A 55,789-nucleotide genomic window follows, 5' to 3' on the forward strand; every position below is an offset into this window, starting at 1 on the left:
AATGAATAACATATATTAGAGATATTCTTTATAATCTTGGTCTTAATAATATTTGGGATACACAGACCTTTAGATCAGTCTTAAGTTTTAAAAAGTTAGTCAAACAAAGACTTTCAGACCAATTTCAACAACACTGGCAAAGTGAAATGTCAAAGTCATCTAAGGGTTTGACCTATAGAATATTTAAAGATAAACTTGAGTTTGAATCTTATTTTAACATTCTGGATAAAACTATGTACACCACCTTCCTTAGATTCCGTATTGCCAATCACTTTTTACCAATTAAACAAGGAAGGTGTAGGAACATATTATATGAAAATAGAAAATGTATATATTGTACTACAAACGATGTTAGGGATGAGTTTCATTATTTATTTATCTGTGCAAAATTTACAGCGGAAAGGGCTAAATATATTAAAAAGTACTACATAAATAGACCAAATATATATAAATTTAAAAAAATGTTCAGTTGTAAAAATATTGGCACCTTAAGAAATTGTGTAAATTTATTGCTATTATTAACAAACAATTCTGCTCCTCCTAAGACTTCTATTGTGTATATATGTTTTATTCGTTTTTATTCAGATATTGTCATCTTGATGTTGTTTATGCTATGTTATTTATGTATTCCTCTGATGCCATCGAACGATGGCCACGAGTGTAATAAAGTTCTGTTCTGTTCTGTTCTAATCAATTTCCACCGTGTAGTTTTTCATTGGACGTATGGCACTGGCGACCTGGTCATCACCTAAGAGCAGCCAGTCAGTCTTGAAATTGTTTACACACATAAATGTGTTTACAACCATGTGTGGCCAAAAATAACGCATGGTGTTCTCACCAACGGGTGTGTAAGAGAACAGTTTTCAATGTATTATTATAGACATAAAGATACAGTGGGAAAAATACGATATTTATGTAACCGTTTATGGTAATATATATATACAAAATTTCAACATTATGTGGGACAAATAGACAGATAGACAGACGGACAGAAGGACGGAAACGAAACCTATTGTCCCCTCCGACCAGTAGAAGACTTAATTCGTTTCAAGTCAAGTATCGTATACTATCGCCATAACAGTATTGGTACTGTAAAATGGGTACAAGTGCAGGTATATTATGAACGTTAAAGGCGCAGATCGTAGTTTCAATCCCTGAAAATGGACACTAAGTTTAGTTAATCTACAAACCTGCAATACATATCTGGATAAGGGTATAACAGAGAGAAGCTAAAGTCTATGATGTTTAAACAGGGAAACATCGTCAAAAATTAACTAGAGCTTGTCTCGATAACCATTACTTCTCAGACGAACGTGCGTTTTTAGAATGATGAAAAATGCATTTTGGGGTATAGCAAAACCCTGGATGACCAGAACCACTTAAGGTGTACGAAAATTAATATTCTAAATAATAAAAGTTAAGTACTCCAAATTTAAATGATCAAAAGCTACTTTAATAGCAAAACCAATACGTCGTGGTGTCTGTCACTTTAAACCAATGTGTTGACCAATGAAGCTTTGATATCTCTCACGGGTAATAAAGAATATTTCATCTCTACTAGTATTATGGGATTTCTTTCTAATGGTTAGAAAATAGGTTTCTAGGAAAATTATAAAAACTGTGGGTCTGGAAATTCGCCAAGATCCAAGTCCAAATATTCAAGCTTGAAACATGTCATAACATTTTCGGATTTTAAGACGTGAACATTAAAGCCTAGTGATCAAAGATAATTTGACAAGTGTTGCTACAGGTTTGTCTCTGTGTACTTGTGAATCTCAGGACAGTGAGTGTCCTCTTCACTGCAGAAAACAAGAACTCATTTAAATCTCTGAAGATGATGCCAAAGAACTCTTGCGACCTCATACAAAATTACCCGTTGATGAAAACTAATGACTGTACTATACCAAATAAAGTTGATTCCGTTAAATTTTTTCTCAAAACAATTTTTCCTGATTTCAGAAAGGTGTTCTTCCATTTTTAATCAGTGCATAGCGGTAACAGTGTAGAAGTCTGACTGGTTTGTGGCAACATATCAACATATCAACCTACCCTCTCTCTAGTGTAGAAGTCTGACTGGTTTGTGGCAACATGACAACCTACCCTCTCTCTGGTGTAGAGGTCTGACTGGTATGTGGCAACATGACAATCTGCCCTCTCTCTGGTGTGGAAGTCAAACTGGTCTGTGGCAACATGACAACCTACCCTCTCTCTGGTGTAGAGGTCTGACTGGTTTGTGGCAACATGACAATCTGCCCTCTCTCTGGTGTGGAAGTCAAACTGGTCTGTGGCAACATGACAACCTACCCTCTCTCTGGTGTAGAGGTCTGACTGGTATGTGGCAACATGACAAACTACCCTCTCTCTGGTGTAGAGGTCTGACTGGTATGTGGCAACATGACAACCTACCCTCTCTCTGGTGTAGACGTCTGACTGGTTTGTGGCAACATGACAACCTACCCTCTCTCTGGTGTAGAGGTCTGACTGGTATGTGGCAACATGACAAACTACCCTCTCTCTGGTGTAGAGGTCTGACTGGTATGTGGCAACATGACAACCTACCCTCTCTCTGGTGTAGACGTCTGACTGGTTTGTGGCAACATGACAACCTACCCTCTCTTTAGTGTAGAAGTCTGACTGGTTTGTGGCAACATATCAACCTACCCTTTCTCTAGTGTAGAGTAGAAGTCTTGCTGGTTTGTGGCAACATGACAACCTGCCCTCTCTCTGGTGTGGAAGTCAAACTGGTATGTGGCAACATGACAACCTACCCTCTCTCTCTCTCTGGTGTAGAAGTCTGACTGGTATGTGGCAACATGACAACCTACCCTCTCTCTGGTGTAGAGGTCTGACTGGTGTGTGGCAACATGACAATCTACCCTCTCTCTGGTGTAGACGTCTGACTGGTTTGTGGCAACATATCAACCTACCCTCTCTCTGGTGTAGAAGTGTGACTGGTTTGTGGCAACATATCAACCTACCCTCTCTCTGGTGTAGAAGTTTGGTTTGTGGCAACATGACAACCTACCCTCTCTCTGGTGTAGAAGGACTTGTTGAAGGCCAGCTTGTGTGAGTTTCTGTTGCTGTAGAGGATGTACCACTGCTGCTCGGCAGCTGATCGGATCGTCAGGTGGTCGCTGTTAGCAATGATGCCCCTCATCACAACCACCATTTTCAACGTCATACAAGCCACCATCTTGAACTTCATGAACGCCTGTTGTGTAGAAAAACAAAAACGAATTGTGTTTTGTTTAACGACACCACTAGAGCATATTAGTTTATTAATCATCGACTACTGGATGTCAAACATTTGGTAATTCTGACATATATTAGAGAGGAAACAATACATTTTTATTACGTCAGGGTTTAACGTGCACATTCAGAGCAAGCTGTTTTAGCGCACGCCTATCATGGGCACATGTGCAAGCCTCGGCCGGCTCCTCCGTCCAGGAAAGGAAAGGGTTGGGGAGGGAGAGAGAGGGGACCGCCCGCAATGCAGTTGCAAGGGACCCCTTGCAGCCTGACCGAGGTCGGTAACAGGCGGGACGAGGGGGGGGGGGGGGGGGGGGGGGTGCTATGAAATTTGGAATGTCCCGTAGGATTAATGGCAAAGGGAAAAGGTGCGCAATTTGAATCAAGGAAATTTGGCGCAATTTTTATTTGTCCGCCGAATTGGAAAGAGAGAGCTACATGTATATTATGCTGTATATGTTTTGGAACTTAGTTTGCCGAGAGTAGCTCGTTACTAGGACCTAGATGGTGTTGAGGTGTCTCCCCAGGTTGCCTTATAAGGGCCTGATCTATTCAGATCGTATTTTTTATTAGTAGTAAGGGATTTTTTTTTAATGCACCACCCCACTGACGGGATAGTACATATGATATGGCGTCCTTTGGTATATCAGTCGTGGTGCACTGGCTCGAACGAGAAATAAACCATTGGGGCCATCGCGATGTCAAACCAACCGCGCATCAGGCGAGCGTTATACCAATAGGCTACGTCCCCCCCCCCCCCCCCCCCCCCCCCCCCCCCCCCCCCCCCCCCCCCCCCCCCCCCCCCCCCCCCCCCCCCCCCCCCCCCCGACCTATTGTGTAGAAAGACATTAAGCAAATCAAATAGACATGCTAGCTTTAAAAAGTCGTAACCTCTTCAAGATACAATCTTCGGGGAGAATAGTAAATGAAAAAGACAAAGCTGTTAATATATCCAAAGTGACATATTAAAGGCAGGATCACAAGGCTGTTATCCTACCTGAGGCAGAGTTGCATGTATTACGTGGCTTGAAGTATACACTGTATACACTCTATAGTTAACGTTCGCTGACCAGGGCCCAGTTTCACAAAACATAGTAAGCCTAGTTTTACACGTAAACATAAATCTACGACTCATCCTCAGTCCTTACTATTATAGTACAACAAATTTAATATAGTTACAAACACACATGTTTAATTTTCTTTTGTCCTTAAAACACTCCATTTTCCTTAATGATGTAATTTTCTTCGTGAAATAGATGCCGAACACTTGTAAATGTATACCCGGTATAACTGCTAGTCTTAGACGTAAAGTTACGATGTTTTGTGAAATTGCTAGCCTTAGTGTTTTTCAAATATTGCAAACAAGTAGTGTCAGTTAAAATGAATATAGTTATTTCTTTTATTATTTATGAAAAGGAAAATAATATTTGTTTACCGACAACCCAGCACACATGTTAAACTAGAGCTATCTAATAAATGGTTATTTAGATAATTTGTCCAGATATATATATATATATATATATATATATATATATATATATATATATATATATATATATATATATATATATATATATATATATATACAATACAGTATTCATCCTGGTGTGGCTGGTATAGTGCTCTACCTCTTGGGGAGCCAGTATAAATATATATACCGTTACACCTTTTGTTACTACTTAAAGTTTCACGCTATGAGCGATCATCAGGTAATGAGTAACTGTCCTGTCGTTAACGTCATGAAGCAGTGACGTCACAACAGGTGCAGTGGGTACGGGCTATTCTTTTTCGGGAATATTGGTTTGACGATCTATTTTATGTCTAACATGCGATTATTTCGACAATTCGTCTAGAGAGTGAGTTCGAGGAAAATATTCGCTGCTGCATAGGCAATTCCTACAGCATGGTATCTTTTAAATCCGTTTATCCCATATACTAGAGGGCACAGCATACATAACCAGTGGAGAACCGATTGGAACGGGCGGGGGTGGGTGGGGGCGGAGACAGTCCACAAAGAGCGATCGATCTTACGACCAGTGGCACATCAAATGTTAATAACGAATGCTGTTTAATCATCGATTACTTCTACTTCTTCTCCTTTTCTGTCCTTTCAGTTTATTCAATCGTTTTTCACAAACGTTTACTTTCATTGATTGATTGATTGATTGACTCATTTATTGAAAATTGCAGTGACTGTCGCAATTATTGTACAGTGTAATGTTTGTAATTAGGAGAGGGCCTCGTAAGTTGGATAACTTGTGCCCAATCTTTTTGTGTAGAATCTCGTTGGGTCGAACTCGGAGGGGTCGAATACACCTCAACGCTCGAACCACCAACGATGTCCCGAGTTACACTTACACGTTGTTGACCGAATGGTTAGGTCGAACTACCCGATGGGTCGAGCACCGACGGGGTTCGAGCACCGACGGGGTTCGAGCCAACGGGATTATATTGTATATATACACACACATTATTATATATTATATGCAATAGAATATGTTTTCAATAAATCAATCAGGCGATCGCGCTACCACTGAGTGACATCATTTCCTCTAACCCTGAACGACGCACACCAGAACAAAACCATATTTTAAAACCATATTGACATGCAGGCCTACTTGAAAATATTCTTTAAAGTGTTAATCTCTGTCGCGATAACCACTTACCTCAGACTCTTCGTTTTCGTTGACACTTTTTTCGTTGCTGATGTTTCTATAAAAACGTTTACGGCGATTCGTGACATCTCCTGTTTTGTTCCTCTCCGCGAAAACCAACAGCTCCAGCAGTGTTTTCCTGTTGCCCCTAATTTCACAAATGGGTGCAGAGTTGTTTCTCAAGGTATGTTGTTCACAGCTATGACTGTACTGCTGTTGTCGCAAATTGTGTTCCGTTGTCGTGGGGTATTTACTCTGCCACGCCCTCTGGGAGGCAGCTGTGACGTCATCTGTAGAATAACTGTACAGATGAGTTGGAATGGACTTTTTCTCGGTATTCTCAAACTGCTGACAGTCATACGTCACTGGTCTGTTGTGTAGTTCTCCCAGTTCGGTCAGGAATATCATTCGTTTCGAGTTCTTAGTGAAGCCAGGTGGTGCCGAGTGAAGCCATCTGTGTCTCTTAAGGCTTCTGTCCATGGAGATGGAAGTAGGTCGCATCCTGTCTCTATTGCTAATCCCCCAACCGGGTGTACGCGTGCGTTCTTCCGAGAGATTCGAGTCCTCCACTTTATTGAATCTATGACTGCAGAAAGTAACCGCTGTTTTTGCTCGACTAACTCTAAGCCTTGGTGTTGGAGCAGAATCTCGAGTGACGGCAGCTGCCGACTTGCATTGTTGTCGTCTCTCGAGGACCAGTTCGTCTTGGACATCCGAGTCGCTGTCACTGTTGGAGTAATCGGCCAATTCCGGCTCCACCACACAGGGACTCTCTGTCGCAGGTGGGTCCGACTGTAACTCTATGTTCACGCAGTGTGGTCTGAGTGCCGATCTCCTGGGAGCCTGGGGGTAATACAATCCCAGCGGGCAGATGGGCACAGCTTTCAAGTTTCTTCCACACAACATGGGTGTCTACAGCTGTGGACTTTTTAACACAGGTATTACTTGATGGTTGGGTTTGATTAACTATCATACGCTAGAAGATGTTAGGATCTGTGCGCACTCCTTCGCCTTTGCCACATACCTGGGCTAAAATAAACAAAACATTACTGATCTGAACGTACAGACTACTTAATATGGTGGAATCGAACTTGCTATAAACATAAAGTATGGGTTGATCATCAACGGTGATGAATGGATAGGTGTATGGATTATTTAAACAAAATACTCGTGTAACTCATTAATATGTAGATGCTTACAAAAAGCAATGGGTTAATGACGACAGTTGCATGTACCATTTGACTGCAAATTAACCAAATAAAAGTTATTCGACATTGTAAACATTTACTTGATATACTACTAGTACATTGAATAGCCCAGTTCAAGCATGCTGTCCCGACCTTTCCTCGTTATAGCCTAGTATGTGTGCATTGTGTTTGCATGTTCCGTCAAGTCTGAGTACACACTCGGCGGTGTGAATGAATAAACGTTTAATGCTTAGTAAACATGAACATAATTAAACATGTATATGCAAACTATGTGACTCGGTTAAATCAGTCACGCAAATGATTGTCCATGTTTCATGATTTTGTTAATAACCTCGTAAATTTAAAAGCGATAACAAAAAGGTAGGTTAGTAGGAACTGGTTTAATGTGCTCACAACCGGCCTCGGTGGCGCAGTGGTTAAGCCATCGGACTACAGGCTGGTAGGTACAGGGTTCACAGCCCGGTACCGGCTCTAACCCAGAGCGAGTTCTTAAGGGCTCAATGGGTAGGTGTAAGGCCACTACACCCTCTTCTCTCTCACTAACCACTAACCAACTAACAACTAACCCACTGTCCTGGACAGACAGCCCAGATAGCTGAGGTGTGTGCCTAGGACAGCGTGCTTGAACCTTAATTGGATATAAGCACGAAAATAAGTTAAAATGAAATGTGCTCACGCTCAATTAACGTTCAAACACGCTCGTTGTCTGACATTGGTGGCGTCGTGGTTAAGCTATCGGACATAAGGCTGGTAGGTACAGGATTTGCAACCCGGTGCCGGATCCCATCCAGAGCGACTTTTAACGACTCAATGGACCACTACACCTCTTCTCTCTCACTAACAACTAACAACTAACCCTCTGTCCTGGACAGACAGACCAGATAGCTGAAGTGTGTGTGTGTGTGTGTGTGTGTGTGTGTGTGCCCAGGATAGCGTGCTTGAACCTTAATTGTATTTATAGAGAATAAAACATGAGTGGCCGTTAGATACCATTAATGTCACAACAAGTTGCTTTAAAATGTATCTAAAGAGCAAATGCGAGTTTGATACATTTTTAAACAACGAGTTGTTAGATAAATGGTATCTAACGGACACGAATGTATTATACTATTTTTTACATATCCTCAAAAACCAGGTTTTAAGCAAATGTTAACATCTTTTTTGACTAAACGTTATTTACAGTCGTTGCACTTGTAGCAAACTTATGCGTCACAGATCCATGATTGTCAGGTTAACTATACGTCACAATGTAATCGATTTCCATCGTGTAGTTTTTCATTGAATGTATGGCAGTGGTGACCTGGTCATCACCTAGCAGCAGCCAGTCATATGTCTTGAAATTGTTAACACACGTACATGTGTAAACAACCATGTGTTATCACAAATAATGCATGGTGTTCTCACCAACGGGAGTGTAAGAAAAGCACAAAAATAAGTTGAAATGAAAAATGGTTCAAAACACGCTCTTTGTCTGACGTAGACAAAGTTTGAATCAAAAACGAGAAGGGTGGGAGAGAAATTGATGGCGGGTTGTGGACAATTTGGAATAACACTTAGTGAAAACAAAAAGCCTGGATAAAATGTTTAACAGGCAAAACTAGAAAATAATTGACTGCTTAGCCAAAATTTATATAATTTTGAGCAGTCCAAATATAAATAAGAAAAAGAAGAGACGATCACATTATTTATTAACGAGGGGGATATAATTATGGCATAAACTTTTAAACTATAGTGTGAAAGGTCCAAACTATGTGTCTGTGTGTGGCGTCGGTAAGGCCGTTAAGTTGCACAGCTGGCAGAGACGAGATAGGTTGCATCCCGTCAAAAACACCCAGAGTCAGTTGGTGCGAAAGGTGGAAACGTTAACGCTTGTTTTGTTTAACGACACCACTAGAACACATTGATTTATTAATCATTGGCTATTAGATGTCAAACATTTGGTAATTTTGACATATAGTCTTAGAGAGGAAATCCGCTACATTTTTCCATTAGTAGCAAGTGATCTTTTAAATGCACCATCCCACAGACAGGATAGCACATAGCACGGCCTTTGATATACCAGTCGTGGTGCACTGGCTGGAACGAGAAATAGTCCAATTGGCCCACTGACGGGGATCGATCCTAAAGGTCGAGTGCTGTGCGAACATTACAGATCCTGGGAAACCGGGTCCATTCGAACAAGAGAACATCAGACTAGGGTATGATCTATATTGTAATGATCGGGAACAAATGAGATGGAATTCGAAGGATAAAAAGGAAAGGGGTAGTGGCATAAACTTCTCTCTTTTTTTAAATTGTTGGATAAAATGAAATAATTACTTACAAATAAATCAAATAATTCGTTACAATTACGATCGTAAATGTTATGAATATTAATCACGAACAATCCAATTACTATTTATGACTTTGTATTAAAATGTTTAGCTCAGCTCTGGTTTGACTCCCTTGGTACACGTTTACGTCAATTATAGATGGTTTAGGGACATACTCTTGCGGAACATTTCAAAAACTTAGTCTTCTAAAATGTAATTTCCTGTTTTCTACAGATAAAAATAATCATGGCAAATGTTGGTAAATGGCAATATTTTAAATATGTGAAGCTAACATATACTTTAACTGGCAAATACACACCACACACTGGCCTAGATCCAGGGAAGTGTAAGCGTCCCCTTGCCACCCCTCCTTCAGACATCCATGCATGGCATGGTCAGTTAGATCGATGCATGTAGGCATGTAGTGTAATGGATCAAACCACATTTTAATGACTATTTACACGACTTAAACGAATATATTTAAAATCTTACCTATTGTTACGAAAATACTTCGGTACGAAACACGTACGGTTGAGTAGGCTATATTGAGCAAACGTTTTTTGTGGATTAAAAAAAAACTTAATAGTTAGGTTGATCCAACGAATAAACTAGTTTATTTTCCTGTATATTGTATACTATATAGTTCACACATGAAATTATTTTTCAACATTGCATATAGAAGGTGGAATAAATGTGATTAAAAATAGCTGTGCTGTCGCTAGTGTCAACACTGCATAAATACTGATTGCTTTTGCTACATGTCATAATCGCTGGAACATATTTGTATTCTAGTCTTTACATAAGGGAAATTAATTTGATATTAAACGCCTTTCTCACACTCGAATGCGTAAAAGAAGAAAAGATTTTCAAAGGACGTTAACTGCTCAGTGTCAATAAGCGGGAAGTAGTCAAACGGGTTCGGCCGATATCGTCTGCATTTTCCCGCCTTTGACTTCGCGATAATTTCTAGGAGCACTGTGGTTTGATCCATTGACATCGCGATATTCGGAGTTAGTCGGTGACACAGTTCCAGGGATTAAAAACGTCTTAGGTACACGCACAACAACATAAAGACATAAATAACTTTACGATCAATAGTAAAAAGCGATTAGGCTAATCACTTTATGAGATTTGTCAATGTTATCAATCTAACTAAGAATAGTATTTAGAGAAATGATTTTATCATGCATGCAAGATGATGGTGGGTAGGTGAAGAAAAAACAGCATACTTTTATAACTTGAAACCTTACCAAGAAATAAGATTGATGTGGCATAGGCCTACCGAAATTGTTTTGAAAAGCTATATGCACAGTTACAAAAATACGAACTTGACATTTTCTGTGGAAGATCGTTTGCTACTAATGCAACAAAATGTAGCGGGCTTCCTCTCTAAGACTATATGTCAAAATTACTAAATGTTTGACATCCAATAACCGATGATTAATAAATAAATGTGCTCTAGTGATGTCGTTAAATAAAACAAACTTTAACTTTTAACTCGACCCTTTTCGTGTGTGTATATATATATATATATATATATATATATATATATATATATATATATATATATATATATATGTTTTTAGTTTATAGGGTGTATACCACCAAATCAAATCCCATAGACGACAATAGTAACAGATGTGGCTAAAAATCATACCTGCAGCATATCAATGGATATAAGTACTACCACCCCTCACCCTTAAAGTGAATCAGAAAAAAATGTGTGGGTGAAGCTGCTCATTTCAGAGATAACGGGTAGCGTCTATCACTACCCTAGTTCCGTAAACATATTTGAGTACTTTTTTTTACAGGTACCCCATACATGCTTCAAGCACAAGGTTACCTGACACAGTTGTACTAGATGAAATAAAATTGCATACATTTTCTGCCGAGATTAAACTAAATTGTTTACAACAAACACACTCACATTTATCACCAGTGACAGGAGTTGTGGTATTAACTGCTCTGTCAAAACATGGGGTGCCTCTCGAACTCTGACCCAGCCGGATGTTATATGGTTTAGTACTACCTGTAAGTGCCCTTTTTTGTCTAGCTGGAGACCCCTCTATATGCATTACTATCTCCTAATTTACTTTTCACAGGTCACCTAGCAAGTGCGGGTGTAGAATTTGTATGGAGGGTGTGTAACGTTTCAGGGGCCCAAAATTCTAAAACCCTAACTTCCGGATGAAGCGAGATCTGTGGGGGATCCGGGGACATGCTTCATTAAAATGTTTGAAATAAAGATGTTCAGAGACTAACTTCATGCGGATGTTGTGTTGTTTTGCTATTTTCTGTTTGAAATATTTTGTGTGATAAAAGGTTGTGAAATTTATCAGTCAGATCTTATGTGCATGAGTGAGACCGTCCTAAATTTAGGACTTTTTTTTTTTTTAAATTACATCATAAAAATACCAAACCAATCGTTTCCTTTTGATTGGGAATTTATTACAGGGTTTATGGCGATAAAAATGCAGATTGGTTTTTCTCGGATCAGTTGATTATAATGGCTTGGTTTTTCTCGGATCAGTTGATTATAATGGCTGAAACTAATAACAGTATGCTTTCCTGAACAATATGAATCCTGGGTTTTACAGCTTGATTGCTTGATTGCTTGATTTTGTAGCTCGTTACTTGTTTCAATCGTCGGCCTCAACTTGGAGTGCACGCGGAATATGTTCATATCAGAACAGAACAGAACTTTATTTACTCTCATGGCACCGGCCTCGGTGGCGTCGTGGCAGGCCATCGGTCTACAGGCTGGTAGGTACTGGGTTCGGATCCCAGTCGAGGCATGGGATTTTTAATCGAGATACCGACTCCAAACCCTGAGTGAGTGCTCCGCAAGGCTCAGTGGGTAGGTGTAAACCACTTGCACCGACCAGTGATCCATAACTGGTTCAACAAAGGCCATGGTTTGTGCTATCCTGTCTGTGGGAAGCGCAAATAAAAGATCCCTTGCTGCCTGTCGTAAAAAGAGTAGCCTATGTGGCGACAGCGGGTTTCCTCTAAAAACAGTGTCAGAATGACCATATGTTTGACGTCCAATAGCCGATGATAAGATAAAAAATCAATGTGCTCTAGCGGCGTCGTTAAATAAAACAAACTTTACTTTTTACTCTCATGGCCTCATCGGTGGCATCAGAGGAACATAAATAATAAACATACAAATTGTCAAGATGATTTCAGAAACATATATACCACGATACAAACAGATGAGCAGCTAAATATTAAAAACAGTTAAAATTACACATAAGTCAAGAAGCACAACATTGTTTGTTAATAATTGATACTTACACAATTTTTTAAGAATGCTAATACGTTTTGATGATGATGATAACTAGTTTAACGTGCCCATATACCACTAGGGTTTCGAACACGCCCATCCTGAGTCCGACCTCCGATAAGATCGGTGGCCTGACTCGGGATGGGGGGGGGGTTGAAAATGGGCAGAATTTTGAAAATAGCAATTAGTAAAAAAGTTAATAGAATAAATAAAAAGAAAGAAAAAGGTTACAAGCCAAAAATAAAAAGAATTGACTGCTCGGCCGAATATTTATATAATTTGGAGCATTTTAGAAGGACAGTCCAAAATTAAATAAGAGAAAGAAGAGAGGATCGGACTATTTAATAATATTTAAAAAAAAGAAGAAAAAAAAAGAAGAAGTAATTTCGACATAAAATTTTGAACGCAGATCTAAAAGTTTAAAGTCCGATCGATATGTTCACGCGAGTGGCCTCGTTATGGCCGTGTGGGTGCACAGCTTAAGGGGACGAGATGGGTTGCATCCCGTCAAGAAAACCCCTAGATTGACAGTCGATAGACGTTGAAGGTGTAGTGCTGTGCTGAAATACAGATCTTGAGAAGCCGGATCCGTCTGAACAAGAGAGAGTATCAGACTAGGGTATAGTCCAGTCGTCATGGGTTGGTATAGTGGTGCGGACGGGCCCGACTCCGGAGGATACGAGATGGTATCACTATAAAGCAAGGTAAAGTCTAGAAAAAGAGTAGTAGGGGCCGACCCCGCTTCCTATTTCTTCTTAGGGTGGGGCGGTCAATCTTCCAGTGCTGCTAGGACAGGCTCGGACATGTAGAGACTAAACGCGAACAACCGTGGCGTTCTGCAGAATGGCCGTCATACAAGTCACGAAAAAAACCAAGTCGACAGTCAGACGGAGAAATGACGTAGAGGCAGGGAATCTCGCTAAAAAAGAATCCAACCTAGTGGTGCAGGCTGTCGAAACGAGAAGCGTTCCAGCGTTCAATCAGTTCCAATGGCCGCATACATCCCAGTAGAAAACTTCGTTTCGCTGACAAAAACAACGAAATGAAGGACCCCCAAGTCGAGCACACGAAAGCACGTGCAGTGTGCACAAGAGAAACAAACACGTCTTACCGCGTGGAGCTCCAGACTGGGAATGATACGTTTTGAGCTGAAGAGTTGCTGGAATTTGTATATATTTGGTCTATGTGTTAAGATATTTAAGTCTTTAAACAAAACCTTTTTTTATTTTTATATATATATACTACTCAAAAGAATTTAAGGGTCAGACGATATTTTCGACATTATTTTCTGAATGTCAATTATATTAGCTAGACCATAATTTCACGCATGGTATTGTTCCATTTTGACGAAAGTGGGTCTAAGCAACCCATAAATGAATTAAAATCCACTGTCATTGACACTGTCGACTAGTTCTAATGGCGAAAACATGCTTACATTTGCACGTAAATTAGGGCGAAAGCGAAAGGTCTGCTAAGTGCCCATAACTTGCTTTTTCACAAAGCGCTTCATTTGCACGCTTTGCACGTGTATTCCATGTTCCCAATGCTGAATTTCCGTATAATTGGAGCTTGCGTTCGTGTACGGTGCACACTCCAAATTCGACAATGGTACGACTTCAACTGACTATCGAAGATCGAGGAAGGGCTATTGCTTGGCTTCAGGATGGCAATACGCAAAGAAATGTTGCTCTGAGACTTGGTGCCAGTCAGAGTGTCGTTGGCCGACTGTGGCAACGGTACCAAGCAACGAATTCTGTTCGAAATCGTCCACGTTCGGGAAGACCCCGAAGCACTACAAATAGAGAGGACCGCTACATCACCAATATGGCTCTACGTCAACGCACAACCACTGCACGCCGATTACGTGACAATCTGCGGACTGTGACTGGAACTCGAGTGTCTGATCAAACCATACGCAATCGTCTGAGAGCCAATAATCTACGCTGCCGTCGCCAGGCTGTTCGACCACCACTCCTACCACGTCACAGAACGGCCAGACGTCACTGGTGCACGCTTCAACTGCGGTGGCAACGTGTTCAGTGGGGTCGAGTGATGTTCACTGATGAGTCCAGGTTTAGTCTCCAGTTCAACGACGGTCGGGTTCGTGTCTACAGACGTCCTGGGGAGCGCTTCGCTGACGTTAACGTTAGACAACGTCACCGGTTCGGTGGTGGCAGCGTCATGGTGTGGGGAGGCATCTCTATCCACCACAGGACCCCCCTCTATGTGGTGGATGGCAATCTGAATGGAATCCGCTATCTGAATAAGATTATCCGGCCGTTGGTTCTCCCAGGCCTTCAGCAGATTGGCGGCGGGGCAGTTCTGCAGGATGACAATACCAGACCCCACCGCGCCAGGGTGGTAACGGACCTTCTCGGACAACAAGGTATCGCCAGGATGGATTGGCCAGCATATTCGCCTGACTTGGCCCCAATAGAGCACGCCTGGGACGAATTAGGCAGGAGAGTTCGGGATAACCATGCCCCTCCGGCCAACCTTCATGATCTGGGTCAACTTCTTATGGCAGAGTGGCAGGCCATTCCCCAAGAGTTCTTCAGACGTCTGATCAACAGCATGAGGCAACGATGTGTCGAGTGTATTCGCGCCAGGGGTGGATTCACACACTATTAAACGAATGTTCTAATGTGTAAAATCCATGTTTGACAACCTTCAACTTTGACAGCATGTCATGTGACTTTCTTGTATACAGTGACGTTTATTTGTGGTTTTTTGTAAATATGGAACAATAAATTAAATTTTTGGTGTAGTTTACATCATCAATCTAATACACTCTGAAACTTATTTGGTTATAAATTTTTGACCCTTAAATTCTTTTGAGTAGTATACAATAAAATGAATGAACAACCAAAACATTGGGTGATATTTGAACACTGATTTTTTCCTACTTTCAGGATATTAATTTGATCGTTTAAAGTTTGTTTTAAAACCCATATATATATTCTCGACGATAAATATAATACTTAGCTTATGTTATTCACTGACGTGGGCACCGGGGTGGGGGGGGGGGGGTATATATATTTATACATATACTTATATACATGTGTGTATGTGTCCTCCGTCTACGCACACTTTTGACACCTTGCTACGCCCGTGTTATTGAAAATGCAATTATGCTAGTCAAATAATTAGTACCACATTTGTAATGTGTAGCAAAATAGTATAACACGTCGGTAAGACTATTTGTCAAAATTACTAAATGTCAATTAAAAAGTCAATGTGCTCTTGTGGTGTCGTTAAACAAAACAAACTTTAACGTCGGTCTGCTGAGGCCTGTCTATACGGCAAAAAGTTGTAGGCTATATTAAAGGTGAATGGATAACTAGGTCTGTCTGATACTGTACGTGGTACTGGTACCTTCAAACTTCAAACCAGTTTGTACATGCCTATGTCCACTGGGGTTCAGGCATGCCCCCCCCCCCCCCCCCCGGTCTTATCCCTGGCAAGGCCAGCGATTCGACCAGGGGGTACTGGTACCCGCACAATATAGTTTTTTTTATACGTCTGATAGGTCGGCAATTACTACCAATACACGGATATAGGCTTAATTACCCCGGCCAATTCACAGGGATTAACACCTACTTAATGTAGACTACCGGCCTTAGTGGTGTCGTGGTTAAAAGGTTGGTAGGTACTGGGTTCGCTGTCCGGTACCGGCTCCAACCCAGAGCGAGTTTTAACGACTCAGTGGGTAGGTGTAAGACCACAACACCCTCTCTTGTATTACTAACCACTAACAACTAACCCACTGTCCTGGACAGATAGCTGAGATGTGTGTGCCCAGGACAGTGTGCTTGAACCTTAATTGGATATAAGCACGAAAATAATTTTAGAAAGAAGGTAGACTGACGGAATCTTGTTTTACTGATTTGTAATTTTTTTTAAACTTATACAATGGATGCAGTAGCTATATCAAGAGCTACTTTAGCGATAATATTGCGTTTTAAATCCATGTCGCATTTTTATTGATATTGAACAGAGGCTATCATGGCTAATTTGTTTTTTTTCATTTTGTACAGATGATTTTAAAAAAATTCAAAAAATTAAAAATAAATGATTTCATATCAAAGAAATAACTCAAAAATACAAATGGAAAACTCATATTACTAGGCCTTCGTCACGGAAACAATGGAAGTGGGAATAAACTGCTGACAAGAGTGTGCCACGGCCACTTGTACCAAAATACAGCTTCTTGGATAAAAAGATAACAAACATAATTAAAATAGAATTTATTTGTAGGATCATTTTGAAGGGAGTGGATGTACCAATGAAAACCAAGACTGTACTCCTATTGAAGCGTTCGCTGCAATTCAACGTAAATGCCTTGGAAATCTCGAAAATTAACGGGAAACAGTACATTATTATTTTGTAACGGGACAGTGGGAAGGATAACAGTGAACTATAAGAAATGTCCTCGTTCAACAACCATGATTCTTTCTAACTATGAACATTTCCTTTCTGTTTTATTGTTAATAGTGTTTTTGGATGGTGTTTCTGTGTCGCAACCAAGTCTTCGATTGGTTCAAGTGGTAAGTTGTCGAGTAGGCCTATCGACGTATCGTCAACATCTCGAACTTCTTGTCCGAACCAAATTGTTAACAACTACAAAAAATTACTCTCCTACCTTTAATTGCCGTTAGATTTTCTCCAAAGTTTGTCCGGACAGAAATCTTGAAAAAACCATTACAATGACACAGATTCCACATACCAGGTAATAACGAAGTATGGCGATCTCGCCCCGTGTCGATCTCGCCCTGGTAAATGTGTACTTTACGTGTATTTATTATAATAAACTGTAAACTTAAACAAGAAAAATCCTGGCGATCTCGCCCCGGCTTGCAAGTGAAATCGTCAGAAATGTAAACTACCAATGTATTACATTTTACAACAAGAAAATCAAACCATGACTACTGCACATGTATTTACTTAATGAAGTAAACATAAAACAGCTTGTAACTTGAATATTGTTGAGTTATAATGTACTGGCGACTTCGCTAAACAGACATGCAACACGGAAGTAAATATGGCGATCTCGCCACAACGTGTCCCAACACAAAACTAGTAGTATAAGTGGTATAACCCTGTAGTTTTGGCACAAAAACATGCTGATAATGACAGTAGATATATACTATAATATATGTTGTAATATATGTCTTCTAGCAAGTCTAATATGTATGATAACTTCGCCTAACGATGAAAATAAGTCCTGGCGAACTCGCCCGGGGCGACTTCGCCAGGTCGAGATCGCCAGGCTCCGTAATAACTATGTCACACATACGTTTCTAGACGTTTCGTACCCAAACCCGTTCGTACCATACCGTTTCGTAACCACTACTGCACTAGCATACCAGTTCGTAACCAATTAAATAATGTCATACATTACACCTAACATTAATATTTTTTTTAAATACACATTTATAATGTTATATTACAAACATATTGTAACATTTAGCAAAAAATTTGTTTTAATAATCATTCAGTATCTTTTATAAGCATTAAAGGAGACCGGACACCAAAAGACATGTAGTGTGTAATGGATTAAGTTAGCGTCAAAGACCGCATTACTCTAACGCCCGGCTCGCTGCGAGGCACGGTCAGCTGCGCGTCTTAGGTTTGGGGTAAAAACAGAAGTGGGCGGGATTATGCATAGATCTGAACGAAAACGAGGCAATACGTCATCGGTGAGAGTTACCAAGCAATACCGGTACACATGTTGATTCTTTAGTTGTGCCTTTTAGTCGTCTTTTTTTTTTTTTTTGTCTCCAGGTTTATCGGAAATTTAATTTACAAGAAAATTAGTGTTATTATATATTGTCGACGTAATTATATGATGGTTAACTGCGCAGTGTTTAACTGCAACAGTAACAGCAATGCATCCCAAGAAACGACCAACATCATGGTTTCGATTTCCAAAAAACCGAAAGTTGTTTTAAAACATGGACGCATTATTGTCGTCAAACGGGCTTTACACCAACTAAATACAGCAGGTTATGTATGGTACATGACGGACCGGGTATAAACTCTACATCAGATTTTGGTTACAATGGCAAAAATTAATGTCATAAAGAAAAGCTCACCCCCCCCCCCCCCCCCCCCCCCCCCCCCTCCAGTTCTTACGGGCCTGTTTTATTACGTACTCTCAAATTATTTTCTGATAGAAAACCTGGTACCTTTGGCAGAGGTTCAAACAATTGGTCGTCTAATTTTCGACTATTACCATAAAATAATATAATTAATCACTTTTGGCATCTAGCAATTTAAAGCAAAATTAACAATAGTTACCATACCACATGGAATAAGCATCATATATTATTTTATTTTACCTGTAATATATTTTCATCAGGACTTACTTCTTCCTCCATGAATGATTAAAGAAAATAACACTGGATATATTGTAATTATTTTTATTTTATTCCAATATATACATGTAACAAATGTGTTTTATGTCAGTATGTGGAGCAAACTACCTGAAACAGTTGGTTTGAAATCATGATTACAAAATCCTAAAGATAAAAGGAACTGGTTCCTAATCTCACCCTCTACATATTATCTACATTTGTATAGGCCTGTAGGAACGATATTGGAAGTGTGTGTGGGGGGGAATACAGTCTCTAGTGAGGGATACAAACTAGATTTTTATCTGTATATCATCTTTATTTATGCAAAGTAGTGAAAACTTAAAACATACATTTTCATCCTAGAGTGTGTGATGGAGAACAAGCCCCTAGGCCCGCCCCTCCCCAGTTCCTACGGGTCTGTTGTATTTTATATTAATAAATGCAAAGACTACATAATAATATTGTCGATAAGACATATTAGTTGTAAAGTGATTGTCAGTATGTGGCAACAGTATAATATTTTCAAACATTTCTATGTTTCTGTACCCGGCTGTGGACAGTTTCGGCAGACTGGTAACACATTTTCATAATAATTAAAAGTACACGGTTTAACCAAACACATTAAAACTTGGAGGGTAACTAGTTAAGAGAACAAAGTTTTTTGTTAAATTATTATATCTTGCTTTGGTGAGGAGGGGACGCTTTTTGCAAATTTGCGAAATTGGCCTCTGGAATATCCACTGACGTGTCATATTTACATCTATGCTGAACAAGATTTATGATGAAATATTATAAAATTTTGTGTGCTTTTCGTCTAATTAGGTCCATTTGCTTCAATTTACATTAAAAATGTCATAAAAAATTATGTTTTAAAAATGCTTGTATGCTAGTCTATGACCATGTGGCTTCCTCGTCTTCGTCGGCAGTTGATTCATCCGAATTTTCGTCTAAGACAACATTTCCAGGATTAAGGACAAAGTCTCTGATAAGTGGTTCAAACTTATACGGTCTGATGCCATTGGCACAAGCTGGACACAATTCTTCATCACTCGAATCGCTAAGTTCGTCCATGCTGCTTGGTAGTTTCTTCAGTTTTCCTCTCATCGATGACGTCACGGGTCTAGCTCATCAATTGTCGACAGTTTCCGGCAAACATCGGAGATCGGCGAAAAAAAAAACCCAACCAAGACTGGCACGCTTAACTTAGTCAATATGGGGAGCGCGGTAGTTGCGTGTTGTGGTTTATGACGGCAAACAATTCATTACGCCGTATATATGGTTTGGTGTCCGGTCTCCTTTAAATGAGCAATTATGTGCTGTGCATCACTGAAGCATGCCGTTTCGTAACCAAAAAGCATACCTTTTCGTAGCCAAAGAGCAATTCTTTAAAAGTTCATAATGCTACTTTCACCTGTCAATAATTGAAGGACTCGGTGCTAAATAGGGAATAAGTCACATTTTGAAAGTTTTGAGAAATATACCAACATATAAGTTTTTATTAATTTCACATTTACCTTTACCATAAATACAATTGTATGAATGTACTGGGTTTCAATATCTCTATATATAATTATATAATTATGTTAATATTACTATGTTTGTAAATATTATTATGTTTGTACATAAAATCTTTTTTGTCATGTAGAAAGAAAAATGTTATGTGTTTGAAATATATCAACAAATAAGCTGACTTCGCTTGACATGATTCTTCGTGACAATTTCTAATCCCTAATTATTAAAATGCAGTTGGATTGGATTTTTGTTGTTTTGTTTTTCATTAAATAACATGTACAAATGCGGGTACGAACTGGTATGCTGATGTTCCTCTGGTTACGAACTGGTATGCCTTTGGGTACGAACTGGTATGCTTTTGGGTACGAACCGGTATGGTACGAAATGGTATGGTTACGAAACGACCTAATACCTTAAAATTGACACGCATTGTCGGTTTGTTTTTATTACTTTGGTTCAAAGACTTTATTAAGTTAAAATAACAAGTTACAGATCTTCCAGACGTTGAATTACCATCACATTGCTGTCATACATGTCGAATGCATGCAGTTAAAATTAATAACAGTGATTATTAAAATAAACAAACATCATAACACCTACGCTGTATTTATGGATTTTCTCGTTACCGGTCGCGAGATCACTATTATGCTAATTGAATTCTTGGTATTATTATTATATCTGAGCTGTCGGATAGATTATGTTTGTTCACATCAGAAGATAGAAAATGGTTTAGCCAAAATTTTAGCCACTTGCAAATTTTATTAGCCATTTTTTTAAAAATAATTTTTAATTAGCCAATGGCTAATTTGGCTACCGACAGCGTGAGCCTTGGATGTTTTCAGTGTGTGGGAGTTTTGGGAACGGGGTGTTAGGATAAAAATGATTGATTGCCAACTTAAATGTACTTTTAAAAAGTTCTTCAACTATCGTTTATTCAGTTAAATGGCACAGTTGATTCTGTCAGTGGGCTTCTTCTTTGATCGGCCTTGAAGCTTGATTGCTCGGCGCCTTTCTGACGGATTAGCGGTCCCAGTAGATGTGGTAAAATTACTAAACACCAGTTGTGAGCAGACAACTGGTCCATTGTTAGGTATTTAGGAAGTGTTTTACCTGTCATAGTAATTAGCTGTGCTTGATATACTGTTACACAAGTTGTTTGCAAGAGGTAGTCGACTTGTGAAAATTGTTTTTCTAAAGCACTTCAAATCAAGATGTAGCGGCAGTTGATTTAAGGTGCTTTCACAAAGTCAAAGCGCTTACTTTACGGACCAAGGCGTATCGGGCCGCTACGCCTAACAGCCCTGGGGAAACTCCTGGATTCCACATGACTCGTAGAAATTGACTTAAAATGGAGGAGATGAATTAACAATCGGTGCATGTCACATGACCTCACATGTGCCACATCAACAAGGCCAAAGCATTTAATTTTTATGATTTTTAAGACCCCTGTTGCTAGAATTTATTTTCAATTATTTTATTCGATCTGCAAAAGGTATGATACATTTTTGTGCCTCTACTGTAGTAAATAGTATTCATAATCCATTCATAATAATTGTAAATAATTTTGAGTGTATGAATTGTGTTAATTAATAATCAGTTCATTAAAAAAATTATATCAGTATTGACATAAAGTCTTTGCACTTATAAGTTATAATTGTAGCTGAAAAATGTAGAATAGTATTTCTGTAAATATCATATATATGTTTTTGTCGTTAGGTGAACACAGTTTTGGGACATTGATGGTAATGCTTCAAAGATGATTTGTCCCCACTACATAATCGGCCCCAGTCAGTTTCAGCCCCATTACCCTAGTTGTTTCAATCCCGGTTATTTCTCGATTTGGGCGCAGTTTTGGTGTATATTATACTTTTGTTTGTTATGTGATGTGCAGTGGTTTAAGCATGTCCACCCCAGTCGTCACCTCTGCTGTATAAATATTGTGGAATTTTTCCAGCATTCTAAAAACAAAAATGTCATGCATCTAGTTTATTGTTAAAAATTGTAAAGAGATGCAAAGTGATATTGTTGGAATAATGTCATTAAGTTCAAAAGTAGCTGTCAAAACAGTTCCGAGTTCTGTATTGAGCAGATACATATGTACCCTATGTTATTATGTTTTTATTTTTCATAATTTTAGTTTCTCTAGTTTCTGTAAAAACTACCAGTAAGTAGAATACAAGTATTTTTCTATAAAATTTGGGCCACTCAGAAATTGCATGAGCCATTCAAATTTTTTGGCATGACTCGATCATAACAAGTTAAAATGATAATTTTTTTTACTGTGATTAATATTTATAAAAGAAATCCACATGGTTAAATTTACCAGTCATGTTTCCCATGTGATCAAATTTGCTAAAATACAAGTTGGTAGTGAAAAAACAAAACACTAAATCCACAATCAATAGAAAAGCAACGTGGTTTTGCAGCATATAATAATATATTGAGGCAATGTAGAATTCTGATGTATAGAGAATAATACATGAGTGGCCATTAGATATCATTTATCTCACAACAAGTTGTTTTAAAATGTATCTAATGAGCGAAAGCGATTTTGATACGTTTTTAAACAACAAGTTGAGATAAATGGTATCTAACTGACATGAATGTATTATTCTATTTCTTACATACATGTATCCTCAAAGACCATGTTTTAAGCAAATTTTAACATCTTTTTCGACTCAAAGTTATTTACAGTCGTTGCACTTGTAGCAAAGTTTCGCGTCACAGATCCATGATTGTCAAGTTAACTATACGTCACAATGTAATCGATTTCCATCATGTAGTTTTTCATTGGATGTATATGGCAGTGGTGACCTGGTCATCACCTAGGAGCAGCTAGTCTTAAGTCTTGAAATTGTTAACACACATACATAAATATATAAATATAAATATAAATAACACATGGTATTCTCACCAACGGTTGTGTAAGACATTTTGTTAGTAACTGGTAAAATGTTTTATTTTTACAGATTTATCGCCATGGAGATCGAAGTCCAACATTTACTTACCCTACAGATCCCCATCAGGAAGATGCATGGCCTCAAGGATTTGGTCAGCTATCAACGGTTAGAATTATTTTGTTTCTGACTGTCACACCCAATCTCACTGGAGTCTTACTGGCCACTCAGGGCCGGACATAGCCAAGTGGTAAAGCACTTGCTTGATGTGCAGTTGGTTTGGGATCGATCCCCGTCGGTGGGTCCATTGGGCTACATTTATTTCTTGTTCCAGCCAGTGCATCAAAGTATATCAAAGTCTGTGGTATGTGCTATCCTGTCTGTGGGATGATGCATATAAAAGATCCCTTGCTACTAATGGAAAAATGTAGTGGGTTTTCTCTCTAAGACTATATGTCAAAATTACCAAATGTTTGACATCCAATAGCCGATGATTGATTAATCAGTGTGCTCTAGTGGTGTTGTTATGCAAAACAAACTAACTTTTACTGACCACTCCAACTTTAGACCTTCATCAGTAGATCTATAACAAATGCCGTTGTTATCACTCGTCCAGATAACTCTTTGTTTGGCCAGTCAACGCTCTGCTGCTATAGCAAACCAAGGGGAATGACTATTGATTATAACAAAAAGTCACCTCAACAAGAAATAGCCGTGGCTCATGTCAGTTAAAAGTTTGTTTTGTTTAACAACACCACTAGAGCACATTGATTTATTAATCTTTGGCTATTGGATGTGAAACATTTGGTAATTTTAACATATAGTTAGAGGAAGCCCACTACATTTTTCCATTTTTGCACGCATAACAAATAACTTGATGCATAACGGTACTTTTTTGTCTATTTTCAAGACTTACATTGTATTTCACTCAAACAATGTTGTAGTCATTTGACATGGATGGATGTGTGATCTACATACATTGTAGCATTACTGCGTCTCAGATACAAATGTGTAGTGAAATATATGACTTGGATCACACAAAATGATCAATATCTTGGGAATTGTGTTAGTTGATGACATTTGATAATTACAGAATCTGATGTAAATGTCAGCTTTTACAGCATTCCATCATTTTTCAGAAATGGTTTAGATAATGCATAGTTAGGTTATATTTACGAATACTAACCGTTCGAGGCAGCGGGAATGAATCACTTCGCTCATGGCCAGAAGTCCCCCTAATTAGTTATTTACATAACAATATGTTATACATGATTACCTTACCAGCTGAGTTTCTGTTTCCCTCGTTCCTAGAATTAGTTCAGTTTAGTAACAAATCCTGAAATTCACAGCAGTCAGAATTATTGGATTGTTGTTTTTCAGGTTGGAATGGCACAAGCATATGAACTGGGTCAGTTTCTAAGACAGCAATACTCTGGATTTTTGAATTCCACATATATCCGGTCACAGGTAAGAATTACATTGTATATTGCATTTTAAGTTCCAGATATTTGGCTGTCTCAGGCAGTAGAGCTCTTTACCATTAAATAACAAATTACATATAGTTTGAATTAACTTCTTGTTTAAATTATATATTTTGTTAAATTTTAAACAGGAAAATGTTTGGACCTTAGAAACTAGTGTCAGTGACTTTATTCTAGATTAATTAATTATTTTATTAAAAATGCTTGACATATTCCTTACATATAATTTATAAATTCAGATAAATGTTAAATTTATATTTCGTTAAAAGTTAAATTATGCATTATGTCAGGTTATGTTATGTTATATTTCTAATCATATTAAGTTATGTGTTAAATGTTGAAGATTATTGATTGATGCTAGTTTGTGTTAAATGTGTAGATTCATGTGCGGAGTTCGGACAAGGACCGCACATTGATGACGGCTTCCACTGTACTGTGGGGGCTGTTTCCCGCGTCGGGCTCCCAGGTATGGAAACCAGGCAGCACGTGGCAGCCCATCCCTGTCCACACCGTCCCATTGGACGAAGACTTGGTAATATATCTTATTTATCTCTCTCCACCCATACCTCAGATTTGTATAATGAATGCAGGCTCTAATTTTGCTGGCAAATTGAGCAACTGTTTGGCCAAAAGTCTGCTCAAGTCGCTGAGTTATTGGCAGTAGTGAGAAGTCTAAGTCACCTTAATATTTTCGACCTAATCTGATTTCAAAAATGAAATCACACAACAGACGTCATGACTCCGACTTGTTTAATGTCATAGCTCATTTGGCACCTTGTCGTCATATGTCGATCCTTGTTTTTACTTTGGCGCCAGACTGTACATCGATGCATGTCGTGTCGTTTGCTGTTACCAGTCAAGCATTGTTCATCTTCAGCCACATTATTATTTTCAATAATGCAAGAAAATACTAATTAATACTTTCATTTTAACATAACAGCACATTATGAACTACTTAATAATATCACGTTTTTAATGAAACATACAATTGTTTTGTTTAAAGTTTATTGCCAGAAGTAGTATTTTATATCAAAATATTAAGATTAGAACCAAGTGTCTAATTAACAATTTTCCTGGTTAAACATGGAAAATGGCGAAATGTACAATGAATGTTCATTTCGCCTATTTTTATCAAGCATCTGCCCTTTTTTCTGGGAAGGGACAAGCCACTTCTCCAACTTTTACACATCTAGATTAGGGCCTGATGATTATAGTTTAAATATTTGCCCAAGTGTCCATGTTTAGTCATACACCTGTGCGTTTTGTACAAGTTTGTAGAACACTGATTAGGTTATAGTCACGTTAGTTTTGAGGGGACATTATAATTCAACATACACATGTATATTGTTTGCTAATTATTAAATTAAATAAATGTCATTAATGTATATTATTACTCATTTACATGTATATATTTATTTACTTATTTATTTGTTTATTTATTTATTTATTAGCTCATCTATGCCCATTGCCCAGCTTATGACAAGCTGTACAAGAAATTGTTGGCCTCACCTATTGGCCAGAAGATTGAACATAAGAATAAGGTTTGACTCTTTTGATGTGATACTATAAAATACTTTATTTTCACATGGACTTTATTTTTATGTTTTTACCATGTGAATAAAATTCGGGCAAATAAATTTTACATGAAATGCAGGCTGACGAAAATTGGATGATAAAAAGAATATAATGTCATTCAACCAGACATGGTTAGTTTCCGTTTTTGAGGCTAGTAATAACAATTAAATATTAGAATCAAGAAAACTATGTTTAATTACATACATGATAAACAATATTAACACTTAAAAAGTTTTGTATGATTTTCTTTCATAAGTGCTAACGATCAGTTCAATTGGATAAAAGCAACATGCGTGTTAAATGATGGAAGTAAACATACATTATTTTGGAATGTTAAAAATGTGGAAATTAAACAAATCTGGCTTGGGCATGTACGGTAATACTCGAAGTACCTGTTTCATCTTCACCCTAAAGGTTTTGCGTGTTGGTCAGTCACAAACCGTATTAACTAGTATTTTAACGGCAATAAATATTGTTTCAATTAAACTTGAGTTACCATTGCGTCTTCAAGTTTTGTTTTTGTTTTCGGGATTAAGTACATTTTATCAACTGACATCGTTTTCCAATGCCTAGTCATGTCGACTGGTGTGTGCAGGCATGTATTTGCAGACTACCATTGACTCGATTGTCAACTCGGCATTAGTTTGTAGGTTTGTGCCAAGCGTACACATGTAACTGATTATTACTATGCAGGGTTTAAGTTGGACTGACAACATTAGCAATTTGGTGTGTTTTTGTTAAAATGTTTAGTAAAATTTATCAATGGTTGAAATATGAAAGCAGCGCTTCTAGAATGTTTATCAAATCCACTAGATCAGTGATTTAAAAAATGTACTAGCCACAATTAAAAGTTCACTATCCCTACTTTACTTTAAGTTAATACAATTTTACTAAATAATAGTAATAATATAAGTTGTAGAAGCATCACGAGGGGTATATGGCTTTTTATGTACCCTCTGTGTGTTCTTTTACCCCGAGCCGAAGGCGAGGGGGTAAAAAAGCACACAGAGGGTACATAAAAAGCCATATACCCCGAGAGATGCTTCTACAACGAATTTATCTTGCCAACATGTTAAACCATATAGCCAAATAATCAAAATAACGCCAGAAAATAATTGTTAACAATTTATTAACGGAGCCGTACCACGCGGACGCGAACGAAACCACTTGCCAGTGACGAAAAATAGTTCCGTCGATAAACGAGTTTTTAACTTCAAATGTTTGTAATACGAAATTGTCTGAAACAGATATTAATAAAAAAAATAAAAAACACTTTTTTTTAATTAGAAATGTATGTAGTAAAAAAATAAAAAAAATAAAAAAACAAAAAACAACAACAACTGTTGCTAATCGCGCATTAATACAATAACACCACGACCGTAATTAGGTGGCCGAGTTCAACATTGCAGCTTTTAAAAGTATTGAAATAGTGTATTTTATAGTAAAAATAAAATTAATTATGTATACTTGGTTGATTATCAATGTTATTTATAATCTAATTATTGCTTTAGCATTAACTGGGGCGGCTGGAAACTGTTGGAAATTACAGACGGGCTATAAGAGAATTTGGCTCCGCCCACAGGGGGATAAGGGATTTGTCCAACGGCAAACAACCAATGGGATTAAAGAATTTTACATGAAGGCGAGATAATCAGATATGTCACCTAAAGAGGGAAATGGAGCTTAAAAACACTCAAATTTGGGGTTGAGGTGGGGTCAGATATTCATATTTACAGAATAGACTTAACTGACACAATTGACCAAAAACAAATTTCATTAGCCGTCGGGCATGGCAGTAGTAGTTATTTACTAGTCCAACATTGAATATCACTAGCCATGGGAGTGGGGCTACCATAACCTAGAAGCCCTGATGAAAGATGTAAAACTTGAACTGTTCTCAGATACACTCAGTTTACAATGAATTATCAAAAATGTCAGATAATTGTTTCACATGGAAAATCATTAATTTCAAACAGATTTCGAGCAGAGATCACAACTAAATTGTTTATGAGAAACACAAGGTTTAGTTGATCCTCTTTCAAACTAAATTTAAACATATTAATTCTCATATTATATATGGCTGTTATAAGTATGTCAGCTCTCTTTAATAAGCTCATTGACTGGTAGATTGTTTACTTATTTTAATATTTTGTTCCTTATTTGTTAATGCATTTAATTTTTTAACAGGCATTAATTGATTATATGGCTAAACATTCAGGATTGAAGCCATCCCTGATAAATCTACTGGAGATAACAAACCCTTTATTCTGTGAGGTAAGTGTGTGTTTGTGTGTGTGTGTGCATCAATGTTTTGTCTATATCTTGACTTCTAAATGCTCTCAAATCACAATTCCAACTGCTAAATTCGTATGTTAATATCTGTGATGTAATATTATAACTTATTATTGTGTAACTGGTCCTATGAATAGATATTTTGAGCCAGCCTATCAGTGCCTTGGACAGATTAATTTTGATTTCAAGATGACAGCCATTTAATTAAGAGTCGTTCTTGTCAATATCTTGAGTTGTACATGCTTTCAGACCACAAAACAAACTGCTATATCCATATTTTAACATCTTTTATATATATGAACTCAATAAAATTATATTTTGATTTCAATATGGCCACCATTTACAAGATATTTTGTCAATATCTTGAGTTGTAAATGCTTTCAAATCACAAATCCAACTGCAATAGTCATGTTTTAACATCTGTGATGTAATATTATAACTTGCTATTCTGTAATTTAGTTTAAGTTTAAAACAAAATGTGACATAATTTGTAAATCATATACAGTGTATGACATAAGTAAATATTTGTCAAACAGATGATGTAAATAACAAAAAGGCGCTAAAAATAAAAGTGGAATTCCCCATTAAAAAATGTTCCAGCCTACATTGCACATACGTGTGATACAAGATAAATTTATCACCCAGTTTGAAAATGACTGTTTTTCATTATATTAAGACTGGATAGGTATGTAATAAAAGCATAAGATTGCATGCATTCCAGAAATATGCTCAAAACCCATTCTTATGTTTTGTGCTGATTTCTTACTTGCCAAACATTCTATTTGATAATTATTTGATTATTTTAAAAAGCAACTCATTTCTGATATCCTATTAGCATGTACATGTAGTGACATTTTTATAAATATCATCAAGTTTCTGCATTTATGCTATGGAAAATTTGTTGGAAGTTATGTTAATTTTTTTTATTTAGGCCTTCATAATTATGGTGATGACTTTTCAAAGCAAACTTTATGCTATTTAGTTGAAGGTTGGTTAAAAAGCATTTGGTGTATGAATTTTAAAACGTTGATTTCAGGTTTTATTATATATAGAAATAATTGAAAAGCAAAATTAATATTTTATTAGTAGAGATATATTTATTATAATTATAGATTATTTCTTTTTTGAAGAAGGTACCTTAAGTGCACGTATGTTAATGTCAAATTCTTTCTAAGGAATTTTATTATTAGGCATGTCTTGTTTACCACAGTTCTGCTTTTCATTTGTTTGCGTTTATACTATTGTAGAAGGCGAACAACATGGATTTTCCAGAGTGGCTTAAGAAAGACAATACGTTTGAGAAAATCATGAAATTTTGGGATGTGAAAGCTCAGTTGAAAGTTAATACAACAGATTTGATCAGAATTAAAGTGGGTAAGTTGATGTATTCTATTGAATTAATTCTTTTACTTCCATCACTCCTGTACTTTTATAGGAGCAAGCATTCCTCTAAATGGAATGGGTCATATAGTCAAGTGCTCTATTGACAATGAGCGCTCTACTGCTGGTATATCAAAGGTCACACTGAACACCTGGCAAGTCATGCACTCAGACTGTGCGAGCACCTGAAAGTGTATTGTGGGGCTGTCTGTGCACATTTATGACATCAGTTTGTGGGGACAAAGAATGGAGATATACAATGTTTTGGAGCAAATCTTCTTAGTTGATTTTTTGTTCTTTTGTGTGCATGTGTTATAGTGGCCCGAATTACGAAGCCTGTTGTTTTTTAAATGCAGGTGTTTAAGCATTGTAAATGTATGTAGTTACACTCATGTAAATAAAAAACAGGCTTTGTAAATTTGGCTCAATGTGTGTGTGTTTTGTATGTGTTTATGTGTGTGTGTGTTATAGGTGATGTAACTCACTCGTCTAACATGCACTGGGTGATGTTGCAGGACTGAATAAACTTTGGGGTTTTCCCATCCCAACCAGTGTCCCACAGTCAATGGTCATGGTATGTAACGTTCTTTTTGTGTGTAAATGTATATTAACCATCTGACTACTGCAGGCGATATGTCTCACCTGACATCATGCACGTTGACATACTGTATGCTGTATACAGTGCATTCCCCAATTCATATTTCCTGCTGTTTTGCACACAGCACTCACCGGAAATAAAAATAGAACACAGGAAATAGATTAACTGAGAGTATGGAAGCTTTTGTTTTTCAGTGGAAAATACCTGAGAATTGTTAGTTGAAAAAATGGTTTTCGGCAGTCATTTTCAGGAATAGATAGCTGATTGTGACAGCTAATTTGGTAATAAATAGAGCTGGGTGGTATCAGTATTTTGAAGGTGATTTACCTCGGTATCAGTGCAGTATTTGGTATTGATACAATACTGATACCGATATTGAGCAGTATTTTCGGTATACTTGACATTAAATTCATGCCTGAGTTAAGTCTCACCCGCTAATTTCATCTATCAGATATATTGTTAGTGCTTTACTAAGTGGTGTAAAACATTTTTCAATAACGAAATTGCAGTAGTTTGAGATTTGCTCGGTATGGTAAATTGGTATTGACATGATACTGATACCGAATGGTATTTATATATACAGTATACCACCCAGCTCTAATATTAAATTTGATTGTTTTACCAACAACGAAAATCACCAAATATTGGGATATTAATCGTGGTCAGTTTAAAAAAAAAATCTGGTCAGAATAACACAGTTATTGGGAATAATGGACAGCAGGCCACAAATGCCCATATGTAAACACAACTTCTTGTTTTTTGCCTAATTTTAATAAACATTAACTGATTTAAAATATAAAAATTAGAAAAAAAACCCACGGAAATAATACTTACTGATTCAAATATGAACTTTATTTTATATATTTGTGAATATATGTGAGTAAAAGTTCTAAACTTGTACCCACTCAGCGTGGTTTTTGTCCAGGTTTTTTTTTAAAGAGTAGCCTATGTGGCAGCAGTGGGTTTCTTTGTTAATTAAGTTCAATGTTTCTCTCCTTTCTTTCTTAGTTTAAAAACCTCATTAGAGATGTGCATATATAAGTAAACAAAATTGAATATTTTCTTCATTTTCAGGTGTTCTTTTAGGAGAATTACAGCAGCATATTGACCACTTGATTACTTATCGAAATATATCTGAAAAGATGTTCATGTATTCAGCGGTAATTGAAGTTATCACGTTTAATTGTTATTACAAACATCAGTTTTGGTAAAAAGTAATTACATGTATTTATTTGAAAATGTTTCACATGTTTTTAGGTTTTTTCATTACATTAAAATGTAATGCATAATATTATGCAACTAATGCATATGTTTCAACTAATGAAGTATACTTTGTAAATCAAACGTTACAAAGTCAGTTTTATATAGTGTATTTTTAAGTGGTGCCAAATTGGTGGGGTGGTATGAGTTTTTCTTAGTTTAGTTTGTTTATTCCTGTATTTGTTTTTATTTGTTTCAACAGTCTGAAAACAGAAGCTCATGACATGTTTTTATACATGCAGCTACTATAAAATGTTTGTTTATCTACAACCTTGATTTAAAATGATGAAATTAGTATATGAATGTATGTTTTCAGCATGACACCAATATTGCTGCTATTTTGAATGGTCTCAAGTTGTTTGATGGCCACCACCCCGAGTACTGCTCCTGTCTGATGTTTGAGCTATACGAGATTTCTAACCACTCGTTTGGAGTCCAGCTGTATTACAGAGAACATGCCAGCCAACAAACCCAGCTCCTCAAAATACCAGGTTACTTTATTTACTCTAAACTGTTCATTATTCATTGGAGGGCAAGACGTAGCCCAGTGGTAAAGTGCTCACTTGATGCGCAGTTGGTTTGGGATCGCAGTGCACGACGATTGGTACACCAAAGGCTATCTTGTCTGTGGAATGGTGCATATAAAAGATGCCTTGCTACTAATGGAAAAATGTAGCGGGTTTCCTCTTTAAGACTAAATGTCAAAATTACCAAATGTTTGACATCCAATAGCCAATGATTATTAAATCAGTATGCTCTAGTGGTGTCTTTATTCATTGAAAGTTATTAATGACCTGAGTTAAAGAACCCGAGTTTGGTTGCTATTTTGTTGTATAATTTTTGAGTTTTGTTTGACTGTTATTTAACTGAACTGAAGATGTTAAATAGATATTATTATATGAGCTTGTGTTTTGTACTGTTTTTACAAAATGAGCATCAGGATTTTTGTATTGCCCGAGCAAGAGCGATGGCAATACATGAATCCTGACACTTGTTTCGTAAAATCAGTACAACTCACACGTGAGTGTAATAATTTCTTTATTATCCATATAATTATTGTTATATTGTTATGAATAATGAAGACTGTCTCAAAATGTTTCAACTACAACTAGAAGAAGATGACGAAATGACATCATATTTCACATGCACAGTCTGAGTAGTGCTTCAAGACTAGTATATCAAAGGCTGTGGTATGAGCTGTCCCGTCTGTTGGAAAGTGCATGTAAAGATACCTTGTTGCTAATGTAGCCATTTCTTCAGACTATTGTCAGAATTATCAAATGTTTGACATCAAATAGCTGATGGTTAATGAATCAATGTTGTGTCATTAAACAAAACAAACTCTAACTTTACATGAAGTCTGTGGAATCCACTAAGAAACTTGTGACCAAACTAAGTACAGTTTATCTCAGAACACTTCTCTCTGTAATATGTGTACAGTCATGTACGGTAGTTTCCTTTCTCTTTCTTAAATAGTTAACAACTTGTGACCAAACTAAGTACAGTTTATCTCAGTACACTTCTCTCTGTAATATGTGTACAGTCATGTACGGTAGTTTCCTTTCTCTTTCTTAAATAGTTAACAACTTGTGACCAAACTAAGTACAGTTTATCTCAGTACACTTCTCTCTGTAATATGTGTACAGTCATGTACGGTAGTTTCCTTTCTCTTTCTTAAATAGTTAACAACTTGTGACCAAACTAAGTACAGTTTATCTCAGTACACTTCTCTCTGTAATATGTGTACAGTCATGTACGGTAGTTTCCTTTCTCTTTCTTAAATAGTTAACAACTTGTGACCAAACTAAGTACAGTTTATCTCAGAACACTTCTCTCTGTAATATGTGTACAGTCATGTACGGTAGTTTCCTTTCTCTTTCTTAAATAGTTAAAAACTTGTGACCAAACTAAGTACAGTTTATCTCAGAACACTTCTCTCTGTAATATGTGTACAGTCATGTACGGTAGTTTCCTTTCTCTTTCTTAAATAGTTAACAACTTGTGACCAAACTAAGTACAGTTTATCTCAGAACACTTCTCTCTGTAATATGTGTACAGTCATGTACGGTAGTTTCCTTTCTCTTTCTTAAATAGTTACAACTTGTGACCAAACTAAGTACAGTTTATCTCAGAACATTTCTCTCTGTAATATGTGTACAGTCATGTACGGTAGTTTCAGAACTTTCTCTCTGTAATATGTGTACAGTCATGTACGGTAGTTTCCTTTCTCTTTATCTTAAATACACTTCTCTCTGTAATATGTGTACAGTCATGTACGGTAGTTTCCTTTCTCTTTCTTAAATAGTTAACAACTTGTGACCAAACTAAGTACAGTTTATCTCAGAACACTTCTCTCTGTAATATGTGTACAGTCATGTACGGTAGTTTCCTTTCTCTTTCTTAAATAGTTACAACTTGTGACCAAACTAAGTACAGTTTATCTCAGAACACTTCTCTCTGTAATATGTGTACAGTCATGTACGGTAGTTTCCTTTCTCTTTCTTAAATAGTTAAAAACTTGTGACCAAACTAAGTACAGTTTATCTCAGTACACTTCTCTCTGTAATATGTGTACAGTCATGTACGGTAGTTTCCTTTCTCTTTCTTAAATAGTTAACAACCTGTGACCAAACTAAGTACAGTTTATCTCAGTACACTTCTCTCTGTAATATGTGTACAGTCATGTACGGTAGTTTCCTTTCTCTTTCTTAAATAGTTAACAACCTGTGACCAAACTAAGTACAGTTTATCTCAGAACACTTCTCTCTGTAATATGTGTACAGTCATGTACGGTAGTTTCCTTTCTCTTTCTTAAATAGTTGAACACTTGTGACCAAACTAAGTACAGTTTATCTCAGAACACTTCTCTCTGTAATATGTGTACAGTCATGTACGGTAGTTTCCTTTCTCTTTCTTAAATAGTTAACAACTTGTGACCAAACTAAGTACAGTTTATCTCAGAACACTTCTCTCTGTAATATGTGTACAGTCATGTACGGTAGTTTCCTTTCTCTTTCTTAAATAGTTGAACACTTGTGACCAAACTAAGTACAGTTTATCTCAGAACACTTCTCTCTGTAATATGTGTACAGTCATGTACGGTAGTTTCCTTTCTCTTTCTTAAATAGTTAAAAACTTGTGACCAAACTAAGTACAGTTTATCTCAGTACACTTCTCTCTGTAATATGTGTACAGTCATGTACGGTAGTTTCCTTTCTCTTTCTTAAATAGTTAACAACCTGTGACCAAACTAAGTACAGTTTATCTCAGTACACTTCTCTCTGTAATATGTGTACAGTCATGTACGGTAGTTTCCTTTCTCTTTCTTAAATAGTTAACAACTTGTGACCAAACTAAGTACAGTTTATCTCAGAACACTTCTCTCTGTAATATGTGTACAGTCATGTACGGTAGTTTCCTTTCTCTTTCTTAAATAGTTAACAACTTGTGACCAAACTAAGTACAGTTTATCTCAGAACACTTCTCTCTGTAATATGTGTACAGTCATGTACGGTAGTTTCCTTTCTCTTTCTTAAATAGTTAACAACTTGTGACCAAACTAAGTACAGTTTATCTCAGAACACTTCTCTCTGTAATATGTGTACAGTCATGTACGGTAGTTTCCTTTCTCTTTCTTAAATAGTTGAACACTTGTGACCAAACTAAGTACAGTTTATCTCAGAACACTTCTCTCTGTAATATGTGTACAGTCATGTACGGTAGTTTCCTTTCTCTTTCTTAAATAGTTGAACACTTGTGACCAAACTAAGTACAGTTTATCTCAGAACACTTCTCTCTGTAATATGTGTACAGTCATGTACGGTAGTTTCCTTTCTCTTTCTTAAATAGTTGAACACTTGTGACCAAACTAAGTACAGTTTATCTCAGAACACTTCTCTCTGTAATATGTGTACAGTCATGTACGGTAGTTTCCTTTCTCTTTCTTAAATAGTTAACAACTTGTGACCAAACTAAGTACAGTTTATCTCAGTACACTTCTCTCTGTAATATGTGTACAGTCATGTACGGTAGTTTCCTTTCTCTTTCTTAAATAGTTAACAACTTGTGACCAAACTAAGTACAGTTTATCTCAGAACACTTCTCTCTGTAATATGTGTACAGTCATGTACGGTAGTTTCCTTTCTCTTTCTTAAATAGTTGAACACTTGTGACCAAACTAAGTACAGTTTATCTCAGAACACTTCTCTCTGTAATATGTGTACAGTCATGTACGGTAGTTTCCTTTCTCTTTCTTAAATAGTTAACAACTTGTGACCAAACTAAGTACAGTTTATCTCAGTACACTTCTCTCTGTAATATGTGTACAGTCATGTACGGTAGTTTCCTTTCTCTTTCTTAAATAGTTAACAACTTGTGACCAAACTAAGTACAGTTTATCTCAGTACACTTCTCTCTGTAATATGTGTACAGTCATGTACGGTAGTTTCCTTTCTCTTTCTTAAATAGTTAACAACTTGTGACCAAACTAAGTACAGTTTATCTCAGTACACTTCTCTCTGTAATATGTGTACAGTCATGTACGGTAGTTTCCTTTCTCTTTCTTAAATAGTTAACAACTTGTGACCAAACTAAGTACAGTTTATCTCAGTACACTTCTCTCTGTAATATGTGTACAGTCATGTACGGTAGTTTCCTTTCTCTTTCTTAAATAGTTAACAACTTGTGACCAAACTAAGTACAGTTTATCTCAGAACACTTCTCTCTGTAATATGTGTACAGTCATGTACGGTAGTTTCCTTTCTCTTTCTTAAATAGTTGACAACTTGTGACCAAACTAAGTACAGTTTATCTCAGAACACTTCTCTCTGTAATATGTGTACAGTCATGTACGGTAGTTTCCTTTCTCTTTCTTAAATAGTTAACAACTTGTGACCAAACTAAGTACAGTTTATCTCAGAACACTTCTCTCTGTAATATGTGTACAGTCATGTACGGTAGTTTCCTTTCTCTTTCTTAAATAGTTGAACACTTGTGACCAAACTAAGTATAGTTTATCTCAGTACACTTCTCTCTGTAATATGTGTACAGTCATGTACGGTAGTTTCCTTTCTCTTTCTTAAATAGTTAACAACTTGTGACCAAACTAAGTACAGTTTATCTCAGAACACTTCTCTCTGTAATATGTGTACAGTCATGTACGGTAGTTTCCTTTCTCTTTCTTAAATAGTTAACAACTTGTGACCAAACTAAGTACAGTTTATCTCAGAACACTTCTCTCTGTAATATGTGTACAGTCATGTACGGTAGTTTCCTTTCTCTTTCTTAAATAGTTAAAAACTTGTGACCAAACTAAGTACAGTTTATCTCAGTACACTTCTCTCTGTAATATGTGTACAGTCATGTACGGTAGTTTCCTTTCTCTTTCTTAAATAGTTAACAACTTGTGACCAAACTAAGTACAGTTTATCTCAGAACACTTCTCTCTGTAATATGTGTAATATGTGTACAGTCATGTACGGTAGTTTCCTTTCTCTTTCTTAAATAGTTAAAAACTTGTGACCAAACTAAGTACAGTTTATCTCAGTACACTTCTCTCTGTAATATGTGTACAGTCATGTACGGTAGTTTCCTTTCTCTTTCTTAAATAGTTAACAACTTGTGACCAAACTAAGTACAGTTTATCTCAGAACACTTCTCTCTGTAATATGTGTACAGTCATGTACGGTAGTTTCCTTTCTCTTTCTTAAATAGTTGAACACTTGTGACCAAACTAAGTACAGTTTATCTCAGAACACTTCTCTCTGTAATATGTGTACAGTCATGTACGGTAGTTTCCTTTCTCTTTCTTAAATAGTTAAAAACTTGTGACCAAACTAAGTACAGTTTATCTCAGAACACTTCTCTCTGTAATATGTGTACAGTCATGTACGGTAGTTTCCTTTCTCTTTCTTAAATAGTTAAAAACTTGTGACCAAACTAAGTACAGTTTATCTCAGAACACTTCTCTCTGTAATATGTGTACAGTCATGTACGGTAGTTTCCTTTCTCTTTCTTAAATAGTTAACAACTTGTGACCAAACTAAGTACAGTTTATCTCAGTACACTTCTCTCTGTAATATGTGTACAGTCATGTACGGTAGTTTCCTTTCTCTTTCTTAAATAGTTAACAACTTGTGACCAAACTAAGTACAGTTTATCTCAGTACACTTCTCTCTGTAATATGTGTACAGTCATGTACGGTAGTTTCCTTTCTCTTTCTTAAATAGTTAAACACTTGTACATGTATAATCAAACTGTAGTAGCTTGTTAGCATAATGGCACATTATTATTGAGGTCATTGAATGTTTTTTTTTAATTTAATATTTATTTAGGCTGTTCATCTTCAATGTGTTCTGTCGAGGAGTTTGCATCAGTGTTGAAAGATCTGATCCCAGCAGACCCTAAAGCAAGCTGTAGTGGTAAAGAAGAACCTTCAGAAGATGTCTCCGCCACAGGTAGATTGTTCTGTCAGTAACATGTCATAGGGTGAACGTTCGCGTCTCCGCCACAGGTAGATTGTTCTGTCAGTAACATGTCATAGGGTGAACGTTCGCGTCTCCGCCACAGGTAGATTGTTCTGTCTCTGTCAGTAACATGTCATAGGGTGAACGTTCGCGTCTCCGCCACAGGTAGATTGTTCTGTCAGTAACATGTCATAGGGTGAACGTTCTCGTCTCCGCCACAGGTAGATTGTTCTGTCTCTTTTAGTATCATGTCATAGGGTGAACGTTCGCGTCTCTGCCACAGGTAGATTGTTCTGTCTCTGTCAGTAACATGTCATAGGGTGAATGTTCTCGTCTCCGCCACAGGTAGATTGTTCTCTCTCTGTCAGTAACATGTCATAGGGTGAACGTTTGCGTCTCTGCCACAGGTAGATTGTTCTGTCTCTGTCAGTAACATGTCATAGGGTGAACGTTCTCGTCTCCGCCACAGGTAGATTGTTCTGTCTCTTTTAGTAACATGTCATAGGGTGAACGTTCGCGTCTCCGCCACAGGTAGATTGTTCTGTCTCTGTCAGTAACATGTCATAGGGTGAATGTTCTCGTCTCCGCCACAGGTAGATTGTTCTGTCTCTGTCAGTAACATGTCATAGGGTGAATGTTCTCGTCTCCGCCACAGGTAGATTGTTCTGTCTCTTTTAGTAACATGTCATATGGTGAACGTTTGCGTCTCCGCCACAGGTAGATTGTTCTGTCTCTGTCAGTAACATGTCATAGGGTGAATGTTCTCGTCTCCGCCACAGGTAGATTGTTCTATCTCTTTTAGTATCATGTCATAGGGTGAACGTTCTCGTCTCCGCCACAGGTAGATTGTTCTGTCTCTGTCAGTAACATGTCATAGGGTGAATGTTCTCGTCTCCGCCACAGGTAGATTGTTCTGTCTCTGTCAGTAACATGTCATAGGGTGAATGTTCTCGTCTCCGCCACAGGTAGATTGTTCTGTCTCTTTTAGTAACATGTCATATGGTGAACGTTTGCGTCTCCGCCACAGGTAGATTGTTCTGTCTCTGTCAGTAACATGTCATAGGGTGAATGTTCTCGTCTCCGCCACAGGTAGATTGTTCTATCTCTTTTAGTATCATGTCATAGGGTGAACGTTCGCGTCTCCACACAGGTAGATTGTTCTGTCTCTGTCAGTAACATGTCATAGGGTGAATGTTCTCATCTCCGCCACAGGTAGATTGTTCCGTCTCTGTCAGTAACATATCATAGGGTGAATGTTCTCGTCTCCGCCACAGGTAGATTGTTCTGTCTCTGTCAGTAACATGTCATAGGGTGAACGTTTGCGTCTCCGCCACAGGTAGATTGTTCTGTCTCTGTCAGTAACATGTCATAGGGTGAATGTTCTCGTCTCCGCCACAGGTAGATTGTTCTGTCTCTTTAAGTAACATGTCATAGGGTGAACGTTTGCGTCTCCGCCACAGGTAGATTGTTCTGTCTCTGTTAGTAACATGTCATAGGGTGAACGTTCTCGTCTCCGCCACAGGTAGATTGTTCTGTCAGTAACATGTCATAGGGTGAACGTTCGCGTCTCCGCCACAGGTAGATTGTTCTGTCAGTAACATGTCATAGGGTGAACGTTCGTCTCCGCCACAGGTAGATTGTTCTCCGCCACAGGTAACGTTCTCGTCTCCGCCACAGGTAGATTGTTCTGTCTCTGTCAGTAACATGTCTTAGGGTGAATGTTCTCGTCTCCGCCACAGGTAGATTGTTCTGTCTCTTTTAGTAACATGTCATAGGGTGAATGTTCTCGTCTCCGCCACAGGTAGATTGTTCTATCTCTTTTAGTAACATGTCATAGGGTGAACGTTCGCGTCTCCGCCACAGGTAGATTGTTCTGTCTCTGTCAGTTACATGTCATAGGGTGAATGTTCTCGTCTCCGCCACAGGTAGATTGTTCTGTCTCTTTTAGTATCATGTCATAGGGTGAACGTTCACGTCTCCACCACAGGTAGTTTGTTCTGTCTCTGTCAGTAACATGTCATAGGGTGAACGTTCACACAGCCTGGCTTTACCGGGATTCATCCAGTCAGTATAGCCAGATATTAGTAGTTAAAATTTTTAGTGGGGTCAAATCCAAGTATCCAACATGTCCTTCACAGACAACAAAGTCATCACAACCGTCCAAGTTAGCCAGGGCCCAATTTCACAAAACATCAAAAGTCTAGTATTGCAAGTAAATGTAAATCTACAACTAAACCACAATTCTTATTACTACTAACTAAACTAATGTAGTTTGAAGTACACACATTTCATTCTCTTTTTTTTTTAAATGCTCCATAATGATGTAATGTTCTGCTTGACATAGATGCCAATTACATGCAAATGTATGACCGGTTTAATGATGTGATGTTCTACTTGAAATAGATGCCAAATACATGCAAATGTATGACCGGTTTAATGATGTGATGTTCTACTTGAAATAGATGCTAAATACATGCAAATGTATGACCGGTTTAAAGATGTGATGTTCTGCTTGAAATAGATGCCAAATATATGCAAATGTATGACCGGTTTAATGATGTAATGTTCTACTTGAAATAGATGCCAAATACATGCAAATGTATGAGTGGTTTAACTGCTAGTCACTGACGTAAACATGAAGGAAATGTTTTATTTAACACCACACTCAATACATTTTATTTACGGTTATATGGCGTCGGACATATGGTTAAGGACCACACACATATTGAGGGAGGAAACCCGCTGTCGCCACTTCATGGGCTGCTCTTTTCGATTAGCAGCAAGGGATCTTTTATATACACAATCCCATAGACAGGATAGCACATACCACGGCTTTTGATCTACCAGTCGTGGTGCACTGGCTGGGACAAGAAATGCACACTAACGCTTTGACGTTGAAATCCAGTGAATTGCATCAAAACATATGTTGGTAATTATCTTCTCTTACTGTTCAGAAATTGTTCTGAAACTTGGTACAAAGATCCTCTGGGCCACCCGCCACAAACTAATAGAAATATTTAGGAAAATTTGAAGTTTTGTTTTAAAAAGTTTAAATTTAAAATTTAAAAGTCTTATCTTTTCCTAGAGTTTTGATCAGATTGTGCTGAAATTTGCTACTATGATTGTCATGGGCCAGTCTTCACACATAGTAGAGAGATATTTTGGAATGTTTTGATTTGTGAAGTTTATTAAATTTAAACATTTTAAAATTATAGAAATTAACATTGAAGATTTAACTAATAGAGAGATATTTTGGAACTTTTATTACCGTGTATTAGTCGACTCCTTGTATAAGCTGACCTCTTAGTTTGACCCTAAATATCAAGTACAAAATCATCGGCCTCCTGTATAAGCCAAAGTTATCTTTTGTCCAGTTGTACATTGTATTCATTTCAATAATACTGTCAACAAATAGACTTGTGCTTTTCTTTTCCACTATATTTTTTCCCCTTTAATTATTACAGACACGATAATCGTTATCGCAGTGCTAATGTCTTCCGTGCCGTGCAAAAATAATTTAGCACCGATAAATCATAACAGAAAGATAAACAATTCAAGCTGTAACAACATATCACTGCACATAAGTAATTAAATTATTCACTGGACAGCAAATAATAAACTCATTAAGGTATGTTTAATCCCTGTTTTTCCCAACACAGAAACAAACGATTCTGTGGTCATTGGTAAGGTGTGAGAATGCCTCACAATGCCTAACAACCATAATCAACTTAGACTGATACCTCCCTACATTTTACAGTTTGCTATAATTTTATAAAAACTGTAATTATAAATGTTTACAATGTACTACCCGGATTCGAAACAGCCACACTGATTCATGTTATGCTTTGATTTGATTTTAACAGAACACTCTTGGTGGCATTGTGGATTGTGGTGGTATGGTTGGCAGAATTATGTGTTTAAAAAGTTCATGTTTGTTTTTCTTTACATTTTTGGAGTTGTGGGTGGGGAGAGACATTCAGTGTTTAAAAATATTAAACGCTTGCATGCTTGATTTTGATTTTGTCCATTCCAAGATGAAAGTTTCTGTTCAGCAGCCATTTGTATTTTCCACTCTGGCATTTATTTGACAATGTATTATTTGTTTTTAAACTTAATACCTGACGTGTATTTATAACATTATATGTGAAGAGTTCATTTTCAAAGCACTGTATATGCCAATTTCCAGATTTTGGAGTTAGCAGTGAAGGTACAACTCCACGGGATGACAGATATCTGTCAAAACGTGATCTATACCCATTGAACATGATATTAAAACAGTTTCCTGTGATATGTGTTATGTCATGTTGCAGCAAAGCCATGTTTTTCTCAAAGTGACGTAAATTGATATACAGCATTTTGAAAATGTATACAGGATTGTATATGTGAAAAATCCCTGTATATTGGTGTTCTCCGAAATGTTTTGACAGGTTGGCACTCTGACTAAACAGGTGGGTTAGTAAGCATTGCAAGGGCGTATCTGCATCCCATTTTGAGTGGGGTGTTGTGAGGCCTCCATTAGGGCATTTTTGAAATGGCATACCTGTAGATGCAATTTCCTAGCATCTTAGAGATAAAATGTGTATAATGACTAATGCATGTGTAAAAAGGGAAATGCCACATTTTGTGAGCATGGTTGGATGATATTCCACTTGATGGACATCATTTTAAAAATCTTGATGACAGCACTAAGTCACAACAACATGGCACCAACCTGAGACCATTGGTATGCACACGCACATGATGTAATTTTGGTCTTCTCACAAGATTATTAACTAAAAATGGTACAATGAAATAATTGTCCTCAATCAGAATTGTGTTTTTAGGTTAACATCCGTTTTCATCCGTTGTGCATCATGCGTAAACTTTTCATATTTAAACTGTAATTTCTTCAGAACAAGTAAACCATTTCCGACTAAATTTGGTGGGATACTTCCTTGACCCATGCAGAAACAAAATTGTGAATTTGGTCATTCTGACCCCTCAGGTTCCAAAATTGCATAAAAATAAAGCAAATTTTAAAAATCTTCCAGACATGCCATAAACAAACTTCCTCATATGACATAACATGACATAACATATTTTTTATTGCCAAAAACACAGGATACACATAAGATGCATGGTCTTACAGCAAAATGCTTACAATAAATTGATAATATATACCAGATGAAACTGTTAAATAAGTTAATTTAAATAACTGTTATGGCCGACACACTGTCAGATAATATTGTTATGTTAACATTTTCTTACATTAAGAGCTACATATACATGTAAATAGCAGTATTTGGCCAGAGCTATTGCTATTTAATTTTTACTAGTCATCAAAAAAGTATATATGTAAGATGATTAGATGGTTTATCAAGTTTTTGAATTGCATAATATTGGGTCCCCCATTTACCCCCAGGGAGAGGTGTAGTTTTGAGGTCATCTGAGCCTCAAGATTTTCAAACATATTTTCACATCCATTTTCATTTCCAGGAAGAAAGGTTAGTTTTTATAGACATTTAATTGTATGTGTTACATTAAGATTTCTTTTTCATACCTTTTTTTTTTTTGCTTTTATTTTTCCAGACACAACAATAACAGCACTTGTTTTCTTCACTCTGGCATTCCTGATGGTGATAGTGGCAGTGATCATATTGATTCGGCATTGTTTACAACGAAAAAAAACTTTTCATTACAGAGCAGTGAAATTAGATGTGTAGAACATTCCTCAACGTAAACACCTCTTCAATTTTAACTCCGTTTTAAAGGGACGGACCCTAGTTTGTAAACACTAAGGAATACTTTTCATTACAGAGCAGTGAAATTAGATGTGTAGAACGTTCCTCAACGTAAACACCTCTTCAATTTTAACTCCGTTTTAAAGGGACAGACCCTAGTTTGTAAACACTAAGGAATACTTTTCATTACAGAGCAGTGAAATTAGATGTGTAGAACGTTCCTCAACGTAAACACCTTCAATTTTAACTCCGTTTTAAAGGGACAGACCCTAGTTTTTAAACACTAAGGAATACTTTTCATTACAGAGCAGTGAAATTAGATGTGTAGAACGTTCCTCAACGTAAACACCTCTTCAATTTTAACTCTGTTTTAAAGGGACAGACCCTAGTTTTTAAACACTAAGGAATACTTTTCATTACAGAGCAGTGAAATTAGATGTGTAGAACGTTCCTCAACGTAAACACCTCTTCAATTTTAACTCCGTTTTAAAGGGACGGACCCTAGTTTGTAAACACTAAGGAATACTTTTCATTACAGAGCAGTGAAATTAGATGTGTAGAACGTTCCTCAACGTAAACACCTCTTCAATTTTAACTCCGTTTTAAAGGGACAGACCCTAGTTTTTAAACACTAAGGAATACTTTTCATTACAGAGCAGTGAAATTAGATGTGTAGAACGTTCCTCAACGTAAACACCTCTTCAATTTTAACTCCGTTTTAAAGGGACGGACCCTAGTTTGTAAACACTAAGGAATACTTTTCATTACAGAGCAGTGAAATTAGATGTGTAGAACGTTCCTCAACGTAAACACCTCTTCAATTTTAACTCCGTTTTAAAGGGACAGACCCTAGTTTTTAAACACTAAGGAATACTTTTCATTACAGAGCAGTGAAATTAGATGTGTAGAACGTTCCTCAACGTAAACACCTCTTCAATTTTAACTCTGTTTTAAAGGGACAGACCCTAGTTTTTAAACACTAAGGAATACTTTTCATTACAGAGCAGTGAAATTAGATGTGTAGAACGTTCCTCAACGTAAACACCTCTTCAATTTTAACTCTGTTTTAAAGGGACAGACCCTAGTTTGTAAACACTAAGGAATACTTTTCACCTAGACCCTAGTTTGAACACGTAAAAATGGACACTATGTTTGGTTAATTTACAAACCTCTAACACATTTGAATACAACAGAGTGGAACAAGAGTCTGTTACGTTGAAATACCCTTAAAAAATAGACTAAAACGCGACTCCATAATCATTACCTCTCAGACGCATGTGCTTTTTTTAAAATATGAAAAATGCATTTTGTGGTATTAGAAACACCAGGATGACTAGAAACACTTTGGTTGTACAGAAAAGGATAACCTAAACAATAAAATATCAGTAGTGTTTGATTTCAGTGATAATAAACGGCTCTAATAGTGATAACTATGCCTTAGTGTTTAAAAACTAGGGTATGTCCCTTTAATAAATAGATTGAGGTCGTTCATTATGCTGCCATTCGAAGGCAAAAGGCAGTGGTGAATTGACAATTTTAAGAAAAGCCTATTTGTGACTCTATCCATCTTTAAAGGCTACAAATGTATATTAGTCCACTACGGGTTCAATCGGAGGGGACTCTTGTGTTCCATCTCCATCCTTCTGTCTGTCTGTCTGTCCGTCCGACATATAGTTTTCCAGATGTCTCTTTTTTTTCACAATGCCTTGAGATATTGGGCTGACATTTTGTGTGTACGGTAACTCTCTATCATGTATTGTTTCAGATCAAGTTTAACTTTCATGGCAATTTACCCATTTTTCCCAGAGTTATGGCCCTTGAATTTAGGAAATGTGAAAATATGTTAGGCCGGCTTTGGCAATACTCTCGTTCAATTGGTTTTGTGTTTTCAGTTTACAATAGACACCATTATGAAGTTTCTAGATTTGCAGATGTTATTGTCTGTTTGATGCCCGCAAATGTTTAATTTTTGAGCCTTCAATCAAAAGTGACATTTGCGGGCATCAAATAGACAATAACACCCACAAATCTAAAAATTTGGTATGGTTATTTCCTAAAAATGACAGATCAAGTTTGAATTTCAAGGGGATTTGCCAATTTTTAACAGTTATTTCCCTTGAGCTTAGGAGATATGAACATTTGATGGGCCTAGTAGGGGACATGTACAAATGTATTGCCTTAGCGATATTCTCAGAATGCCTTTTTAAATAGCAAGTCGGCAAACTTATTTACATAGTTATATGTATGTATGAAGAGATACAGTGATGTGAAATACATGTATGTTTATTTATATAGTTATATGTATGTATGAAGAGATACAGTGATGTGAAATACATGTATGTTTATTTACATAGTTGTATGAAGAGATACGGTGATGTGAAATACATGTATGTTTATTTACATAGTTACATGTATGTATGAAGAGATACGGTGATGTGAAATACATGTATGTTTATTTATTACACTTAGTCTTGAGCTAAAATGGAGAATTTGATTCTCATACTGCACTGGTTAAAATTATTGGCTGAAAGATTTACACGATTTCCTCCAGATACCAAATGCAAAAAGGACCACCAGACAGTTTCCTCTTTATATATTATTTGCTTATGTTTGCATTAAGTTTATTATGTATGTTATTTATGTTTTTACCAGTTTGAAGCAGTACTGTTTTTATAGTGCAGGTATAAATCAGAAGTTTATATACAGTGCTCAAACTTCAGTATTTGTTACCAACAGCAATTTTGAGCCTGCCTATGGCAATTTAAAATAGGTAACTTTTGCAACAAATATAAAAACCAAAAATAGATCCTTCAACCGACCAGCAATAATTTTTATCTATCGGCAAAAAAACTGCCATTGGTCAAGCCCCTAACCAACGGCAATTGATATTGTAACTACGGCAATCGGTGCTATTGTTAAGTTTGAGCCCTGATATATGTTACAGCAGTTACGTAATATATAATGCACAGTTTTAAACTGTTTAATAGTTGACAATGTGAACTATTTGTTGAAGAAACAATTATTGATATCACATACATTTACTTGTGGGATAATGTCATGTTGTGACAAAAATACATGTCATCTGTTTTAGTTTTTAGTTCCCTGAAAATAAATAATTTATTATGGCCTTCACAATCAGTTTAAATACATACTGGGTATTGTGAAAGATGTGGTCAAAATAAATGTTTAGCCTGTGATGGCTTTCTTAATACAGTATACAATTTCTTTAAATAAAAGGAGGTTTTTTTATTATTATATTAAAGGTACTGTATTTGAGCTCTTGCCCAATATAACTGAGGTTAACATTCAAAGCAGTTCTTTGTTTTTTGCTGTCCTAGCATTATCCATAATATAAAAAGGAGAAAAACATCAAACCATAATGAATTCCCATCGAACCATTAAGTCATTCATAAATTTATGTTGTTTTAATTCGTGAATTTTACTTTTAAAAATGGAATTTTATTCACCCGATTTATATTTTTTTACCAGTATTTATATACAAATACTGATTTGAATGACTAATTATAAACCGGTGACATCCTTTTTAAAATCTGAGAATTACTTAATTCTATGTCTGATATTTTTAAAGTGGACATGCAACATGGTCGTACCTAGTGGTAGATGCAGCTCCCCTGGATCATAAACAAGTGCCTTTTTACTGAAGAAGTGTAGTTTGTGTCTAGCTGGTCTAATTCTACTTTTACTGTGCCTTACTGCAAAACAAAGAGAAGATTTTGGGTAAGTATACCCTGCTGTACAAGGGGTGATTGAAAAGTCCTTGGCTTAACTAGGAGGAACTGTGAGTATGACGTGATTGTGTAGGACCCTTAACTAGGAGAGATTGTGTGATGTGATTATGCAAGACTGACGGCTATCCAGTACATAGCCAGTGTAGGCATCTCACAAGAAAGAATTGAGAACATCCAGATAAATGTGCAGTCCATAATTCAGGTTTCCCAAAAGGACGATGCATCTGCTCACACATTGGTGGTCGCCATTACTGTTCTACATCACTGTTGTTTTTGTCTTATGAAGCACCCACTTTATTTCCTAGATTTAGCTCCCTATTTTATCAATTTCCTGATCTGAAAAAAAGAGTTAGCTGACAGGTATTATGCAACTGATAATGATGTCAGTTCTGCTGTTGGTGAGTTCTTAGACCTGCAGGATATAGTGTTCTTTGTCACAGGGACCCAGGCACTGCTGCACTGTTCGCAGAACTGTGCTGTGCACTAAGTGGACCACTTGAAAAGTAGCAAGTAGATATGTCCATAGGGCAAATCAATCACCCCTCATATTTACAAGACGGTTAACAATGGTTTAATTGCAGCAAGTACAAAATATATATGATATGTTACAATGTTTAAATGTTCTTGTTGAAGTTTTTATTTTTGTACGATATGTTATTGCAATATACATGTAGCTTGTATTTGAAATATATACTTTTCTCATGGTGTAGGTGTAAATGTTTTGTGTATCGGTGTATGTTTTTACAAAATGATTACTATTTATATAGCTTATTTTTAAAATGGTGGTAGATTAATTTCAAGCATATATATAACCATGGATTGGGGTTCCGTACTTTGCAATTGAATTTTTTTTAAATCTTATAAATCTGTTTCAGAATTAAATGTTAGAGACCGAGAAAGGAAGAGAAAATTTCTTGTTTTCTCTTTCTGTTTTTTTTATAAGTTGAGGGTGTGGTATATTGTCAAAATAAAATAAATGCAATAAATAGTACTAATTTTTAAATATATAGATTTAATTATCATTAAATTAGTAGTCAGCACATCTCAATTTCACACATTTTTTCACTTTTACATGGAAGTTTTTAAAATATGTAGCAGTACTGAATAGCTCACCAGTTCTTCTGTTGTTTCACCAGTATTACATGTATGTTACGTTTTTCACTAGTATTGTGTAGTGCGGTTATGTTCTTTCTTTGATATTGTGTACATTTAGAGTTACGATTCATCCATTGCTCTATTTTTTTTGCTACTGTTAAGTTTTAATTTTAAATTTTAAATTTTCTGAGTATGTGGGTTTTGTCCTCATTCAGCTATCTTCCACATCAAAGTTTCACCACTTAACAGATAAAATACATCTAAAACACCATTTGCTGCATATATATATTAATCCCAGTCAAAGCTAGTTAACTTGATGTTGAAGGGACAGAACATGGAAATTATGTCAAGAGACCATTTCTTGACCTTGAGATACCCTGAGTTGATGTGTTAGCTGTTGGTTAAACATTGTGCTGCAATGTTAAGAAAAAAAATGTTTGTGTTTAAAAGTAAGAATTGTTTGTTGGCTGATAAACAAAAAACTCACAAAAAGAGTTTGTTACATTTGACACACATCGGATGGGTTTTTTGGTGTTTTTTTAGTTTATTACCAATACATAGGATGGATTTTGAAGAACAAAATGGTATTCTAATTCAATCTGTGTGTATAACAGGGAATTTGATTGGATAATTGGATCCAAATTGCAACACTAAAACCAGCATTAATTTGTCAGAAATTTGGGGATTCCCCAAGAGCAACACTAAAACCAGCATTAATTTGTCAGAAATTTGGGGATTCCCCAAGAGCAACACTAAAACCAGCATTAATTTGTAAGAAATTTGGGGGATTCCCCATGAGCCTATTTACGTATTCATATGCTACTTCTTGTAGTTTAGATGTACTTAGTGTTAAAAGGTAACCTTTAAAAAGTTTCTGAAGCAAAACATGTTTCTCAAAATTTTATTACTTAAATCAGCAGCTTTAAAATGGATCAAACATGCAAAATCTCAACACTAAGAATGTTATATCAAATTGTTTAATAGAAAGACAAACTGCAATTCAAGAATAAAGATTTTATATTGTTACAAAATGTATACGAGTTTGTTATATCTTTAAAAAACTTTGTTAATTTATGGAGTGGGATGCAGCCCAGTGGTAAAGCCTGATGCACATTCAGTCTAGGATCAATCCCGGTCGATGGTGGGATAGTGCATATAAAAGATTGCTTTGCTACTAATGGAAAAATGTAGCAGGTTTCCTCTCCACAAGACTACATGTATACGATGTTAAAATAACTAAATGTTTGACATCCAATAGCTGATGATTAATAAATCAATATGCTCTAGTGGTGTCGTTAAACAAAACAAACTGAATATTGTTCTGCTGGCTATATGTATGTATGCAGCGTGATGCATCTCTCAATAGCAATGAAGCGATTTCAGATAACATTAATGTCCCAAGTGGTACATGTACATGTAGATAGCCTTATTTGATGCAAAACAAATAGGAATTTGTTATTTTTTCTATGACATTCTATCAGTTTTTACATGGATGTGATGACAACACTAAATGAAAGAAAGAAAGAAAAATGTTTTTATTTAATGACACACTCAACACATTTTATTTACGGTTATATGGCGTCAGACATATGGTCAAGGACCACAGATTTTGAGAGGAAACCCGGTCACCACATACGCTACTCTTTTGTGACAGACAGCAAGTGATCTTTTATTTGCGCTTCCCACAGGCAGGATAGCACAAACCATGGCCTTTGTTGAACCAGTTATGGATCACTGGTCGGTGCAAGTGGTTTACACCTACCCATTGAGCCTTGCGGAGCACTCACTCCGGGTTTGGAGTCGGTATCTGGATTAAAAACCCCATGCCTCAACTGGGATCCGAACCCAGTACCTACCAGCCTGTAGACCAACACTAAATGAGTAACAGGAGTACCAGTGAGGTACATTATAAGCATGTCAGGAGTTTGACTGAAAACGATAGATATTAATGCATATGTTACAGGTACTATTTAATTCTAATTACATGTATGTGAAATGTTTGCAATGGGATGGTTGAACAGTTTGTTTTAGATCAACTACTGATGATACTGTAACCATTGGAGAAGGTGCTGTCTGATTAATGAAGTTATTGTTCTTTATTAGAAAGGGAAATTTTGTTCATTTATATTGGAAGAGAAACAGTTTATGTATGTAATATTAACACAGTGACCTAATAATTGTATGTGACACACCACCTACAAGGATTTACTGTTATGTACAGTAGACCGTGAAAAGTAGGTCATAGTGACCTAGTAATAGTACGCTACACACCACCATTCCAAGTGGTTCCTACATGTGAGGTTTGATGATCCTGTATGCAAGAAATGGTCTAGGCAAGGATTTACTGTTATGTGCAGTAGACCGTGAAAAGTAATCCATCCCAAGTTGTTCCTACATGCAAGATATGATCCAGACAAAAAAAGTTAACAGACGGACAGACAATGCCATACCATAATAGGACCCATCATAGACAGGCGTATAAAAAGTGTCTCGAAAAGAAATGCCGTATAGCCTTAACATATGATAATTGACATAACCAGGACGTGGTGTTGATTCTGTCAACATAACAGTTCAAGTTCTAATGTCATATGTCATGTGTCATGTGCAATGAAAATAAGACTATTCTTAACCTACAGGTCACCATAGAGTGAAGAAAACAGAAGAAGAGTGTTTTGTTTAATGACACCACTGGAGGACATTGATTAATTAATCATCAGCTATTGGATGTCCAACATTTGGTAATTCTGACACTTAGTCATCAGAGGAAACCCACTACATTTTTAATAATGCAGCAAGGGATCTTTTATATGCACTTTCTCACAGACAGGAAAGAACATACCACGGCCTTTGACCATTTATGGTGCACTGGTTGGAACGAGAGAAAAAACAATCAGTTAAATGGATCCAGAAGCACCTCAAGCGAGCACTCAACCAACTGAGCTAAATCCCATGCCCAGTGTGAAGAAAGAAAGAAAAGAAAGAAATGTTTTATTTAACGACGCACCCAACACATTTTATTTCCGGTTATATGGAAAGAAAGAAAGAAAGAAATGTTTTATTTAACAACGCACTCAACACATTTTATTTACGGTTATATGGTGTGAGACATATGGTTAAGGACCACACAGATTTTGAGAGGAAACCTGCTGTCGCCACTACATGAGCTACTCTTTCCGATTAGCAGCAAGGGATCTTTTATTTGCGCTTCCACAAGGCAGGATAGCACAAACCATGGCCTTTGTTGAACCAGTTATGGATCACTGGTCGGTGCAAGTGGTTTACACCTACCCAATGAGCCTTGCGGAGCACTCACTCGGGGTTTGGAGTCGGTATCTGGATTAAAAATCCCATGCCTCGACTGGGATCCGAACCCAGTACCTACCAGCCTGTAGACCGATGGCCTAACCACGACGCTACCGAGGCCGGTCCTAGTGTGAAGAAGTTGAAGCTGACTTTGCTCTTTCAATTCAGGTGGCCATTTTGAATTGCAAACCAACTTGACACACTTCGTTAATTCTTTTATTAACATACTAGATACATCCTTTAATGAGGTGTCAAAATGTAACAATTTCTTGTAAAATATTCATTTTGTGTTATCTACAAAATAACAATATAATATTATGGACAATAATTATACAGTATTATAAAATTCATATACAAGTACACATACCTAGTTATTAAAAATATATTTTTTAATTAAAGCAAACGTAAATACATGTATTCTAAGGTGATTAGTAACGCCACCTCATGACACTATTCAACCTTAATTCTAACCGTTTTAATGGACAACACTTGACAAATACATCATTCAGTGCGACAAGAGCTAGACAAAATCAAGCCTTTTTCACTGTACCACATCCTGGGTATGACTTGTCCAGCAGCCCGTGCTAGTAACACTAATCAGCATATAGGCTGATCTCAAGTGACAAATAATGTGTATAGCAATGGGTCAAAGTCCAGACTATAGATTTAAAAGCACAGCAAGTTACTGATAAAACAAATAACATTCACAAATCACAGATCATCTATATAGAAATCTTGTAAAATGTCACCAGTTTCAAGACAGGACATATTCAAACTACTGTATTGCCCATCTCAAAACAAACACTGTGGACAGCTTATGGACAGTAAAAGTAATTTGTAATTAGAATCTAGATACATAAAAAAAATATTTTAATCTGCAGAATTAAATTCATGATCGGATTCTCTTTAGGAAAAAAATTAATTTTTTTTACCTTTTTTCAAAACATGCATTAATGTAAAAAAAAAAAAAAAAAATCAACCTCCACTAAAGATGATTCAAACCACAGTATGCGAGTCCAGCACTGTACAGACTGAAATCCTGTCAAAAATGGGTACAAAATGAAGTATGTAATAACCACTATAACAGAACACAGGCAGCAATCTACATGGTTCATTAAATTGATACATTAAATATTTAGCAAAGGTTGCAAATTTATAGTCTTTATTTGTGTACTACATTGACAGTAACTAGTTAAGTACTGCCATAAGATATTGCTTTTATCCTCTGAAGGTTACAATGGCTAATGCCACAAAACTGCTGAGTAACATTCTACATGTTTTATGTGCAAGATGAAACTGTTATCGTAAGACTGTAACCAGTTATTTTATTAATACTGCAATCCAGCAAGAATAGACAGAAATTCATATTTATTCTAGTCCGTTGCACTATGTTGTCATTTCTTGTAAGATGCCAGCTACATTTTATCACTTCTGTAAGGCTTGTTATCTTTACGGCAACAAAACTTTATTTGTATATTCTGTAAAACCGAAAAATTACACTTTTACACGAGATCTATATTTTTGGTTTGTAACAAAGAAATTGTTTATTTAGTTATCATATCTTAGATTGTGTGTATACACACACATACACAATATCTTTTTAGCAATTTGGTAAATGTGCTTCAATATAAGAAAAATTGTGACTTTCAAAGTAAAATCATGACACTGGATTTAATTGACGGATCATTAGTATTAGTACCGTGAGATTTTCATTACAATATGAAATGACTAACATGTCATTGAATGTATAGCTTTGTCATGTCATTGAATGTATAGCAATGCAGTAGTACCAAATTGCTACACTTGTTTGTCTTAATATAACACTTTAGCTAGGTATATTTGGAAAACTATAAAGCAACTGCATTGATTGTGTTCAACGGATGACACAATGGTATTTGGAATATAGCCAGCAGAAGTTTAGTGCATGTATATATATTATTATACAGTGGCGTAGGAAGGTGTCAAACAGTGGGGAGTACACACACACACACAACCATCTCTTCCTACGCCAGTGTTATATCATTACTCTTGTGGCTCTTTAGTTATGTGAAATACATTTATTTATTAGCCTTGCTAAAGTTATAAATATTGTCAGACCTACAACTTCTTCGTTAAAGAAGCACATTATCTATACATGTATATAAGAATTGTTTGACATTTATGTGAATTTATCGATGTATAACAGTCACAAATTGTATAAAATCAATTAGCATAGTGAAGCAAGTTTATACTAAATTTCTGACATAGATAACTTCAACAAAACATTTCAAACAATTTTTATAATTACAAACAACTGAACTTATTTACTTAAAAATACAAATAAATCAGTTTCTAATGTCCTTTCCGTGACCTGTTTTATGTAACAACTTAATTTTCTGAGGTTTACTGAAGGATAACATCCAATTTTTCCGTGACGTCATTCAATGAGAAGAGAGTAAATACAAGTAGTATAACGGCGGGAAGTTTCTAAGTATATACAATTGTACCTGCCACAGAGTTGATGCAGATATTTTGCATACATTGTCAGCTTTATCCATTCTAATACTGGCAATGTATTCCTGTTTGAATGATTCAAAACAGATCTTCAGTTTATAAAACCGAGGAGAAATGTGTTCTAAGTTGATTATGCCCATTTAAACCATCTTTGAAAATATTCCTTCACAACTCATTCACAATTATCAGCATTTACTCATTCATACACAGCATTCATTTTCAGATCCCCTCCCAATACTGATTTTGTATGCAATCGAGGTATCGACATGTTAATGATGATTATGTGAGCCATTTGTATACAACAATGTACTTATATGTCCACATCCCTTTTGCCAACACACTTCATTTTTTAAACTATAGTTTAAATAATATTAATAATACAACAGGTAAATGTTGAGAATTAAGAATTGATTTGATTATGTCTTAATTTACTATACTTGTCAAGTTTAAATATTACTTGTTATTATCTAACAGAGAAGAGATAAATATTATCATTTCAGTTTAAATTAAGAACTCTAAAAAAAAAAAACTTTACGCTCTCTTCTTTATCTAACTGATCAGCAATACTGAAGCATGTGCTGGTGCATCTTCATAAATCAAGGCTAATATTCGTTCCTCATATTCAGCCTTGATACATGTCGTCAAGAAATCGTGCCACAAATTGCTTAAATTTCATTGGATGCGATGAGATCTGATTGCAACGAATCGCAACGCTCCTTATAGATTCCCTTGTTATTCTAAACAAAGATGGCAGCGTCAGCATCCGTGGAAACGTGTCGTGTTTGTCACAAAATGTTAAAAAAACTAGGTTTCGACGGTTAATTTTTTATATTGCTTTCAAGATTGTCACATGTTACCAATGCTGTGATTGGTCAGCGATGTCATCGTGTAAGGGACATAATCGG

At 36.6% G+C, this 55,789-nt stretch overlaps 2 protein-coding genes across 3 annotated transcripts in view; one reads left to right on the top strand and one right to left on the bottom strand.

The window, feature by feature from the left end:
* The window catches only part of LOC121381506, a 32,975-nt gene extending 26,166 nt beyond the window's left edge, over window positions 1-6,809 (bottom strand). The window contains exons 1-2 of the mRNA XM_041510828.1: window positions 5,916-6,809; window positions 3,026-3,211 (exon numbers count right to left, since the gene is read on the bottom strand). Of these exons, the coding sequence (XP_041366762.1) occupies window positions 3,026-3,211; window positions 5,916-6,809 (1,080 nt within the window). The remainder of the gene's footprint in view (window positions 1-3,025; window positions 3,212-5,915) is intronic.
* A 10,296-nt stretch (window positions 6,810-17,105) lies between these two features.
* Window positions 17,106-45,575, top strand: LOC121380545 (lysosomal acid phosphatase-like). 2 transcript variants are annotated; one of them, XM_041509400.1, is made up of 12 exons: window positions 17,106-17,256; window positions 23,547-23,642; window positions 24,855-24,941; window positions 25,335-25,487; window positions 26,407-26,496; window positions 28,718-28,804; window positions 30,070-30,196; window positions 31,875-31,960; window positions 32,377-32,551; window positions 38,393-38,515; window positions 42,388-42,418; window positions 44,093-44,226. In XM_041509400.1, coding segments are annotated over exons 1-12 (1,158 nt in total). In that variant the 5' UTR covers window positions 17,106-17,154; the 3' UTR covers window positions 44,094-44,226. The 2 variants fall into 2 exon arrangements, with proteins under 2 accessions (XP_041365334.1, XP_041365333.1); XM_041509399.1 differs by lacking the exon at window positions 42,388-42,418 and having other exon boundaries at window positions 44,093-45,575.
* Window positions 45,576-55,789: the final 10,214 nt, after the last annotated feature.

Source organism: Gigantopelta aegis, chromosome 9 (assembly GCF_016097555.1).
Source record: "Gigantopelta aegis isolate Gae_Host chromosome 9, Gae_host_genome, whole genome shotgun sequence".
NCBI lineage: Eukaryota > Metazoa > Mollusca > Gastropoda > Neomphalida > Peltospiridae > Gigantopelta > Gigantopelta aegis.

What these genes read in the sequence shown, in the direction of transcription:
- LOC121380545 (XM_041509399.1), top strand. Translation starts at nt 17,155, where the DNA reads ATGATTCTTTCTAACTATGAACATTTCCTTTCTGTTTTATTGTTAATA. An exon ending in GATTTGGTCAGCTATCAACG is followed by an intron (nt 23,643 to 24,854) that starts GTTAGAATTATT and finishes GTTGTTTTTCAG; the next exon opens with GTTGGAATGGCACAAGCATA. An exon ending in CCAGCTCCTCAAAATACCAG is followed by an intron (nt 32,552 to 38,392) that starts GTTACTTTATTT and finishes ATATTTATTTAG; the next exon opens with GCTGTTCATCTTCAATGTGT.